General features: G+C 39.0%; 1 protein-coding gene across 2 annotated transcripts; it reads left to right on the top strand.

The window, feature by feature from the left end:
* The first annotated feature begins 14,094 nt into the window (after positions 1 to 14,094).
* Positions 14,095 to 55,901, top strand: NEIL3 (nei like DNA glycosylase 3). 2 transcript variants are annotated; one of them, XM_057697896.1, is made up of 10 exons: positions 14,095 to 14,313; positions 25,688 to 25,815; positions 34,381 to 34,515; positions 34,854 to 35,067; positions 37,674 to 37,748; positions 39,290 to 39,456; positions 46,202 to 46,371; positions 47,834 to 48,245; positions 53,951 to 54,125; positions 55,543 to 55,901. In XM_057697896.1, exons 1-10 carry the CDS (start codon positions 14,158 to 14,160, stop codon positions 55,723 to 55,725), a joined length of 1,815 nt encoding a protein of 604 aa, XP_057553879.1. In that variant the 5' UTR covers positions 14,095 to 14,157; the 3' UTR covers positions 55,726 to 55,901. The 2 variants fall into 2 exon arrangements, with proteins under 2 accessions (XP_057553879.1, XP_057553880.1); XM_057697897.1 differs by lacking the exon at positions 55,543 to 55,901 and adding an exon at positions 49,107 to 49,169 and having other exon boundaries at positions 53,951 to 54,071.
* Positions 55,902 to 72,089: the final 16,188 nt, after the last annotated feature.

Raw genomic sequence — 72,089 nt, forward strand, 5'->3', positions numbered from 1 at the left:
GACCACTGTGTTCTCATTAAGACATCAAATACAATAGATTGGACTCAATTATCTCTTGAGATTTTTGTCTGTTCTATTATAGTGGTAGAGATGGATGCACATATATCTGACAGGTTATCTCCAAGGTAGATAAATGTGATTGGGACAGCTAGAGCATGGCCAACTGTCTCAAACAAGCTCACTGTATTTATATCTGACCTTTAGTTAATGATGTAACCTTCTTCTATATGGTCTGTCAAGCTCAGGATTGAGTATTTTTCCTCAAACTGTGCACACCTTTGGTTGCTTCATGCTAGAAAGGTCCATCTGTTGCTGTCATTTCACAGCTATCAATTTCAATGTTATCTAACTTCAAATCATGCCCCAGCTCAATTCAGCTGAACTTGGAATGTCCACAAAGTGTAGATAGCATGGCATAATGACAGAATCCAAGCATTTCTGTTTTAAACTTCAGGTATGTTCTCAGGCTCAGGATGATTTCCTGTGCTCTTTTTCCACTTCAGAGTGGCCAGAAGGGCTTGGTTTAGTCTGTTTGTCTGCTCTGCTGTCTCCTTCCTCTCTGCTTTGCTTCCGCTTCTCCAAATGTTTTGCTGTTCCTAAAACAGCACACAGCCTGCTAAGGTCTTAAGAATTTTCCAGTGACTCCTTGTGTGAAACTGCCAGTCATTGAAATAGCATCAATGAATCTGCAAGTAAGAAGATTTCAAACTTCTTATAACCTTGATCCTTGGTCTAAAATGACCAAGTCCCTGCCTGAGCTGCTATCTGAAAGCTATTAAGATTTCTGGTCTCAGGAAAGGAAATAGTCAATCAAATCCAAGAATAATAGAGTCCCATACAGAATAAACCCAAGGAGAAACACACCGAGGCACATATTAATCAAACTAACGAAAATTAAACACAAAGAAAAAATATTAAAAGCAGCAAGAGAAAAGCAACAAACAACATATAAGGGAAAACCCATAAGGATAACAGCTGATCTTTCTGCAGAAACTCTGCATGCCAGAAGGGAGTGGCAGGATATACTGAAAGTCCTGAAAGACAAAAACTTACATCCAAGAATACTCTAACCAGCAAAAATCTCATTCAGATTCGATGGAGAAATCAAAAGCTTCACAGATAAGCAAAAGTTAAGAGAGTTCAGCACCACCAAACCACCCTTACAACAATTGCTAAAGGATCTTCTCTAGGCAGGAAACACAAGAGAAGGAAAAGACCTACAAAAACAAACCCAAAACAATTAAGAAAATGGTAATAGGAACATACATGTCAATAATTATCTTAAATATAAATAGATTAAACTCTCCAACCAAAAGACACAGACTGGCTGAATGGATACAAAAACAAGACCCATCTATATGCTGTCTATGAGAAACCCACTTTAGACCTAGGGACACATACAGATTGAAAGTAAGGGGATGGAAAAAGATATTCCATGCAAAGGGAAGTCAAAAGAAAGCTGGAGTAGCAATACTCATATCAGATAAATTAGACTTTAAAGTAAAGACTATTACAAGAGACAAGGAAGGATACTATGTAATGATCAAGGGATCAGTCCAAGAAGAACATATAACAATTGTAAATATCTATGCACCCAATATAGGAGCACCTCAACACATAAGGCAAATGCTGACAGCCATAAAAGGGGAAATTGACAGTAACACAATAATAATAGGAGACTTTAACACCCCACTTACACCAATGGACAGATCATCCAAACAGAAAACAAATAAGGAAACACAAGCTTTAAATGACACATTAGACCATCTCAACTTAATAGATATTTATAGGACATTCTATCCAAAAACTACAGAATACACTTTCTTCTCAAGTGCACATGGAACATTCTCCAGGATAGATCACATCTTGGGTCACAAATCAAGCCTCAGTAAATTCAAGAAAATTGAAATCATATCAAGCATCTTCTCTGATCACAACACCATGAGACTAGATATCAATTACAGGAAACAAAGTGTAAAAATTACAAACACATGGAGGCTAAAGAATATGCTATTAAACAACCAAGAAATCACTGAAGAAATCAAAAAGGAAATAAAAAAATACCTAGAAACAAATGACAATGAAAACACAACAACCCAAAACCTATGGGATGCAGTAAAAGCAGTGCTAAGAGGGAAGTTTATAGCAATACAATCTACCTCAAGAAACAAGAAAAATATTGAATAAACAACCTAACTTTACACCTAAAACAATTAGAGAAAGAAGAACAAAGAAACCCCAACGTGAGCAGAAGGAAAGAAATCATTAAGATCAGATCAGAAATAAATGAACAAGAAATGAAGGAAAGAATAGCAAATATCAATAAAACTAAAAGCTGGTTCTTTGAGAAGATAAACAAAATTGATAAAGCATTAGCCAGACTCATCAGGAAAAAAAGGAGAAGATGCAAATCAACAGAACTAGAAATGAAAAAGGAGAAGTGACAACGGACACCACAGAAATACAAAAGATCATGAGAGACTACTACAAGCAACTATATGCCAATAAATTGGATAATCTGGAAGAAATGGATAAATTCTTAGAAAAATACAATCTTCCAAGACTGAACCAGGAAGAAATAAAAAATATGAACAGACCAATCACAAGTATGGAAATTGAGACTGTGATTAAAAATCTCCCAACAAACAAAAGCCCAGGGCCAGACAGCTTCACAGGCAAATTCTATCAAACATTTAGAGAAGAACTAACATCTACTTCTCAAACTCTTCCAAAATATACCAGAAGGAGGAACACTCCCAAACTCATTCTATGAGGCCACCATCACCCTGATACCAAAACCAGAAAACAATGTCACAAAAAAAATTACAGGCCAATATCACTGATGAATATAGATGCGAAAATCCTCAACAAAATGCTAGCAAACAGAATCCAACAGTACATTAAAAAGATCGTACACCATGATCAAGTGGGGTTTATCCCTGGAATGCAGGGATTCTTCAATATACACAAATCAATCAATGCGATACATCATAATAACAAATTGAAGGATAGAGACCATGTGAGCATCTCAATAGATGCAGAAAAAGCTTTTGACAAAATTCGACATCCATTTATGATAAAAGCTCTCCAGAAAATGGGCATAGAAGGAAATTACCTCAACATAAAAAAAAGCCATGTATGACAAATCAACAGCCAACATCATTCTCAATGGTGAAAAACAAAGCATTCCCTCTAAGAACAGGAACCAGATGAGGGTGCCCACTCTCACCACTATTATTCAACATAGTTTTGGAAGTGTTAGCCACAGCAATCAGGGAAGAAAATGAAATAAAAGGAATCCAGATTGGAAAAGAAGAAGTAAAATTGTCACTCTTTGCAGATGCCATGATATTATACATAGAAAACCCTAAAGACTCTACCAGAAAACTGCTAGTGCTAACTGGTGAATTTAGTAAAGTAGCAAGATACAAAATTAAAGCAGAGGAATCTCTTGCATTCCTATACACTAACAAAGGAAGAGTAGAAAGAGAAATTAAGGAAAAATCCCATTTACCATTGCAACAAAAAGAATAAAATACCTAGGAATAAACCTGTCTAAGGAGGCAAAAGACCTGTATGCAGAAAACTATAAGACACTGACGAAAGAAATCAAAGACAATACAAACAGATGGAGGGACATACTATGTTCCTGGATTGGACGAATCAACATTGTGAAAATGACTGTACTACCCAAAGCAATTTACAGATTCAATGCAATCCCTATCAAATTACCAATGGCATTTTTCACAGAACTAGAACAAGAAATTTTATGATTTGTATGGAAATGCAAAAGACCCCAAATAGCCAAATAATCTTGAGAAGGAAAGATGGAGCTGGTGAAATCAGGCTCCCTGACTTCAAACTATGCTACAAAGCTACAGTGATCAAGACTGTATGGTACTGGCACAAAAACAGAAATATAGATCAATGGAATAGAATAGAGAACCCAGAGATAAACCCATGCACATATGGGCCCCTTATCTTTGACAAAGGAGGCAAGAATATACAATGGAAAAAAGACAGCCTCTTCAATAAGTGTGCTGGGAAAATTGGACAGCAACATGTAAAAGAATGAAATTAGAACACTTCCTAACACCATACACAAAGTAAATTCAAAGTGGATTAAATAGCTAAATATAAGGCCAGACACTATCAAACTCTTAGAGGAAAACATAGGCAGAACACTCTATGACATACATCAACGCAAAATCCTTTTTGATCCACCTCCTAGAATCATGGAAATAAAATCAAGAATAAACAAATGGGACCTCATGAAACTTAAAAGCTTTTGCACAGCAAAAGAAAACATAAATAAGACAATAAGACAACCCTCAGAATGGGAGAAAATACTTGCCAACGAAGCACTGGACAAAGATTAATCTCCAAAATATACAAGCAGCTCATGCAGCTTAATATCAAAAAAGCAAATAACCCAATCCACAAATGGGCAGAAGACCTAAATAGACATTTCTCCAAAGAAGACGTGCAGATGGCCAACAAACACATGAAAAGATGCTCAACATCAGTAATCATCAGAGAAATGCAAGTCAAAGCCACAATGAGGTATCCCCTCACACCAGTCAGAATGGCCATCATCACAAAATCTAGAAACAATAAATGCTGGAGAGGGTGTGGAGAAAAGGGAACCCTCCTGCACTGTTGGTGGGAATGTAAATTGGTACAGCCACTATGGAAAACAGTTTGGAGGTTCCTTAAAAAACTGAAAATGGAACTACCATTTGACCCAGTAATCCCACTCCTGGGCATATACCCAGAGAAAACCATAATCCAAAAGGAAACATATACCATAATGTTCATTGCAGCACTATTTACAATAGCCAGAACAAGGAAGCAACCTAAATGTCCATCAACAGATGAATGGATAAAGAAGACGTGGCACATATATACAGTGGAATATTACTCAGCCATAAAAAGAATGAAATTGAGTTATCTGTAGTGAGGTTGATGGACCTAGAGTCCGTCATACAGAGCGAAGTAAGCCAGAAAGAAAACAAATACCATATGCTTGCTCTTATATATGGAATCTTAAAAAATGGTACTGATGAACCCAGTGACAGGGCAAGAATAAAGATGCAAATGTAGAGAACAGACTTGAGGACATGGCGGGGGGTGGGGGGGAGTGGTGAAGAGGAAGTTGGGATGAAATGAGAGAGTAGCATTGACATATATACACTACCAAATGTAAAATAGATAGCTAGTGGGAAGCTGCTGCATAACATAGGGAGATCTACTTGATAATGGGTGATGAGTTAGAGAGCTGGGATAGGGAGGGTGGGAGGGAGTTGCAGGAGGGAGGGGATATGGAGATATATGTATAAATACAGCTGATTCACTTTGTTGCGCAGCAAAAACTGGCACAACAGTGTAAAGCAATTATATTCCAAAAAAGAGCTTTAAAAAAAAAAGGGAAAAAAAAAAGAAAAAAGAAAGATTTCTGGTCTTAACTTTTACTTAAGGAAAGCACCTCATCTAAACCCTTCCCCATATTCTGACTCAATCAAGGCAAATAATAGTTGCCCATTTGCCTCAAGTGGCAATGTCACATTTTTTTAAATAGAATTCAAGTGTACAACATGATGATTTTTTTCTTTCTTTTTTTTTAATTGGAGTATAGTTGTTTAACATGTATTAGTTTCAGGTGTACAGCAAAGTGATTCAGTTATATATATATATATGTATATTTTTCAGACTCATATCCCTCATAGGTTATTACAAAATACTGAGTATAACTCCCTGTGCAACACATTTTTGAAGGTTATCCTTGATGTAACCTCTCACTAGAACAAATATGGTCCCTGCCAGAAATCTAATATTTAATGTCATCGGCTTCTGAGAACTGATTCCTTTATGTCATTCAGTTTGCCCAATAAAGCTTGGTTTATGTTGACATAGTTATTTTAATTCTTTTCATTAGTAACCTTACAGGAATTGTGGGGAAACTGTCTTCAAAAATGGTTGGCAACCAAATGACAATGCCATGAAGCAAATATACAAAAGCGCTAATGTTCTTAATCTTTTCCAAAATTGCCAAATACTACATATTTCAAAATTCTACTCTGAAGCTTTAAAGCTCACTTATCTCATGATGAATTGCAGAAAATATTTAACTGACTAAATAAGATATCTCTAGAAAATGCTGTAGTACTGTACAGTTTTGGTATTCTTCTTTTTCTTCTTAGGTAACTAAACGCCTCAGAGTTAGCTGAAATAAAGTCCTTCAGTGGTTAAGTGAAACTTTAAAAGGCAGATAATTTTATCCTATAAAATCTTTTCCAGAAAAAACAAAGACTGCAAAGTCATATTATGAGATTATATCTTGATATTAAAACTATATAAGGACAATACAAAAGAAAAAGGAAAATAGTCTACTTCTGAAAACAGATACGAAAATATTAAATTTAGCCAAATAAACATTGTCTATTAAGAACAATATTGAATTTTTAGGAATTATCTCAGGAATGGTGCAGTGGCTTACCAATCAAAAATCTATTGGGACTTCTTAGGTGGTGCAGTGGTTAAGAATCTGCCTGCCAATGCAGGGGACACGATTCAATCCCTGGGCTGGGAAGATCCCACATGCCTCAGAGCAACTGATCCCATGTGCCACAAATACTGAGCCTGCACTCTATAGCCTCTGAGCCACAACTGTTGAGCCAATGTGCCGTGACTACTGAAGCTCATGTACCTAGAGCCCGTGCTCCACAACAAGAGAAGCCACCACAGTGAGAAGGCCTTTCACCACAATGAAGAGTAGCCCCCTCTCGCTGCAACTAGAGAAAGCCTGTGCACAGCAACGAAGACCCAAAACAGCCAATAAATAATTAATTAATTTTAAAAAATGGTTAAAAAAAAACTCTATCAATGTAATTCATCACGACAATGGACTAAAAAAAATATTATCACCTCAGCAGATATAGAAATACCCAAAATTTTATATTTAATGATAAAACAAAAGAAACTAAGAAAACTGGGAGCAAATATGATGTCTTTAACTTGATAAAAGTATTCATTTAAAAGGCTCAGCTATACAGTGTTTATTGAAGAAATTTTGAACTCAACAAAGCAAGGATATCTTTTATCACCACTACTATTCAATATAGTACTGAAGGCCCTAGCCAACACAATAGACAAGGAAAATAATTAGCCATGATAAAAACTAGAAAGGAAGATATAAAAGTGTCATTATTTGTAAATGATAAGATTACGTAGAAAACCCAACAGAATGAGCAAATTAGTGTATCATCTTAAAAAAGAGTTAAGTGAAATTGCCAGATACAAGATAAATTTTAAAGATTAATAGCATTTTTCTACACCACTAGTCTCAAAATACTGGTTCCTCTAAAAGTTGATAAATAAAACTTTAAAAAACATATAATTCTTATCTTTAAAAAGCAAACCAGGGCTTCCCTGGTGGCCCAGTGGTTAAGAATCCACCTGCCAATGCAGAGGACACAGGTTCAAGCCCTGGTTTGGAAAGATCCCACATGCCGTGGGAGCAACTAAGCCTGCAACTAAGCCCATGCACCGTAACTACTAATCTTGAGCTCTAGAGCCAGTGAGCCACAACTACTGAGCCCACGTGCCACAAGTACTGAAGGCTGCGTGCCTAGAACCCATGCTCCACAACAAGAGAGGCCACTGCAATGAGAAGCCCACACACTGCAAGGTGCACCGCAAAGAAGAGTAGCCGTTGCTCTCTGCAAGTAGAGAAAGCCCTTGCATAGCAATGAAGACCTGCGCAGCCAATAAATAAATAAATAAATTTAACATATTAAAAAAAAGCAAACCAACTCATTTTATGAGCCTAGTATGACCCGAATATTTGTCTATAAACTGCAGTTATGTACTTTACAAGCAACATAGTGTAGAGATTAAAAGCAAGATTGCCTTGGGTTCAATTGCTGGTTCAGTCACTTACACCTGTGTGAACTTAGGTACATTACATAACCACTCTCTGCCTCATTTTTCTTGCCTATAAAATGAGAAAAAAAAATTACCACTTAGAATATTGTGAAGATTAAGTGGATTAATACTTGGAGAGCATTTGACTAGCACAAAGTTGGTGTCTCATAAAAATTAGCTGTTATTATCATTAAACTAATTTATGAATACATTAGATACTATTTGCCTAAAAATTAAAATGTTAAAATAAAATAAAAAGTAAGCACTTACAGAACTGCTAATATTTTCTTCTCTTCCTCAATTGGTTGTACACATTTTCCACTGGAGTCCAGCACCTTACACAGTAAAAACCAACTAAAAATACTTGAGAAGATAACATGCCACTCAAAATATCACCCCCATCTATGAGATACCCAGGAATTAGACCAATGAAGAAAGCATGACATCTTCATAGAGAAACTTATAAGAATTCTAAACTTACTCAAATGAGACTTAATAAAAGAACACATGTTAACATTGTAAAGTTATTAACGGTTTCCAAGTTCATCTATAAACTAAATGTATATATATATAATCAATATCTCAGAATTTTCAAGAGAACATGAAACTGATCTTAAATAGAATGAAGTTTACACATTCATATGAAGCTAATGTAATTTTCAGAAGGAAGACTAAAAGTGGAAACTCATGAAATATTGACACATTATGATATTACAGTACTAAAAATAGTGTTGAATTGGTACCCGAGCACATAGATCAATGAAACAGAACAGAGAGACCAAACAGACATATACATAAAGGATACCTGCATATAACAATGAGGCATCATAGATAAAAGGCCTATGTGTAAACATAAATGTTTTCATCAAATTTCCCAAGGGTAAGCTGCAAGACGAACCATCCCAAAGTCTCAGTGGCTTCAACAATAGTTATTTTATTTCTCACTCACAAGTTTATGATCAGATAAGAGAACTTGCATTCAGTCAGCCAAAGGTCATCCAGGGGCCAGTCTGACAATGGTTTGGGGACATCTCTTCCTTTATAAGGACATGTGGCAAGAATGGGTTTATCACAGTGATGTGAAGAAGCATGTGGGTAATTGGGAATATAATCCATCGTAATACAACTATAAACAAGGTTAATAGGAAAATGTAGGGATCTATTTTTAGGACATTAAAATACCTTGGATGTGGGGGGAAAGTACAAGTCATAATGTGAAGTACTGATAAATTTGAATAAATCAAATGTAAAACTCTCAAGATAGAAAAAGTTAGCTGATGTATGATGGACTGGGAAAGGCAGTTAGCATTATACAGGCATTATTTCCTGGAATACAGTAAGAACTCGCACATACAAAAAACAAAGACTGTAGGTTTCAAGAGAGCAGAATTTTTTCCCTACCTTGATCAATGTTGTATCTCCAGCGCTCAGATAAGTGCCTGGCAATATTGACACCTGCTTACTGTTTATTCTGCATCAAGATTTACTTCCCATCTGTCCTATTCTCCAAGACAGTTACATTAATTTCCTATTGCTGCTGTGAGCAGTACATATTTCGTGGCTTAAACAACACACATTTAGTCTCTAATTGTTCTGAAGGGGAGAAGTGCATCATCAGCCTTACTGGCCTGGAGTCGGGATGTCTGCAGGGCTGCTCCTTCTGGAGGTCACCTGCATTCCTAGGCTCCTGGACTCCCTCTTCCATCTTCAAAGGCATCATCCATCTCCTTCATGGACTGGGTCTGTCCTCACGTTACCTTTTCTATCCTTGACCCTCGCGCCCCTCTCTTATCAGACCCTTGTGATTAGGGTGGGTGCGCTCAGAGAATTCACGATCATCTCGTTTCACAATCCTTAACTTAATCACATCTGTCAGATCCCTCTTGCCATTTAAGGAAACGTGTTCACAAATTCCACAGATCAGATCAGGAACATGTTAGTGGGGGTGGGGGGAGCATTATCCAGCCTGCCACACCAGGCTTTCTCAACCTTGGCACTGTTCACACTTTTGACTGGATAAGTAACTGTTGTAGTGCCTTGCCCTGCGCGTTGTCAGACAGTAGCATCCCTGCCCTCAACCCATTAGATGCTGGTAGGACCTCTCCCCCTAGTTGTGACCAAATGTCACTGGTTGTGACCCACTGCTTCACACCCTTCTGGAGATCATTTAATAAAGCAAATCTAAGCATGTCCATCTCCTGCGTAGAATTCTCTGTTTATTCCCCTTTTACTTTCAACAGAATACCCATACTTCTTAGCCTACCATTTAGGTTTTCCATCATCTGCTTTGCTGACTTCTTTTGGCCCGTCTGTCCTCACTCCTTATCCTCTTGTCCTCTAGATAGGCTTGCAGTTCCCCCAAATATGAGGTTGTCTCACACCTGCCATTATAAAGATGTTTCCCCCATCTGCCTAAAAATCCCCTTCTCCTGTTCTTTATGCAATGAACTTTTATTGGTGTTTCCTTAAAATTTAGCTGAGATGTCTGAAAACCGAAGTCTCTTCCCTGTGTCTGTCGGGAGCACCCTGAGGTTACCCGTCAGCACCCTGGTATTTGTTTCCTCTCCTTGCTACACTAGTCGGTGAGCTGTTTAGATGTCTGACTTTTATCTGTATCCATGAATCTAGCACTCTTCCTGCAACAAATCGGGTGCCTAATAATTGCACTGCTTTTTGAATGAATAAATAAATGGTGGATTTCATACCTCAGCTTGAATACGCTCTCCAGTGCCTAAAGCTGATGAAGACTATGACTCCAGCAGACTGACAAAAAATAACCTGCTTTTCTATTTCCAAAGAAAATAAATTAATTCTCCTATCCTCTCTCATGGAGAGAACGCCTCACAAAGTGATTATTTGGGCTCTTTTATGAGTGTTTAATAACTGTTTAGTTATCGTTTCCCCCCAAATTAAGTTCATGCTCAGAAACTACCTTTGCTTACTAAATATGCTTAAATTAAGAAATTAATTAGAAAAATCCCTTCCACGGAGAATCTGGCAAAATCAAAGCACCTAATCCTAGATTTCACATGACTGTGAAAAAGGCTAGGTATGTCAGAGCGGTTTTTTGGGTCCCCCAGGAGCCCATGGTTGATCCTGCAATTTAGATTTTGACTTTGCAAGCAGAAAACTGTCAGCTGGCACTTCCAGCCTTTGCAATGGAAGAAAATCCACTGCTTTGCAAAGTCCCAGCATTCGGTATATAGGCTTCAAACAATAAAAGTGTCAAAATGGTTTCTGTTGCTATGCATGTTCTTCTTGTTGTAGTCTAGTGTTAAAAGTTTCTCTTAATGGGTAGGAACTGGAGACTCTTTAGTAAATACCACTGAAAACACCTGCACTTAATGTTCACTAATGACTGTTTCCTCTATTCAGAGCTCAGATTAAGAGGGTGTTCAAAGAGGATGGATGTTATCTCTCTACTTGTTAAATATATTCATGTAATTTATGTAAAACACAGAAATTAATGAAATTTCCCCCATGCTGCATTTTTATCATTCCAGCTAAAAACCTGCCCATAGACCTTGTAAGGAGAAGGGTAAAAACAAAGTTTCATTGTCCAAAATATGTTAAAACTTAATATGCTAAAGGAAGGTTTTGAGATTGTCTTTAATTCCCATGTGAGGCTGACTAAAAGGTGCTTTTCCTCTAATCCACCATTTCATAAGTTGTTGCTAAAAATATTTGATTGAGGCCTAGTGTCATATAGGTGATATTGGTGAAAACATTTGGCTGAGACCTTGGTTTGCCTGGTTGAATCCCAACGCTGTGACCTTGAGCATGTGACCTAACATCTCTGTGCCCCAGTTGCTTCGTTTGTAAAATGTATCTGGTAGGTTTCTTAGAGGATATGCATTCAATTAGGACTTACAAATTGGGAGAATTTCAGTAAACTGGGATGAAGATGAAGTTTAAGAAAGGTGAGAATAACAGCATAAGTCCACAAACAGTACAGAGCATACTTTGGGAAGAACAAATAGAATTTATCTTAATTCCTTGAATTTGTAGTGTTTGTTTTCAAAGTGCTTTCATATATGTTATGTTATTTGGGTATTAAAGCAAACAAAATCATTTGGAGGTTTATAGGAAAGGTATACTTTATTTTACATAAGAAAAAGTGTGCTTTAGAGAAAATGAATGACTTTTATAGTAATCAAGTAATAAATAATGCTTAAGAAGAAATCGAGTCTATACCAGGGTAGGTTTGCTTGCAATGGTGAGATGACTTTATAAACACTGCAGATGCATAGTGCAGGCAATTTCACTCTTAACTACATGTAAGGAAGGTTAGCAAAGAGAAGTATCCAAAGGCTCAGAGGCTAGTCACAGATAAACAAAACCTGGCTTGGCCTTGTGGGCACATCAGTGACGTCTCTCAGTGTCTTCAGTGTTACCGGCTCTTACTCAGCTCTCTGGAGAGTGGTAAGCCTAATTCTGATTAAAGGTTTTATTTGATGGAAATGTGCACCAGTAAACAACAACTAAAGAGAATAAGTTCATGATGAATCAGTTGCATGAATGAAGATTGTGATGCTGTTAATATGTGTTCACAAGTAGTTTGATACTCCTCCTTTCCAGGGATAAAGCTTAATTCCCCTCCCTTACCCACTGTGGGCTGTACAGAAAGACTGGATTCTAATGAATGAAGCAGTGAAGGTGTGGATGTGCCACTTCAGAGACTAGGTAGTAAAGGCCATTACAGTGCAGCTTTCTCCTTGCCTTCTCACTTGGATCACAGACTGTGGGGATGTCACCTGCCGTGTCAGGAAAACAGCCAAGCAACCCTGTGGAGAGAGCCATGAAATGAGGAACCAAAGCCCCTTGCCAACAGCTGTGCAAGAGAGCCATCTCAGAAGTGGGTCTTCTAGCTACAATCAAACCTTTAGATGACTGCAGCCCTGGCCAGTGTCTTGACTGCAACTGCTTGACAAGAACCACCCACCCAGACCTCTGCCAAATTTTTGACCTGCAGAAACTTTAGAATAACAAATGGGATAATTTGTTAGGTAGCAAAAAATAATGAGTAAAAAGGTAAACGTGACTAAGGTGTATGAGGACTGTCTTCCATCAAAGGGCAGAGATTATGACTGAATTTGGGTTGTAGGGAATAGGATTCTTTCTTGATTAATTAGTAACTTGACCTAGGAGAGTAAACAGCAGTTAAATAAGGAAGTACAAAGAATTCCGAACCTGATTCAGCTAACTTTTGATGGCTAATCTCTCCCTACAGAGAGAAAGACATTACTTTTCAAATTTTTGAATTCAAGTCTTTAGTAATATATTCTAATTCAAGTCTCTACTATATATATTCTTCTGGCTTAATGACAGCAGTAATATGCTTATTAAATCTCTTATAAACTGACATCATGTTTTAATGTGCTGTGCTTTAATTTTCAAAAAGGATTAGATTTTTTTCATTATTTAAAAAATTGTATGGAGTCATTATGTTTATGTATTTGCATGTATGCATCCTTGTGTAAATTTGAAAAGCTATGCATTGTCCTCAAATTTATATAGAGTCCTGCCTTTTACAAAGCAATTTCAAATGGCATTCATCTCAGACATCCCAAAACAGAATGATTGCATGAGTTTGGGTAGGGTCTCGCTTAGTTCAGCTATCGAAAAAAGAAGAGGATTTTAATATAGACACTGAAATATATTTGGCATAAAAGGCCACATTTACTAAGACATGCTGAACCTGTAGGAGAAAAAGTAAAAGCTGCTTGTTCTAAAACTCTCCCTTGAATCCCTCTCCGGGCACCCACGTCCAAAGAGGGCATGCAAAAACCAGAGGCCTGCCAGGCAACCTTAGATTTTAGGACAGAATAAGAGGATAAGGTCCAAAATGTGTGTGTACTGAGCAGCTCAAGGACAAGGGGAAAACCTCAAAGGAAAGAAAACAAAGCCGGAGCTTCTGAGGTTCCAGTGGACTCTGCTTTTTTACAATTGGGCCCGGGTGGGTGGTGGGTGGGCGGTGGGCGGTGGGTGGGCTGCACCAGTTCTCGCGTTTTCTTACAATCCCGCAACCCGGCCCGGCGTGCGGAGCCACTGCGCCTGCGCCCCGGAGCCCGGTTGGTGGGATGGGGGACCGGGGCGGGGCCGGGGCGGGGCCGGGCGCGCGGGAGATTTGAATTTCCCGTCGGCTGAGTTAAGCGCCCGCGCAGAGGTGCGGCTGTGCGGCAGGTTCCTCAGCAGGGCCGTGCAGCCTGGTGCGGCACAGCGCGGGCCCGGGAGATGGTGGAGGGACCGGGTTGTACGCTACACGGAGAGGAGATCCGGGCGCGGGTGCGCCCGGGCCAGGCGGTGACGGACGTGCGGGGCAGCGCGCTGCAGAGCCCGGGTAGGCCTGGCTCGCCTCCCGCCGTCCCGGGGGCTGCGGGCTCCTCACAGGTGAGCCGCTCCTGTATCTGGCTAGGGGACCAGCAGGGTGAAATGGAATAAAAACCCCATCGGATTCCCAGGGTCCAAAAATGTCATCTCTTGGCTCTGGTCCAGGCTCCACGGGGCCCCGCTTTTCCTAAAGTTTACCTTAACCTCACCTGAGGGAGAAGGCCGTGCTATTGCGCCTGCGCAGGTGGGAGCTGCTGGACCTCTGGGCTAAGGCTGCGATGGGGACGCCCAGGTGGGAAGTGATGGAAGGTGTTTTATTCCACGTCAGCTTGCTTAACTTCTGTACAACCCAGCGAAAGATGGTTTCCTTCTGGCTGGAGCTGCATTTTCTGCTGTTAATGTTATCAGATCTCTGCAACCTCTCACGTGTTTTTTCCTTCACGTTTTTAAGACAATAAGCTTTTAGGATAAAATTCTAGCTTCTCGCCTGCTTAATATTATACATTTGAGAATGTATCACAACTAATATATAATTCAGAAATCTCACGTTGAAGATTTAGCACCTACCTTCCCACTCAATTTAATATTGCCATCTAATGAAGGGGCAGTGAAACCCATTTTGGTTGCCTTAAGTGAATTTATTTCTTTTTAAAGGAAATTGTAGCACAGCTTCTTGCCACTCAGGCATGCATTGCAAATGGTGTGGTATTCATTTGGTAAGAATTTGTACTAAAATTATTCTGATTAAGCCATCATGCCTTAAAAGCCCTTTCGATGTACGGATGATTGTATTTCACGGATGCATGCAGTATTGCGCTGTACTTCAATTTCTCCTGCAAAGCTTCATGATAGCCTTTGGTCCTGCAAGTAAAAGTTGCCTGCTATGAAATTAGCATATGCTTACAACTTGAAAGAAATGAGGTTCTAAGTCTGAGAAAATACATATTCAAACTTGGAAAAAGTAAGTTTTGCATCTCCTTCCAATTGCTCTTGTATTTTATTTATTTTGGAATTATATGTCAGTTAGTACTCTGCACCTATTCTTTGATTATAGTGTTTCAAAATCATTTCAGGGCACCACAGAGATGGATCTTGAGTGGTCTCTTAAGAATATTAATGTTTAGAAAAATCACTCATTCAACAAAATTTTGAATACTCAAGGAACCTGGGGAACAAAAACTAACACTTCATCTTGTGGAGTCTTTTCTTTAGTTGGGAAGATACACAGACATTAAGTGAGAACAGAAAGAAATATAAATTGATAAGTTTTCTAAAGAAGAAAAGATGCATGGTTCCACATGTGTGGAACTTACAGGAAGTTCAGGGAAGGCTTTGCTGAGACAGTAACAATTAAGCTGAGGTATGAAGGGTGAGGAAATATGCAGACCTGAACTGAAGGTTGGCAGGTGGGACACTTCAGACAGAAGTGGGCTTCGAATACGTGAGGGATTTAAAGAAGCCTGGTGTGGCTGGAAAAAGGAGGATGAGACAGAAGGAAGTGGTTGGAAATGAGACAGGTTTGGGATTGCTGGGTTGGAGTCAGGGTCTTTGTAGACCTGGGTAGGGATCGTATTCATTTTAGGGGTAGTGGGGTCTTTGAAGGGTGATAAGATCCATTGACACTTTGAAAAGACCACTCTACCTTGCACAGGAAGAATAAAAGAGTAGAGGAAAGGCAGGGTAGCTGCTGTTTCCTCAGTTAGGCCTGGACTACAGGAATCCAGGGAGGCGTGCCTGGAGCTTGGAGGAGGGTGCTGGTGGCGGAGATGAAGAGAAGGGAACAGAGCCGTAATTTCGAAAGTAAAGGCAGTAGGGCTTGGTGATGGATGTGGCATGAATATGTTACAGATATCATAATTTACATCATTCAACAATATTATATTTTGTTTTAGGTCTTAAGCTTGCTCCTGAGGATACATTGATGAGTCAGATACAGTTCCTTCTGTGAGAATCCCGCTTAATGTTTTAACTAGACATCACCTCGTTGGTATTTAGGCCAAAAGCATGAACATTTCCTTTAAGTTTGTGATTATCTTTAGTGGCAAGGCATAAAGTGCTTTTGAAGAACTGTTACATTTAATTTTGTTATGAGAAATAATAACCCCATGATAAAGGATTAACCTGATTCTATAGATGAGGAATGTGAAGCTCAGTGTGAGTTTACATAATTAAGTTGCCCAAGATCACATGACTAGAAAGGGGTGAACCAGGGTTTGAACTCCATTCTTTCAGACCCCAAAGCCTACACTGTGAACCCAAGCTCCCCTCGGTTATAAATGGTTCAGTAGGAAAATGGCTGTCATTGGCAGGAACACCATACTGCTCAGTACAGAGTGGTGATTATTTATTAACTGGAGAAGTGAGCCTTTTTGGCTGTGTCTACACGATTTTAGTTTTGTTCAGTTTAGTTGATTCTCTTACCTAACAGCTTCCATTCCCATGTTCACAGTGCAGCCTGCTAATATAATACAAATGCTTCGTCAGTGGTTGGGCAGTTATTAATATCACTTGGAGGCAATACTAAGTGAGGTATACCCCTTAAATGAAAAGCCTTGAACATAAAGCTATTAAGTTTAATACCTTGACATAAAGAGGTATTAAAAGTTAGAACAGGTCTTTATGATTGGGATCAGGAAATCTAGTTCTATGGGAACTGGCTTTGAAAATCAATGTGAAATGAATAGTCCCTTTGTGAAAATCAATATGGAATGAATAATCCCTTTGTGGTTATTGGGAATATTATAAATATTTTGCCAAGGCTTCACTTTCTGGGCTTTTGATCTAAAAAAAAAAAAAAATCTTTGTAAACGTGAAGGTTTTTTTTGTATTTTAGAGGGTTGTTAGATCCATAGTAAATTTCATCAAAACATGTTAGGTTGTCACAGATCTCTGGCATGCTCATTACTGTAACAGGTAATGATCCCATGTTTTCTAGGCCTTTATGCCAGAGAGTTAAAGCTATTTAAAGATTTCTGCTATAGGCTTAGTTTTCACAAGGCAGCAGGTGAAAAATAACTGCATACAATCTTTATATTGCAGTAAACATGAAAAAATACAAAGGAGAGTTAAGGAAATATTAATTGGGCATTAAAAATAAATGATTTAAACTCCAGATAATCATTGTACCAAAAAACCAACCAAACAAAAACAAAAACACCCCCAGAAAAACCCGCCTCTGTAGCTACAGCTGTAATAAACCAGTTACTGTGGCATAGCCTTCCCCTTTGCTGCAGTCTGAAGTTCGTAGAGGATGTTTTAAGGCATGTTCCTTATGACAAGTGATCCTCACTTTGAAGAAGGGAGCCTAGCCATAGAAGGTACCAGCATTTGCTAGTCGTGCATGCACTATATTATTTCTCTGAGTTTTGATCCACTGTCTTGTCAGCATAAAATTATGCAACTCTGTAAGCACGTTGCATAAAACTCTGCTGGAGCTTGTGGAACCTTATGGTATGAAACAACAGTGGAATATAAATGAACGTATCTGGTTAATGAGCTGTGAAGAGTCAATTCTCTGATTTTAATTGTTGGATAGATACAATATTTAGTGGAATCGGTGTGTAATCTGCATATGTTTTCAATCTCCTTTCACCAAACAGGATATGAAACAGTTTATTTATAAGCATTCGTTTCACTTGAAACATGATCCTCTGGCTACCCCATCGCCCCTTAAGATCTGATGAATGTATTTAATCCATAGCTGTTCTTACTCATCTTGATCAGCCCTTCACCATGTCTTGAACACTTCGTTTAGTAAACATTTGAATGGATGGAGAAGAGCAAAGTCTTGAACACTGCAAAAATAGTTTTGATGAAGGATTTAAAAAAACTCAGCTCGGAATCTTTGTTTTATAGTATGTATTTTGTTATGTACGTTAAATGGAAATTCCTGTTACAAGAAAATAATGAAGCTACATAGTAAAAGTTTTCCTCCCTCATTTCCCTTCTTCATAGTGGGGGGAAAATCATAGCTCATTTTATTGCCATTATACAAAGGAATGAGCTAATCCACAGTGATTCATCTTCTGGCTAAATGAAGCTTATTCGTTTAAATCCAAAGAGGTTTTAATTGCATAGAATGTGCTTTATGGTACTTGCTTACCTTCTCCAGTGGGTGCTGACAGTGGTTTCACCTTAACGACTCAAGGTCACTATTGTCAGCGGTGAGCATTACACGGAGTCATGGAACAAGGGTTAACAGAGAACGGATAGCAGTCTCTCTCGGATGAGAAATCTCAAGAAGATGACTTTCCATGGCCATTGGACCTTTTACCAAACACTGAAGTATTGGGAGTGATGTGGAGAAAAGAGCATCAGATCATCCTGATTTTGAATTCCAGCTCTTTAGTTACTTCATCAGCTGGAGGTGCTTATTTATACTCACATCTTTGCTTATTTGGACAGGATTAAATTAGAAGACATATAAAACTCTTAGCTTGATGCCTAGCAAAGTAAACGTCCTGGTAACTGTTCCTTTTTCTCCCAGATCAGGGCTTTCTCGCCAGACCCATTTATCAGAGGCATGACCTAGTCCCTTATGAAGGGGTGTAATCTTTTGGTGCCCTCTTATTGTGTATAAAGCATTTAGCCTCTGAGTAAGTGCTCATGGCCTCTGCTCTTACAAAATTGTAGAATATATTTTGATGTAAGGGCCTAAAGACCTCTATTTAGGGGCTTAGAGACCATTTTAAAACTAGGTTCTTTGATGGTTTAAATTGGTAGATAAGTGACTTCTGATTACTGAAAGTATTGTCGTATTAGGAAAATAAAGCATGTGGGAGATGAAAAGGAGAGATTATGAATGTAAATACGGTATTATTTTTCTCCTTTCTGGGGAAAATATGTAACTGCACTAGAGTCAAAACATATATCCATGGAAAAGACTTATTCTGTTCTGAAAAGTTCATCTTCCTTGTTCACCCATGAATAGGCAGGATAAATGGTAATCAGCACAATAAATCATGTACTGTCTCCGAAGATGTATGTTGTTTTGACGATTTCATATTATTAAGCCACTTGAAAATGGGAAGGTGAACCCTTCTCAATCATACTTAAAATTGTGGCAAAGGAGATTTTCACCTCTATCTCAGGGGATAAAAAAGGATGAAATGCTCAAATAATACAGTAACAGGATTATAAGGGTCAAAATGAGAAAGTCAAGTATATATTGGGCAATTGTGTATAGTTACAGCAAAGATAATAGGCTTGTGGAAATTAATTTTTGAATTTGTATGGGCGGCTGAAGCTTATACAAAGAGGTGATAACCCCAGACTCCACAGTAGGACAAGTGAATATCTTATCAATCTTGGGTTTATTGCAAAAGCCTTGCCCAGTTTGTACGCAGGAGCTCTCAAAATAAACGGAACAAACCATCACTGGTACACCAGAATTTCCCCTTTAAATGAAGTTTTTGTTTTTTTTTTAAACAGTTAAAAATATATGCAGGTGCTTGAGATGGTCAATTATACGTTGAAATTTTTATTTTGCCCTAAGTATATTATCTAGAGCTGATTATTTTAGAAATGATAGTATACTGGGAATCAGGTGATTTGGGTCAAGTGCTCACATGATAGACAACTGGATGAAAAGATGTTTTTGTATCATCCTCCTGAAAACCCAAATAAGGTATTGGATAGATGTTTTCAAAGCAGCCATTTAAATGCTAAGTAAACATCTTAAGTAAAAACCAGCCCAGGCTGGGACTGATTGCTGAAAAATACATTAATCTCTTCCTAAACCTTTCCATAAAATTCTTTTTACTTTATGGGAAATTCTGGTAAATATAGTATTTTACATCCATCTAGCTTTTGGTAGTCATGAGAATTTGGTCCTCTTATATTTAAGCCTCACCCCATTGCAGATAATTAGCAAAAAAGAGACTAGGGTGTTAATAATTTTCAAAGGAGATGAAACAGGTGGTAGAGTAGAAGTTTTGGTCAAGAAACCTTGGGAAAGGTACAGCAAGATGGGGATGATGGGTGGGGAAGACAGTGAGCCTTTATCTTAAAGCCACACTCAGTTTTAAGAGGGAAAGAAGGAGGATCCGATTAACCCTACAGATGTTTCCCAAACTCCAGGCAGTGTGTGAGGCCCCCAGGGATATTACACACCAGAGTTACTGTCCCCAGGGAGCTTATGGACAAATAAGGGAACAAGTCACAGACAGATCATCGCTCAGTTTGTTAAGTACCATCATAGTGGTTGTAGGGAACACTGTGCTGGGTTTGCCAGGTTGAAAGCCTCAAGGTGATTCCTCTTCTCAGGTGAGGAAATTCTAGTACCAGAGAGAGTGACAAACCATATACGTGAGCAAGGAAGAGGTTGTACTAACATGTCATTTTAATTCCCAAACACCTCATCAAGTTTTAAAAAACTAATTCTGGGACTTCCCTGAAGTAGTTAAGACTCCACGCTTCCACTGCAGGAGGCAAGGGTTCCATCCCTGATGCTGGTTAGGGAACTAAGATCCTGCGTGCCTTGCCAAAAAAAAAAAAAAAGAAAGAAAAACAAAAAAACAAAAGCCCCTAATTCTGACTCATAGTTAAGCCAAGGGCACTCAGCATCTGTAGCTAGAGCAGTCTCTGCTGCACGAAAGTCACTGGATGTGTCAGGTCTGTATGTTTCCACAGTGCCTGCTTCTCCACCTGTGGTCACTCCTCCACCTGCCCTCTGCCAACACCTGTGTTGTAATAATCACCTTCATCAGGCCATAAACATCTTTTTTCAGTATTTGTAGAGGTTTCAATATTGTAACTTTGCACATTTCTTTTTTCAGTGGTATATTCTGTGTTATTTTTAATTGCAGAGAATGCGGTACACCACCAGCACACCTTTGAAGATTTGGTTTGTGGTTCTTTGCAGCTCTGTCCATCAAGACAACATAGTTCACTTTTCATGGACAGCTGTGTGAAGAGACTTACTGGTCTCATGCATTTTAAGCATATTGGCCTTTGTGTTTTTTGATTCATCTTCCTCTGTACAACGGAGCTTATTTCCGAGGGCACGTACTCCTCTTTGTCTTGTTAATAAGTGGTCCAGTACCCCTAAAGTTTTGGAGGGGCATCTGCTGAGTCTTTCTTTTGATAGATAGACAAATTTCCCATGGTTAGATCTGTTAGACTTTCTAAAATCTCTGATGGTTGACAGTAATTGGAGAGCATATGCTCCAGGAAAACCTTTGATGTCTTAAGAGATTAATCCTGGATGGAATTTTTTTTTTTTTAACCTGCCTCTCAGCTTTGGTTCTAGAGGGTATTTCAGCTGTGCTCTCTGTCAGCTACACGTGGAACCAAATTTCCCACAATGTGGGTTCTATGCAGTCCTGAGGCAGGAACTAATAGGAGCATTTAGCGCATAGTTAGAAATTCTCCAGGGAAAATCTAAGATAAAAATCAGGATAAACTAGCTTTGAGTTTCTTCCTAATAGACGTTATTAGGAGCCCTAGGCATTTAACTTTTGGCAAGAAAAGGTCGAGGTTTTCATTAAGAACCCATACATTTTACCAGGTTTTTATGGTTTCTTTTAGTTAATACCTTCTGGAATGAATGTCACAGTGGTTTAAGAGTAAGTGGCACAAACATTTTTGACATGAATTGTACTCAGATATTTTGTTTAGCTAATCATAACAAAGCCTAGGGATGTGTTACTGCTAAGTTACATCTGGGCGTTTTGATGATGGGACAGTGTTAGGTGGCTCAGTGTAGTCATTGAACAGTGAGCAGTAGTCCTTACAGAGTGGAAAACTTCCCCAGGAAATGACCTCGGTTTTCAGGCATCTAGAACAAGGCCTCACACATAGTGGAAGGTCAATAAACTTTTCTGAAATGAATGCATTCAATTCAACAGCCCTGAATGATGCATTTTAAATGGGGAGGGTTGTGTTTCCAGATGTCACAAGCCACTTTTGTCCTCAGAGGATGTTGAAGTTGTAGACATAGCCAGGTGAGTAACATGAACTATGGTAGCTGTTGACTGAGTTTTAAACTAAATGGTGTAAGTTCTTGGCAAAACTGTTAATTGAGTAATGTGAGCAGACTTCACAGGAGACAACTGGGATCCATTGACTGTTTTATTAGATATTGTGACACTGCTGTCTATTTGAAGGTCACCTTGTCTGTCTCTTCCAGGAGCCATTACAAAACGAGGTAAAGTCAGAATTAAGGAGAGGGAAGGCCATCTGGGCAGGGAACAGAGGAGTAGTGTGTGCTGCAGTGGAAGGACTCAGAGCCCTCCCCCTGGGATCAGAAACCCAGAACATGAACACGGAGGGCGTGATGCACGCAGGTTCTTAGACAGAACATAGGGATATACGTCAAGCCTGGAACAGGGAAAGATGTTCCCTCACAAGGGGATCAAGCACAGGCCGTGAGGGTTCTTTATCTCCCAGAAAGGAAACATTCCAGGTCCAAGGCGGGTGAAGGGTGTGCAGACTGGCATGATGACCTTTTCCTGCATACTGGATAGATGTTGTGTTTTAGATTTAATGTGTGAAAGTTAAAGGATTAAGGAAGATGCAAGCGCTGGGGTGACAGTCATAGCAAGTTCCCTCCCACCCTAGAAGTGGGGGATGCTGCTGTGGCGTCCAGGGCTGCACATGTGAAATGGGGCCAGATTCACGGCCAGCCTTGGCTGAGAACCCTAACCGAAGCCGGAGGACTGGAGAGGGCGTGGTTAAAACCAGTTTCTAGTACAGAATATTGGGAGGGGATGAGAGGTTGTTGGTGTTGGAGCGATGGAGACACAAGCCCCTGAACCATTAATTTAGAAAATGAAGGTTTAAAAGATCACAAGACCTTACATCCAAGATCCTGAAAATATAAAACCTAGTCCATGTTGAGGCAAAGGTTATTCATAACAAATCTGTATCTGCAAGTGGCAGTGTTAAGTCTTGTGCAGTAGAAAAACATCAGGCTTTTTGGTGCTTCTCAGTTTAGGGTTCTGATTCATTTATAAAAACAAGTCGGACTTCCCTGGTGGTGCAGTGGTTAAGGATCCGCCTGCCAACGCAGGGGACACATGTTCGATCCCTGCCCCTAGAAGATATCACATGCTGCAGAGCAACTAAGCCCATGCGCCACAGCTACTGAGCCTGCACTCCAGAGCCCATGAGCCATAACTATTGAGCCCCTGTGCTGCAATTATTGAAGTCCACGAGCCTAGAGCCTGTGCTCCACAACAAAAGAAGCCACCACAATGAGGAGCCCACACACCACAATGAAGAGTAGCCCCCTTGCTGCAACTAGAGAAAGCCTGTGTGCAGCAATGAAGACGAAACGCAGCCAATAAATAAATTAATTAATTAAAAAAAAGGCAAATGTGAAAGAATGTTTTCCCCCACTGAGTACTTAAGCTGCTGTGCTCGATAATCATTGATTGGTGCTAGAGTTCATCCAGGAAAGAGAAGAGAAATCAGAGGCAAATGTCCTGAGGACATGGTGACACGTGTCTATAGTTCCTGGTGCTAGAATCTCCCACAGGTTCCTTTTTTTTTTTTTTCAATTGAGGTATAGTTGTTTTTACAATGTTGTGTAGTTTCTGCTGTACAGCGAAGTGACTCAGCCATATGTACATATACAAATATCCCCTCTTTTTTGGATTTCCTTCCCATTTAGGTAACCACAGAGCACTATGTAGAGTTCCCTGTGCTATACAGCAGGTTCTCATTATTTATCTGTTATACATATTAGTGTGTATATGTCAGTGCCAATGTCCCCGTTCATCGCTCCCCCCACCTTCCCCCCTTGGTGTCTGTACGTTTGTTCTCAACATCTTTGTCTCTGTTTCTGCCTTGCAGACAGGTTCATCTGTACCATTTTTCTAGATTCCACATGTATGTGTTAATATATTTGTTTTTCTTTTTCTGACTTATTTCGCTCTGTATGACAGTCTTCTTTTTGTGGTTCGTGCAGAACTGCAAGGCTGTCGCTTTTAATTACTCCTGCATATTTACTCATTGGTATCTCTAAGTCTGTGACTGATTTCCCAAGTCTTATTTTCAGAGGAGAGATGTAAAGCCAGTTCTCTGAACTTCAGGCAGTTGGGAAATTCTGGCGTTGGCTGTAGCCACTACACCTGTGAATGGACTAGTGGAAGAATAGTGTCTGTTCTTGTCTTAGTCTGCTTGGGCTGCTATAACAAAATACCACAGACTGGGTGACTTAGACAACAGAAATTAGTTTTCTTACAGTTCTGGAGGCTAGAAGTTTAAGGCCAAGGTTCCAGCCAATTGTTTCTGGTGAAGCTCTTCTCCTGGGTTGCTGATACCCATTCTTTTCACATGGCCTTTCCTCTGAGCATACAGCAGGGAGAGAGTGCAGGAGGGAGAGTGTGTTCCCTGGTATCTCTTCTTATAAGGATACTAATCCTATTGGATCAGGGCCTCACCCCTATGATCCCATTAAACCTTAATTACCTCTTAAAGGCCCTATTTTCAAATACAGTCACAGTGGGGCTGAGAATTTCATCATAAAGAGTGTTGGAGGAGACACAATTTAGTCCCTAGCAGTTCAAATTAAATAATATTTATAAAATATATCCCAGGAATAAAAAATGGTACCAGTATACATACTGCCCAGCTTAAGAAAAAGAGCATTATCTCTGTCATCATTTTATATGTCATTACGTTATTGTTACTTGCAAGGCTAGTCGATTTATAATGTTCAGTAAATATATTGTAATTCTAACAATATGTTACTTGGTTTTGCATGCTGATAGGAGGAAGGAATAGTGAGTGAGTTTCTTTCTTCTTTATTCTGAACATTGCAATTGAGGAGGAAGAGAGGAGCCGACCTCAAGTCAGATTCCTCAGGGGGACCCCAGGCTTTATCTGTGATACCCTGTATCCCACAAGACTATGAAAACTGAAGCTCTCATGCCTTACATTCAGTCAATGCCTTTCTGATAAAAGCTGACCTCACCTTTGATGTTCGCTCTCACTTTTACTTGGTTTTTAACCTCTTTTTCTTCTTTCCTGGCTTATGAGATCACCATTACAGGTCAGAATATCTTGTTTTCATATTTTATCCACCATTTTTAGCTCTTTTTATCTGAATGCTCTTCCAAGGACCTTGGCTATACTTTGGAAATGGAACACTGTGCTGTAGTTTTAGCTTTAAAACAGTCACATCATTTTCCTGTGCTTTCTTTCATATGCACAGAGCAATATGGTCCTAGAAGAAATTCATTTTGATTGTGTGCCAGTGACTTTTCTTTCACTTAATTCTTTTTTTTTTTTTGACCTCTCTCTTTTTAAATGACTGCCTAGTAATTTGACAAAATATATGTAACCAGCTGATTACATTACTTGACTTTTTAGAGACTATTCTCATTGGGATGCACCTGGGCATGGAGTAATAAAAAAAGTTAAGAATTAAATTATGATTCTGTTTCGAGTTTGTATGTGTGTTTACTTGTGTGTATGTATTTTCTCCTAGGCAGCTGCACTGAATAATAATAAAGATTCCAGCCAGAATATCTCGAGACTCCTTAATGGACACATTTACAGTGGTGTGGAAACTTTGGGGAAGGAGCTCTTTATGTACTTTGGGCCAAAAGCTTTACGGTAAGATAAACCTGTACAATACATCTTATCTCTCTGTGTTTAAAGGTGTAGACGGCTTTTCTTGCAGTTTGCTGCATGTCACATTTAATCATGTAGAAAGTACTCCGTTTTTAAGAGAGCTCTTCTACAAGAGGTTGAGATTCTATCATGGAAAGCAATAAACAGAAGAATAAATTGTGATGTCATCGTTACTTGGAGGGCTAGTCACTTTATTACTTAAAAAAAAAAACAAAAAAACGATAGTCTGACAGGGCTTCCCAAGGGATATTAGAACAATACAGCTCTGATTTGCTCCTTCCCAAGACTCCCTGTGGTGCTGTTTTCTCCTCTCATTTTCACCAAATGTTTATTGCATTTAGCAACATCATTTTCTTTGTATTTATAACAGTTGCTGGTTTGGTTTGAGTGTCTCTCCAGATTTTTATATTTTTCTCTCCTCTTTCTCCGAAGCCTTGGATGGAAATGGAAACTTATTTATAGATTTCAAAAACTTTCTGCATAAGTAACTGGTTCTCCGCTATTTCACAGTGCTTATGAAAATTCATCGCTAACATATTGGTTGACTTAAAGATAAAAATGTCAAAATGTATGTAATCACCTATCTAATTTTTGCAAAAAATATGAAAAAAGGCCTACAGATTAATATGTCTGTCAAATCTGTCTTCTCGGAGTTTAGTCTTAGCTATTGCAAACTGTGAAGTTTGAATCTTTTTTAATGTTTCTTTAAGATATTAAACACTTTTCACCTTCCTAAAAGTTCTGTTACCAGACCCTGTGCTTCTAAGTAAAGGTAATGGTCGCAAAGAGATAATATGAGTGTATGATTCTTATTTATCACATTTCATCTATTGCATATTTAGAGTACTTCAGACTTTACGTGATTGTGTTTCCTTTGACATGTTCTTTCTTCACTGTCAGCAGCTGCTGTCCTTGGGTAGCGTTGTCCCTTCATGGTTTTTCTTAGTCTGGAAATGATAACATCAGCACACGCCTCCCGGTTCATGCAGCAGCGATCTACTGCAGGCTACATTATTGTGGTAGAAGATTGATTGATGTGATTGAAAATTCTTTGCTCCGAACAGAGTAGAACACAATGGGATCCATGTAAGATAGTTGAAAGCATTGATATGTTATTGATTCTCTGGTGTGAGGTGCAGATTTATTTCTGTAGAGTGAGAGGGAGGTTTTTATCATGTGTTCTCCACCAGACTGATAAGGGAGGCATCATTTCTCAATGCAGGACTGTCAGCAAGTGTTCCATGAAGTTCTAAACAAGGGCAATTGTTTCTTCAAACTAAGTGAACTAGTACCATCCCTGGCGAGTACCTGTCTCAGTATATGCATAGGGAGTAGTGTGGTACTAACTCCTTTTCAATTTCCTACAGCCTTGACTACTATTTGATGTAACGATTCAAGGTCATTGGTGGATCAGCTGTTTGAATATGAACCGAGCAACCTAAAATTACCTGTATTCCCTTTCACAATGTAAAACAAGTTACAAAATGCTCTCCTAACCTATGCTTCTTAGGAGAATGGATGACAGTATCAGAGAAATAGGATCCTGTGTGAGGCTGCAGGTCTGTGAGCATGAGATAGAAATGTAGTCTTCATTTCTGACCTCTGTTTCCTCCCCACCAGGCTGGTCTGCTCTTAGAAAGCCAATAGCAGCAAACATGCTTAATGATCGCTTACAGTTTTCCCTCAATAAGCAGCTTCTCACAATTAAAATTGCCCGTGGATTTAGTACATCTTATAGGCCAGGCCGTGAATCTTCCTGGGGTTCATTTGTTATGAAAGTAGAATACAGGCCTAGCCCCCTGGAAGAGAATCCCCAGCATAAAATCCACACTTCAGAAAGATACAAATTAGGCCTTGACTATTTCTGTTGCTAAAAGATGTATCAAAGAGCTGGAAGCACTTGGAATAGTGCCAGAAAATAATAAAAATGATTTGATACACGTTTATTTTAGGAGCACAGTTGTGTTATGTGTGATTAATACTTATACTATTTGTGAACACTTTACAGAAGCTCTTCATCTGTGACAAAAAAAAGTCATGTTTAAGGTTTTGTTAAATATGTATCAAATACTCATTAGAGCAAACTGAGAAATAATGAACAAACAAGAATAAACTTATACCTTCACAATCCCACAACCAAATAGAATCTCTTTTAACCGTGGATGCATGTATTGCCGGGACTATGTGTGCATATATCTGTAACTCTGTTCACCCAAACACACCCATCCTACGGGCTGCTATTTTCCTTTTTTTTTTAATTAATTGATTAATTTGTTTATTTTTGGCTGTGTTGGGTCTTTGTTGCTGCACACGGAATTTGTCTAGTTGTGGAGAGTGGGGGCTACTCTTCGTTGCAGTGCACGGGCTTCTCATTGCAGTGGCTTCTCTTGTTGCAGAGCACAGGCTCTAGGTGCACAGGCTTCAGTAGTTGTGGCATGTGGGCTCAGTAGTTGTGGCTCAGGGGCTCTAGAGAGCAGGTTCAGTGGTTGTGGCTCACGTGCTTAGTTGCTCCATGGCATGTGGGATCTTCCTGGACCAGGGATTGAACCTGAGTCCCCTGCATTGGCAGGCGGGTCCTTAACCACTGCGCCACCAGGGAAGTCCCCAAGCTGCTATTTTCAATCAAAATGAGCACAGCTTATATTGTGAACTTAAATATATATATATATATATTTTAAATGAATATCTTTTCTAAAACACTTTGCTATTTCCAACTTGTGATTTATATGACTCTGATTGTTTGCAATTACATACATACTCAGAGACCAGAAACTGTATCTGAAATATTTTGGAGGCTTTGCTGTTGTAGTGAAGCATTATACATTATCAATTTTGTAATTTTGTAATTTACTGGAGCTTGAGTGATATGATCCTCTAAAGAGAAATGCAAGAGATAATGTGACAGTTCTTTTCAGTTTGCTGAAAAGTCTTTAAGGAATCCATGATATGCTACTTATAAGAGGGTTTTACAGCTTAAACATAGTTTTGTAATCTGTCACATAACATGTTAGGAAAAGTTGGAGTGTGATAAGGACTCTTATTTTTATACTTTTGAGTAGTAAATACCTACTGTTTGTCCAACATGCCCACTTATCTTCTGGGGACAGCAATTCCTCTGGAAACTGGTCATCTGGTCACAACAACTGAAGAGTGCAAGTTGAACTTAGCATAATCTTACTTAACTTTCTCTCCTCCTAAGTCGATTATTGGGTCAGTCTGAGTTCTTCTGTGAGCTTTCTCAGCTGGAGCTGAGGAGGGTTAGGCTCTCTGTGATGGAGGGAAGCTGGGGATGTGAGGCCTTAGGACTTGTAGGTGGCCATTGGCTTGTCCAGAAAGGCAGTGTGAGGTGATGGAAAAGTACGGCCAGGCTCCACAAAGCAGAGAGAATCCCAGATGCATTTTAGCCCCTAATTCCCCTTGTCCCTAAGATCCAGCCACATGCTTGCCTTTCCTGCAGTTTGGTTCTTCAGCCTTCCTAAGACCCCATGAGCTACCAAATACCCCTTAATGCCTAAACTTTTTGAGTTGGGTCTCTGTCACTTGCAATTTAAGAAAACTGACCATTAAAGTAATCTACAGGTAGAAAAATACATATTTTTAGTTTTTGAAATAGTAGCCTTTATTTTCTATTTCAGTTACCATAATGCTTTCGTGTATAACTGGAGAGAATATGGAAATCTTTACCTCAATCGTTTACATTCCTTTCTGCACCTGACAGCCTACAATGTCACTAGTTCTGCCCCTTTCCTTTTCTTGCTTCTTTTCACGATACACATTTTATTGCAGTTTTCCCCAGATTTTATACAAGCCAGTTGTAAAACATTGAGATAGTTCCAAAATGTCTAAAGGAAAAGTAAGTACCACCCATAATTACTACTGTTGAAAAAAACCACTCAACAGTTTTTGTAAATATCATAGATACAATCTAAATTGTATATATGCCACATATAGTTTATATTACATATTCATGAATTATATGATATTGCATATTATGGTTTTTATATAAATAGGAATTTTAATCTATATTTTTCTTTTTTACATAATATGCATATTGCATTGGTCAATCTCAAAATGTAACTTATTATTTTTAATGTGCACAAAGTGTCCTACTGTATAGATGTATCATCATTTTTTAGTCAGCTACCTACTGATTAGCATTTCCCCCCATTTTTCACTCTAATAAATAACTTGCAGTTAACATCCTTGAGCACTTATCTTTTATCATTTTCATACTTTCTTAAGATAAATCCCTAGATGTGGATTTGCTGCATCTTGCTTGCTGGCGCTTTTTTTACATCCATTTTGAAGACAAACGGAAGTCTATCATGAGTGGGAAACAAAGGCATTGCACTCCAGGGAGTGACTCTCGCACGGCTCTGATCATGGAGGGCTTATCCACACTTCTGCACGGTGATACAAGCCTGGAAATGTGTTAGCGTACAATCCATGTGCAGCGCTACAATGCCTGTGGCAGACTGGGGGCTTATCACAGCAGCCTCACTTGGCATACTGTTCTCAACGAGTAATTTTTATCTTAATTTTTGAATGGATTTTAAATTTCCTGTCTTACAGTTGTAACATCTGGGAAATCTTTGGGTCTGGTTCTGTTGACTGATTTGTCTCTTGACGTTGAGTTTTTTATCTTTATCTTATTTTTTTAGGCACCATAATTTTTTTTAATACCAGATATCATATTTCAAAGAACAATAGAGACCAAGTTAAATAATATTTAAGTCCAGAAGTAGCAGTGCCTCTTCTCTCAGGTCACTGGTGTGGGGGATTGAGCGAGTCTAGCAGGTGGCTGAGCTTGCTTGGGTTTCGCTGTGTTGTAGCACCTTTCATGTACCAGCATCTTCAAAACCTGCAGCTGCTCCTGCTCCTGTCTGCCTCGTGTGGGGCGTGGTGTGACCGGGGCTGGTTTCTCTGTGTTTCCACTCCACTCTCAGCTTTCAACAGACCCTGCATATTCCTGTCCTACGGGAGTCTCTCCACATTCAGGTCCCCACACCCCTGGGGGTAGACGGCTGTTGCCTGTTACTTCATGAGAGGTTCATGATGGGGAAACGGACGTTCTTGTTTCTTCCAGACCAGCTTTAATCTGGGGCAGGCCCTGAGCACGTGGGCCTCATGGTTGCAGTTTTCTCAAGGCTGCTGCCCCTGTCCTCCCTAAGGCAGCCACACTTCCTTCCATGTGTGGGTGACCTCAGGTCAGAGAGAGTTTCCTTGCTCTCTCCCAAGGGCGCTGATGCCTCCTCATATCACTGCAGGAGTCTGTGCCAAAGCTGATCCCCTACCTCACCCCTGGAAGCAGAGGGCTTTTGCTTCCGCTCTTCCTTAACAGCAGTGCCCTTGGCTTGGGCCTGGGGGTAGAGGGTTTCCTGCCCTCCCCCGTGGCAGACTGTTCGCTTAACCTTGTTACCTGGTGCAAGACTTCTTCTGCCCACAGAAAGTTTCCTGTTATTCCTTCAGGGCCAGACAGCTTTTTGTTTGTACCTCTCTCTTGGCTAGAGCAGCTTAAAACTTTTTAAGACTTCTGCTCATTTAAGAGGCATGTTTGAGAAGCAAGGAGACAGGTGCCATGTCACCAAGGGTGGCTCTTGCAGGTCCCCTGCCATGACTCACATCTTATTTGGCGATGCCCATGGGAAAGAGGTTACAAGTGAGGGCATACTCTCCTTGTATCTGGGGCTCCAGGGATCTAAACTGTCACACTAGCCATGCTATTTAAAAGTTTGTTGAAAATATTAGCTGTTTTCTTCTTATCCATTTCTATAGTAGCCATCACTTTCGCCTCTGCTCTGCCACAGGTGGAATAATTTGTGTGTCTGTCTTTCCACAGAAGGGCTTGTCACTCTTTGGAATGTATTTCACCTGGCTGCCTGCAACCTCATGTCTCTGATGGGCTCCAGAAAATTTAGGATTTTGTAAATATTGTGATTTTTCTCTCCTTATGAGGGTAGGATCCATATTCACTTTTAGCTTCTATATCCTAAGTAGAAGCAGAACTCCCTTCTTCCTCTTCAACGTGGTTAAGACCCTATCTTTTTATAACCTCTTTCTTTGAATTCCGAGTATAAGTTTTACAATTTTTATATTCAGCTATTATACACGCTGTTATCCATATGACACTTTGACCACTTGATAGTTTTCAAAAGCAGCTGCCTCATTTGCATGTGTCGTTTTCACTACTCTGAACCTGTGACGGTGCTGTTGTTGATGCTGTTTATGTTTGCTTAAGGGTGTTCAGCTTATCCTGATAGTTATGGCAGGGAGAATGTGGCTGATGGTTAGAATAGCATCAGGTCTTATTTATTAATTTGTTTTAGGCAGTTTCCAACTAGAGGAATTTTCTTACTATCACTCCAACTTCTAGTTAGGACATAATTTTTATATTAGAATTTTGGCTGTAAGTGACAGAAGCCCAACTTAAACCAGTTTACTAATTATTATAAGAATATGGGTGTCTTTTGATACCGGAAGATAATGCAGTCAAGCTTCAGGTAGAACTGGAAGCAAAGACTAAACGCGATGAGGACTCTCTGCATTTCTTGATTCTGTTCCCTGCTGAAATCTACTGCCGTCTGTGTCTCTGCAGATAGGCCTCTCTTGGCTTTTCTGGTGCCTGTGTGGGGGCATATTACCCTAGAAGCTCCCATGATAGATCTCCCAGTGCTGTCGAGAAACTGATCTCTCAGTGGCCCAAATAAATTCATCAGGAGAACGCTGACTCAGCTTGACTCAGGTTTCCATTCCTGAATCAGCTGTGTCCACAGCACGGGATCAGAGGAAGGGACAGAGATCACCGCAGGTTGGGCCTGAAGCCCACCGTGGGCAGGCAGTCATGTTATGTAGAGTGAATGATCTCAGGTGACCAGTTGGATTGGGGGTGGATGGAGCTTGAGAGGATCAAGAGATAGAAACAAGCATCTGATAAAATTTTCCTAAACTGGGTTGATGATACTGAGGAATCTTGGAAAGCAAATCCGACTCTTGAATGCTGAGGTAATAGGGGTGTATATCCCAGTTTATAAAACATCACTATGACAGCTGTTGTTCTAACAGTGCAGGTATTTACTGTGCCTTGAAAATTTTCATGGTACTGATATTTCTTAGTTTAAATATAGTGTTCTTAACCACAAACAAAATTTATTGGTTTATTGGGGCTCAGTTATCATAACATTCTCTATTTCATAAAAATGCAATTTATTTATTATAAAAATAGTTATTTTTATGCACATTTCCCCCCAGATAGATTTATAAGACCAAAAAAGACATAACTTATTTGATTTGGGGTTCTTATTGGGGCTACTCCTGCATTTGTATTGGGTCTTAACCTTTGAGATTTTATATGTGGATGCAGTTTCATTATAGAAAGTGATTTAGAATCCAGTTTATGAGCCATGCAGCTGGGAAGATTTTAGGTATGATGGCTTCTGGGCATGACAGTGGTACACCTTTCACGGGGGTTGAACCTCCATCAGCTGAATTATGGAGTACTTACAGGCACACATAGTTCCATTTCGGGAACTACGGGGCATGTAAAATGCATTTATGATTGATCGTAGGGCACACAGAGTTTAAAACCCACATTTTTAAAGTTAGACTGGTTCACCTTGTGCAGTATTATAACACGGTGCTTCGGAATTAGAAGCACAGAGCAGTAACATTTGCTGCCAAAAGAGCCATATTTATTAACTCAACAAAGCTGTAAGGAGAAGGATTTGAAAGGCAGAACACAATATTTCATCTTGAGAATCATTTCTGATGTTCATCATCAGAAGTCTCATAAAACCACTTTTTCCCTTTTTTTTAAACTGGACATACCAATCAGTCCTATAAAAACGGAAAGGCTGTGGATTTTTCATCACTGCATTGTGGCTTTCAAGTTAACCGTAAATATTTGTAAATCCCCTCTTCCCAATACATATAAAGGTAGAAGGAAACTAAAAGAATTGAAGACAATAGCATTTTGACTTGTTCTTTTAGTCTGAAAAAGTTTGCAAAAAAATGTTTCATTGTGTTATCCCTAAGCAGGGGGTAGAAAAGAGTGTCTTAAACTGTAGATCTCATTTTGGAATACGTAAACATTTCCAATCCACTGTGGCTAGGAATAAGGAATGTGAATGTTGGTGGCTTTGAGGAATTCATAAAAACACCAACTATAGGTAGTTTAAATGTAGCCTCATCTCACCCCCAGCCTTTGGGTCTGAGAAAAAGCTGAGAGACAGTAGACTGTTGTGTGAATGAAAGATACTTCATCTGACAAGAAAAGAGAACAGGGGTATGTTTTCTTGGGCTTATTGTCAGGGCCTTATTATTTCTCTAGAAACTTATTTATTTGTGAGTTGAAAAAATGATTGCCACATCTAGTTTTATAAGGATACAAAGCCATTAACAGAAAAAATATGATATTAGCTATCATTGTATGCCCTTGAAGTGTTTATTGTGACTACCGTTTGTTTGCTTACATTCCAAAAACTGAAGGGACAAAACTTTGATACATGATACACTTTCTGCCGCTCAAAGATGTGTTTGCTTTTGTTCCAGGATTCACTTCGGAATGAAGGGCTCCCTCATGATTAATCCACTTGAGTCTAAAAATAAAAATGGAATTTCTCCTGTTTTTGAAGTACAACTCACCAGAGATCTGATTTGTTTCTTGGACTCATCAGTAGAAATGAGGTAAAAAATTAAATTAAAAAGTGCTTCAGCTTCAAACTGCCGAGTTGGCTCTGCAGTTGGGCTTGGGAGGTCACACGTGGAAATAAATAAATAAATAAATAAATAAATAAATAAATAAATAAATAAACAAAAATTTTAAGAAGTGGTTTATAATTGATAAAACATCGTTTTAAAAGAGTCTTCAAATAACATAGTTTGTTAGGGTCCTCGTTGTTTGGCTATGTAACTCATAAGCTGGTTAACATGAAGTATTTATGTTTATATCAAAGCTCGTTTTAAATGACACATGGTGAATCGTAACCAGGCACATGATTAATGTGTTTTGTTCCTTTCTATAGAAGCTCCACAGAAAGCCAGCAGAGAATAAGAAAAATGGAAGAATTAGATGTATGTTCACCTAAATTTAGTTTCTCGAGAGCAGAAAGTGAAGTGAGAAAGCAGAGGGGACGGATGCTGTGTGACGTGTTAATGGATCAGAAAGTGTTGCCCGGGGTGGGGAACATCATCAAAAACGAAGCGCTCTTTGACAGTGGCCTCCATCCCTCTGTTAAAGTAAGGCTTTAAGTATTTTTTCAATGATTCCTGTATTTGGAAACACTGTGAAGGGACCAACGTGGAACACTTAAGTCGGCATGGCAGCAGCACATTCTTCCCAAACGGACGGCAGGGGTCTTTGCTCACGTCAGCTTCTGCGTGAGGCCAGCCCGGGCCACTCTGTGTTGCCGTGTGCATCCCCACCGCCCACGTCATCCTCCCCGGCTTCCGTAACTTGCTTTGCTTTTTATTTTCTCCAACCACCGATCACTGTCAAGTATAGCCTGATATTTACTTGTTGTATATATAGCTTAAGACCTGGCTTTTGCTAGAACAGAGTCTCTCAGGAGGAAGTTGGTCTGTTTGGTTCATTGATGTATCCGAGCATCTAGAATACAGTGTCTGGCAGGTGGAAGGCATTGAAGAAATAGTCACTGAATGTGTGAATGAACTAAGTTTACAACTTTCTTTTAGTGTCTGGGATATTAAATCTACACTCTACACACTCACATATTCCTGTTTATAGTTATTCATGACATTAGAAAATGCTGTTTTGGTGGAACGGTAAGAGTAGAAGCCAGGAAGCAGAGACTAAGGAATATGTGATCAGTGGGGAAATGAAAGCAAAATTTAGAGTAATTGTTAAAATAGCGTAGATTGGAGTGAAGGGAAAATATTAGACTGCTAGAGGGAGATGTCAGGACAAGGACTGGGTTTTTAGGTTTTTTTTTTCTTTTTCTCGTTCTTCAACTGCAGAGACGTGAACTTATTTATATGTTGGAGGGGAAAAAAAAAGCTAGCAGAGAGGGAGAGGTTAACATTGTAAGAAAAGGGAATGGTGATTAACAGGACCAAGTTGTAAGACAGACAGAGAGGTTAGAACTCAAACCCAGGTGGAAGGATACATATATTCTAGTTTCCAAGGAAGAAAGCTACGTTAGGGCTTTTTTTATCCAGACCCCTACCCTCTATTAGCTAAATCATCTTTTGCATGAGTCCAAAGATACCTATTTGTTTTGTGTAATTGCTTCCCAGATATTTTTTATAAAATCCAAATCAGTAGGAAATAAATTTTCAAAGAAACCAGTTGATAATTATTGTAGATTCGGTTTTGTTTGTTGACCCTTGGAATAAGCTAGTCAAATTTCTGTAATATGGGAATAATGAAACAGGATTTTAACAAGAATGAGCTTATGAGCTTTTTAAAATCACCTAGATCTCTGTGGAAAATGTTTTTGAAAAAAGAACACAGAGTGTTGTTACTCAGAGCATTTTATTATCTTTGACAAACTGACAATTTATTTTTTATCAGCACATCCAGCCAGCCATTCATCTAGTAAAAGATCATTTGCCCATAATGCCTGGGGGCTAAAAATTAATGTTTCTGAAGTTTAGCTATTAGCTCCCTAAAAGCACACGTACAATGATTGAGAAAGTGTAGTTTAGCATTTTAAGATGTGACTGAACACAGTATATAAGATGCGGTAAGAAATAAATGAGTTTGAGAAGTACGTATGTTTTAAACTTTAAATCAATGAGAAAAATAGATAACATGTTTAGGATTATGTTGATTAGATGGTTTTAGATTTTATGGGACTGATAAATTTATTTCTGTTGTATAAAGATACACATAGGTATTCATATACACAACAGAGGTGAGTCAACAGACAGAATTTCTTCTGAAATTACCACTGAAACTACATGACATGTGCCAAAGGATGATTAATTCTGCAAGGGTAACCCTGAGATTTATGCTAGGCTGCGTCACAAAAAAAATTCTTCAGTAAGCTCTGTTTCTGAGTTCTTCCATGTGTTAACAAGTGCTTTAATATTAATGCATGTCTATAAATTCATATCTTTTTAAAGCTTGATAGTGACCTTGGTGGTCATCTGCTCCTGTCCCTGTTTTCCCCTCCTCTGCTTCTTTCTGGTCATTTTTTTTTTTTTTTCTTTTTCTTTTCGTCCTTTCCTTTTTCTCCTGCAAGACTTCTCAAGGTGGCTGTGATAGGCAATGCTGGGATTTGGAAGATTTCCATTACAGAATAGATACTTAATAAATACTTGAATTTAGAATTAAAGTTTATAAATAAGAATGGTATTTTTTCTTTTTTTTTTACTTTTTCTAAAATCGAAGTATAGTTAATTTGCAATGTCATATTAGTTTCAAGTGTACAGCAAAGTGATTCAGTTATACCCACATATATAATCTTTTTCAGAATCTTTTCCATTATAGGTTATTACAGAATATCAAGTATAGTTCCCTGTGCTATACAGTAGGTCCTTGTTTATTTTATATACAGTAGTATGTATCTGTTAATCCCAATCTCCTAATTTATCTCTCCCACTCTCACCCCGCTATACCCTTTGGTAATCATAGTTTGTTTTCTATGTCTGTGAGTTTATTTCTGTTTTGTAAATAAGTTCAAGAATGGTATTTTTTATCTGTAGTACTATCACTGAAAAATATCGACACTGTTAATAACGCTAAATAGATACATGATTTTTAGAAGAGAGGCATGTATTTCGAACCTATTTCCAGTTCTCTTAGAACTGGCAAGTGGTATTATTTTTCTACAGTAAAGAACAAATTATGAAACTGTCCTGAATTGTTTTCCTATTTTAAGGTTTGTCAGTTAACAGATGAACAGACCCATCACCTTGTGAAAATGATACGTGATTTCAGCATTCTTTTTTACAGGGTAAGAGCAAAAAATTTTTCAGCTATGTAAAATGTCAATTATTTCTCTTTGATGGCACCAAAAATGTCAAGGCTGTAGGTAGCCATCTAGTGGTAAGAGCACAGAGGTGCAATGGGGGGAGTGATGTTATGGGCGTAATAATGTCGTGAAATTTTAGGTCATAGGTCAGTCCAAACTTGTCTAACTGTAACTATATTACATTATCTTTATAGTAAGTTGGGGAATGGCTATGTTAGCATTTTACTTAGACTCTTGTTCTAATTTTGGACATATAAAAGTAACATAGGTAACCTAGAGAGAGAGATTCAATGCTTTGGGATAAACATAGACTTCAGTTCAATCAGATTTTGCCACTTAACATCTGTGTGGTTAATATTATTGAGGTAACTTAATTTAGGTTTCCTAATCTGTAAAATGGGATCATAATATTTCTCTATCACAGAGCCTGTTTTGAGAATAAGTCCTCACTAAGCTGTAAATTTTGAAAGTTGTATATAGAGTTAAGTAAACACATTTTATCTTCAAAGTATCATAAATATGTTTTTTTCTCCACAGTCCATTTTCTTTATTCAAAATGTTTGTTTTTACTATTGTCAAAAAGTCAGGTATTGTAGGATTCTTCGTTAATTGGCCTAACGTGTTAATGAGTCTCTTCCTTTACATACCTGTCCTGAGTATCTATGGCTGTCTTAATATTATATATGCTCACTTATTCTTCTAGGGAAAGATTACAGATAACTCCCCATTTTCTGCCCAGATGAAGATGGGTGTTTCAAGACTTAGCTTAAATTAATATGAGTTGTTCGTGTGATTTTCAGCTTGTAATATGCTGCTCCATATTTCTGGGCTTTTAAGTTTTCACACTGCTGCTGTAAATCCCTAACATTCTCTCTGTAGGAGCTTTAAGTGTATGTGAGTAGAATAAAACTGTGACATAGAATATCAATGTCTTTTGAAATAGAACTTATGCCAAAATGGAACATGTTCGCTGCTAGGATGGCATTTGAATTTGTCTTTCTCAGTGAATCTGTAAGATTAAAAACAAAAAACTGTCCCTTTTCAGGTCAACAAAGAAGATGATCTTGTTAAGCTTTTCCCCCTGGAAATAAATTTTTTGACTGTTGAAACAAAGCGAGCAGCTTCAGTGCTCTAAAAATAATCAGATTTAAAGCTAATCTAGTCTTTCTTATAACCACATAATTATGTTTAATTATAAAAACCTTAAAAGCATGAAAGACATTTTAAATTATAGAACTTTTACATCCCGTTTAGATAAGAGGGTAGAGTCATGCAAAGAGCAATTTTGAATACTAATGTTATAAAATAATGACAATTATTTCACACAAATCTTACTTGACAAATATTGCTGAATCTTATCAATACCTTTTTCTCCGATGAAAGGAAAGATTATGAGGACATATATATAAACATATGTACATTTTTAACTAATTATTTTTAGAAATGACTTTCAAGAGTATATCTTTCAACACTATTTTGTAGATAACATTATAATGTTTGTTTGTTTGTTCATTTGTTTTTAGTGCCGTAAAGTGGGATCTCCTGTCTCTAAACACTATAAGGTTTACAAGCGTCCTAATTGTGGTCAGTGCTGCTGCAAAATCACAGTGTGTCGCTTAGGGGAGAATAACAGGATGACATATTTCTGTCCTCACTGTCAGAAGGAAACGCCTCAACTTGTTGACATATGGTGAGAGATCTGATTTAGAGTGAACTGTTTGCCCCAATTCTCTAACAAAAAGGCTATTAATAAGAGAACATAGCTGAATAGCTATTGATATCAGGCTATTAAGAACAGAACGTAACTCACAAGTATTTGAACCCCTGGAAGGAAACAGTAAGTAATATCATCCAAAAACCAGAATGAGCTGAAGGTGATTTATGAGCCTCTTCTGAATTCAGTAGAAAATCTCTAACTTTGATGTTGATATCCAGGCTTTGGCTTTCATCTCATTTGTAAAGTGATTACCAGGAGGTGTAGTTTTGTCAATAATTGGGAAAATATAACTATTTTCAAAAGTTCTTGCTTTTGAAATAATATTATAAAAGATTAGCAAGCTCTCTTTACAAAATTGCTGTCTTCTTGGTGAGACAACCGACTATCTGTTAAACACATATGTGGTGATTCAGCCAATGGCTAAGACTGCTCCCATTCTGCATTCCAGAGCTGGGGAAGTAACCACTGGGTGGGTTCAGGGACCAATTGGACCTGCTGTGAGATGAACTTGAACCAGAACCCCACTGGCCACCTGACGTCCACAAGCCCCTACTCTGACCTGTGGAGCACAGTAGCACTTCGGGTCTCCTGGAATTAGTGTCAGTTCAGAAGCGATGTCCAGTAGTCCTCAAAAGGTTTGACAGTTTCCTTTTCCCCAGTAAGGGACCCTGGTAAGAGGCCATAGGTCCCTTTGGAGAAGGCTGGGCAAAATATTAACAATATAAAGGAGCTGAACTATATGTGATTATAATCCAGTACAGATATGAAGCACGTTAAGTGCTACAAAAGTTTGGGGGTGTTGGAGGTTTATAGGTATACAAAAGGTTGGGAAAATCTCACAGAAAAAGTGTAATTTGAAGTTTATTTTAAAGAGATAGAATTTTGGCTAAATAAATGAGCAAACAGACATTACTTAATGGGGAAGAAGGAACACGGCCACAAACCTGGAATCATTGATGGTAACACTGGCCAGGCCAAAGTCTCCAAGTTGTTAAATAGTAAACGCTAGTTTTACAGGTAGGATGGGATCAACTAGGAGGAATCGTTAGTGGTTCTGAGGATGGTTGATGTCTTACCTAAATCAGTAGATTAAGGACTTTTTAATTGATTATAGCATAGTTAGGATGGAAAATGAAACACATGTGAAGCTTGTGTAGTATAATAGGCAAGAGATGGTTACCAGGCCTGAGGTCAAGACACTGGAAATGGAGAAAAAAATAGATACTTTAAAAAAAATTTTAATGCCAACAAGTATTGTGACAGGTTTAATATGGAGGATAATGCAAAAAGTTCCAGCCCCAAACCCAGAAATTTCCACTTTATAGGTGTGGGAAAGATGGGTAGAATGGAGGAGAGAAAGAAAGTTTTGGCTATGTGGACTACCTGGAAGAGATGTCTTACTGGCTATGTTACAGGCTGGGAGATGATGGTTTGAGGATTATCACCCATGTTGTTAGTTGAAGTATTAAAATAAAGCAGGATCAGTTCACTGAAAAAGTATGTAGAAAAGAACCGAGGAGGAGGGAGGTGCTGTCTTGTCTGTGGAGTGCTCAGGGCCCAGGGATGGAGATGATGTGGTCCAGATCCCTGTTACATCTTCATAAATATGTCTGTGGCTATCTTTTTCTTTTCTCCTTGCTCCTGCATTTCATTTTCTTCATCACTCCTTCTGTTCTTGACTCCTTTTCTCTAAACCACACCATATTCCCTTTTTTTCAGTTTCTTCACCCCATTTTACTATTATAGAGATCTGAAATATGTTTAAATAATGTTATATTACACAGATTCATGGGTTTCTTATGTTTAATATTATAGGTGTACATTCATTTGATTAAAAGTGTATAACACAGTTTCCTGCAGATAGAATACATTCAATATATATTTGTCCACTGAATAAGTGATTAATGTTCCATATGTATCTGTTTTCTAAGAATTGATAGCTTTTGAAGTTTTAAAAAATTTGTATTCTTCCAGATTATCAAGTAAATATGTTATTTATCATATAAATAAGAGCATTGTCTGTTCCAAAGGTTTTTTGAAACTAGGATTCAAAGCCTCTCAAGGGTTCCCTGAAAGAGACTTGAGGCTTACCTTTGAGTTAGGGAGGCTGTGCTATACTGAAAATGCTCAGGGCCCTGCAATCCCTTCTCCCCTCCTGACCTAGTTCTGTTTTATATATTGGCATCCAGCTCAAGACTCATTGCAAAATAAGTGTCAACATAATAAAACATTTGAAAGCCAGTAATATGTTCATTCACTCACTCAGCAACCACTTGAGCACCTGCTATGAGCCAGGCAGTAACTGAGGCACCAAGCTTAAGCCCATTTCTCCCTGTCTTCTCTTTCCTAAACTAAATGTCAGCCAGAGTTGGGTGTCTTAGGTCCAAGAATTTGGGGACAAGTTGAGAAAATGTATCTTTTGGAGATGGAAACTAGAAGAAAATACATGTGACCATTCATCATGGAACAGCCTACCATAAGATGTAAATTGGGGACTGGGGCAACCTTAGAATCTTGAGGGAAGACATGATCTAAAATGTGATTATTGTAAGATAAACTGTGATCGAGCTCATATTAATTAAATAGACTCAAATGATGACTTTTTTGGAAATTATTAAAGATTACTTGTGGTAAATGAAAAAAAAAAAAAGGAAGCCAGTAATATTTGCCCCACTCTTAGAGATTTCCATAATTAAATACATTCCATTCATTTTCTGGATGAACATTTGAGCACTTATTATATTGATTAAATTTTTTCATTTTAAAGTCATTTCAAGTTAAGTTGAAATATTGAAAAGCCCAATAGTAATGATCTAAATTCTTTTTTTTTTTTTTTTTACTGTAGACAGTGTCTATTTTATTGATCAGAAAACAAAAAAATAATAATCTAAATTCTTATGTTCCATCAGTCACTAAAAGTTTACCTCACTCCTTCCTGGAGTCCTCCCCAGATTTTCCAGTTTTTAGTTTTATTTTATTCCAATTTTTATTTCCAGTTTTTATTGATCACACCACACTTTGAATACCTATACCAGTTGTTGGCTCTTCTTTACGTACCAGCTGGTGTACGCACATAAGTGTGCGAGTATTGTTTCCTTAAGGGGAAACTGCATTTTTCTTTGTTTTTACTAGAGTCTTTATCACTTCTTTTTCACTTTTTCATTTTTTTGCTATTTACGTTATTGGGGTCTACTGTATGTCAGGTACTGGGACTACAAAGAGAAAATCGAATACAGTTCGTCAAAGCGATCAAGATCGAATGTGGGGAGTAAAGAGATCATTAGAACCCCATGACACAAGTGCTGCCAAGGGGCACATCTGCGCTCATGGCCGTGGAGCTGTAGGATGGGTGAGGAAATCCAGAAATTCACCCAGGAAGAAGAAAGAAATCTCTCTGAGGAGGTGACATTTGAGCTTAGTGTGGGAAGAAATAGGAGCTCATGAAAGGCAAGAGACAGGAAAGGGATTTTCTGGAAGAGAAAACACCCCTGTCAAGGCGCATGGGGAAACGCCCTGTACATTCAGAGAGCTGCACGAGGGGAGGATGTCTTGTTCCTATATGAAGATGTATTCACGTCTCTAGAAACCATCTAGTTTGGGAATGTGTTGAGACTTGGTTCCTAGTTAATGTGAATTTAGTGTTGTTTGCAAACCAATTCTTTTTTTTTATATATAAATTTTTAAATTTTTTTTATTGGCTGTGTTGGGTCTTCATTGCTGCACACGGGCTTTCTCTAGTTGCAGCAAGGGGGGTACTCTTCATTGTGGTGCACGGGCTCCTCGTTGTGGAGGCTTCTCTTGTTGTGGAGCTCAGGCTCTAGGCACACAGGCTTCAGTAGTTGTGGCACACAGGCTCAGTAGTTGTGGCGCATGGACTTGGTTGCCTCACGGCATGTGGTATCTTCCTGGGGCAGGGATCGAACCCGTGTCCCCTGCATTGGCAGGCAGATTCTTAACCACTGCACCACCTACGGAGTCCTGCAAACCAGTTTTTAAGGCAGACTTGACCTGGCAGAGATTTTTTAAGGGGGATGGAGCAATCACAGAGTATTGGGAGATGTGAAGAAAATCTGTGATGGGTTAAATCTTGACAGAATAGCCCTGTTTGAGGAAGAGAATTTGGTTACATAATTGTCCTGTTTAAAAACATAATTTGAAAAGGACTCTTTTGACCACAGTGAAAGAAACCCAATGCAAATTATCTGAAAATGAGACTGTGACTAACAAGTTCCCACGTGGGGCTGCTGCTAGGACCTTTCTCTTGAAAACCACCAGGCTTTGGGTCTCCCTCAGCTGTCTCTGACTTGCCGCCTCTACCAGGCTGTTTGCGGGTCAGTGATGGGTGGTGCATGTGTTGAATGGACTTGCAGCCCAGGTCGTAACGTCTCCTAAGCGAGGAACGGAGCAGCATCTCTTGTCCTGGAAGTTTGAGACAGTCCACCTGCTCCCTGCCAATCAGCAGGGCACACTGTCCCTGGGCACTGAGCAGGTGCGAGGGGTGCTGGCAGCACACGCCCTCGCCCACAGGGAACCCCAGGACTGCCACCCGCGACAGTGCGCTCAGCCTCCTTGCAGCTGGAATGACTGCTTCCACTATGCATGCTCCCCACTGCCATCCACAGAGGACCACGCAGCGAGCCGTGGAAGCTTCATGAGCTTCTAGTAGATTTGCCTCTGCAGCAGAGCCTACAAGATTTGCTGATGGGCGGGGTATGAGGGTAAGAAGTGTTAAGGGTGGCTCACAGGTTTCCAGTCTGATCGATTGAGTGCAGGGTGATATAAATGTACTGAGAGGCGAACAACTAGCAGAGTTGCAAATTGAGGGCAGGGAGTCCTGACTTTTATTTGTACTGGTTTCCTGTGGCTGCCATAACATTACCACCAACCTGATAGCTTAAAGCAACAGAAATTTACTCTCTCACGGTTCTGGATGCCAGAAGCTCAGCATCAGTTTCATTGGGCCAAAGTCAATATGTGGGCAGGGCTGTGCTCCCCCCCGAGGCTCTAGGGGAGAATCCTTGCCTTTTCCAGCTTCCAGTGGCTGCCAGGGTTCTTCATTTGTGACCACATGACTCAGTCTCTGTCTGTGTGGTCATATTGCCTTCTTCCCTTCTGTGTGTATCAAATCTCCCTTTGCCTCTCTCGCATAAAGATACTTGTGTTTGGATTAAAAGATCACCCTGATAATCCAGAATCATCTCCTCATGGCAAGATCCTTAATTACATCTGCACAGATCCTCTTTATAAAGTAACATTGACAGGTTCCTGGTACCGTGACCTGCTATCTTTAGGAGGCCATCATTCAGCCCACTACAGACGTGTTAAGGTTGAAATTTCTGGTAAACATCCAACTGGAGATGGAGCAGTAAGGAGAGAATGCTTCCAAAGCTTCTTTATGTAACAATAAATATCCCATTATGGTTAATGAAATTTATAGGATAGAAGATGAAAATGGTGAAAAGTTGGAGCACATGGAAAATCTGAAGGTTACTGAAATTGTGTCTGCTTAATTATGAATAAATGCATGGTGCTGCCTCTCAGAGTAAGTAGAGGGCAGGGATTAGGTCAAGTAAATTCTATAGAAGGTCTGGTGTTCCATAGGAATAAGAAATTTTTTTAAAAAATTTATTTTATTGAAATATAATTAATTTACATATGATAAGACACATTGAGTGGCATTAAAAGTCAAGGTAAGTAAAGATAAAAGAATCATAATAAGTGTCTCACTTTCAGATTTTCTTATGCTGTTTATGATTTTACCAAAGTCTGAATTTAAAACCTGTTATATATAGGGAGAAAAATGTTACAGAAGACAAGGCTACCTTTGAAAGTCAAAGAACTCATGTTCTGAAATGTAAGGTGCAAAGCCTTTACCGAAAGAACTTTTTTTCAATATTAATGTTTGGAATCATGAAAGGAGTCCATGACACTCCTTGGTTACTCAATCACGTTACGTGCTCTGTGGACCAAAAGCCATGTGCTAAAGAGCAGGACTATATCAGAGCTTTAGAAAAGCATTTCCTCTAACAGTGGAGAGTCAGTTAAGAATTCCAGGTAGAGAATCGTGATTTATGTTTATGGCCAAAAATCAGGGTTGGCTTTATTGTTTGCTTACTAATCTATTAATTGGATATCCAACATGAAGCAATTTTACCTAGAGGGAAGTAACACAAGTATAGATATCTTTTTCATCATTATAGATTATAGATCAATTAGTTAATATAGTGCCCGGTAGATATTGTTGAGAAATTCCAGAGGCACAGGATGTAACTGTAAAACTTTTCTCATCTTACAGTCAATGCTCTAATTTCTACATGACTTTTTTCCTCCCTAATTTGGTTGAATAAAGATATTTTAGCTTTGCTTTGGGAAGATTTCCACTTACTTAAAAAATTAGTTGAGAAATGCTCCCTAGTGGTTCTGCCAGATATTTTTAGTTGGTTTAAAAAAGCACACATACAACTCTTTGACTCTAAATCTTTTGTTATTTCTGTCTTTAACAGTAATCAGCAGGGCCCAAGTAAAAACATTTAATTCCGAGAGAGAGAGAGAGAGAGAGAGAGAGAGAGAGAGGGAGATAAAGATAACTTCTAAGCAATAGTAAACATGTAGCATTTGGGTATTAATGGTTTTGTAATTGTTTTTAAGATACTCAGAATGTATAAGAACAAGACAATGAAAAAAGTGTTAATGATTAACCTTAGAAATTCCCTTATAGCACACTGCCAGCTAGAAACGCTACACTCAGTTGGCCATCTAGCAGAGGGGGTCATCTCGTGGACTGTGTGGCCCAGAAATCTGAAGAGCAGTGGACATGTGAGGTCTGTACACTAATAAATAAGCCGTCTTCTAAGGCATGTGATGCTTGCCTGACTTCAAGGCCTACGGGTAAGACTGAATTTTGATTTTGAGTTCCTTTCATTTCCAAGAGGGTTAATTATACAAAGTCAGGTATATATCTGGTCCCATCTTGGTATTTCATAACGAAGTAAAATGCTTTCTTTCTGAAAGGTTTAAAGGAATTGCCGGCCTTTGCATGTAAGCCATGCTAATATTCTGTCAAGCACTTTTTTTTTTAACAGGGAGGGAAAACATGCTTGTGCTAAAAGAGTATGTGCCTTTGTATCTCAAAAAACTGAGATGATCACATCTGTTGTCTACTGTTTCTAATGAATTATTCAATAAAGCTTTGTTTTATGCAGATTTCAGCAACTTTTGAGTTTGTTATTCAGTCCAAGTGTTTCATAAATTGAAAGGGAGGATTTCTGTAAGAATATCTTTGCAGGTGGAATAGAAAAATGCTGAATTTTTTCTCTTCTTTATCCCTCCTACCCCTTGTTATTAAAATCTTTACCCAGACAATTGTGCTGATTTCATTGAAATCCTTTAAAATAACTCTTTATAGCTCACAATTTCATGCGTTCAGAGAATGTAAAACCTCAGAGGAAACCTGTGATTAAGAACCATCTCATTGATGCAGCTTCTATTGTGTTCTCAGAGTGTTCTTTCTTTCTTCAATTAGAGAGGAGAAAGTTCATTCTTGACTTCTGGACCCCACATTGTGTGAGCTGTCATATTGCGTTTTGTTCTCTGGGCCAGAAAGGCAGGCGTCACCCTTTATACAGCTTTGCCGGCAGCAGAAGGGACTGTGTCTCCTATTTCTGTCCCTCCCTCTAAAGTATCATTCAACAGAGAGCCCTCAGAAAACCACAGTCTGAGGTTTCCACATTTATTCTGACATTCTGAAACGCCTTTGCACATCTTAATTATTTTCTTGTCAATTTTTTTCTGAGTATGAAAGGCATATATCTTACCTGCAATTTAGAATAAATTACAGATTCCAAAATCCTAGGATGCTTTTTTGAAACATATTTAATAAATGTAAATCTTTGTAATTCATCTTTACTTATTTTTAATAAGCCTTTCACTTGGTCTTATCATTCACAGAAACATTCCTGATAATCTAGATATAAGCTCTAACTGCTGATCTGAAGCTTTGTGGGGTGTCACCTCTTAGTTATACTGCATTAATATGTGGTCTAATAGTCACAAAATTGGTAGCTCAGTAACCTTTAAATGCTTAAACATAATATAAAACATAACAAATATAAATATTTATTAAAGCCACCTCTAATTCCCTGGAATTTGTTGCAATTTTGCACTTCATATAATACTTTATTTCCTAATCAGAAGGTTGCTAATTCTGAATTGCCCAAGTTAACTTTGTATTATTAGGTCTATACGTTAGGTCACTGTTATAAATGAACTAAATGTTTTAATCAAATGAAAAGATGTTTCAAATAAGTAGTATTTATAGGAATACTACAGAATTACTGGTCTCTCCTTCCAGATTCAATACCCAAGAATGAAGAAAATCCTATTGCCTTCAGCAATTTAATGAAGTACCCTTGTAATAGCTTTGGAAAACCAAGGACAGAAGTGAAGATAAACAGGAAAACTGCATTTGGAACTACAACCCTTGTTTTGACGGATTTCAGCAATAAACCCAGAGCTTTGGAGAGAGAAGAAAGCCAAAACCAGATACTAGATGGAGAATTTCCAAACCCTCCCACTAATGTTTTTTGTAGTGATACATCGCGCCCCTCCAAGGAGATAACAAACTATCAACTATCGAACAAAGTAAACGTATCACCTGTGGTCTGCTCTCAGTCTAAATTATTTAGTCCAGCATATAAAAAATTAAAAGCAACCCACTACTCATCACCAGATCTCAAAAGTTGCAACCCTGGATTTTCTAACAGGTATGATGCTTCTATTCTTGATCTTTAAGGTGTTTGCATTAAGTTTTAAGAATGCAGAAAAATAATCCATTGCTGGGGAAGCTGAATTGATCTTGGAAATGTCCGTCAAACCCGGAAAGACTGTTCTAGTAATTTGCATCCCTTGCCTCCTCTAGGTTATACTGTTAGAGAAAGCAAGGGAATGGAAAACAGAATTTCCTCTATCTATAGAAAGCTTTGTTTTGCTTTTTTCTGACTATTACTATATACATGCTCAATATAGAATGTTTGGAAAATATTGGAAAGTATAAAGAAAAATGATTAAATCCCCCATAATCTTACTGTTTAGCAATCTCCACTGTTAGCAGTTTATTTTAAACTTTTCTTGCAATGAAAGATAGTTCTTCTCAAAGGGAAACTACCATTCATAACATTTAGTAAATGTCTTCTGTTCTAAAGAGATGGATCTGAGATATTTTTAGTGACATTTCTGCTAAAGGAAGTGGCTGTATTTCAAACAGCTGGTGGGGGTGGGGTGGGGTGGTGGTCTTTGTTTCAACCAAAAAGGCTCAGAGAGCATTCGTACTACTTTTGGACCTGAAATTGAAAACCTGTAATTCTAATTAATGAATACTACCAGATCAGATATGTTTTACGAGACTACCAGCTACAAATTCAGGAGAAGAACCCCCAATTGCTGTCGACAGAGATACAGAAATTGTAATAAACCATGTCGTCCTTGACCCTTAATGATTACTGGCAGCTCCTGGAACTCTTCTTCCCCAACCTTGTTTAATTTCTTTATCTGGGGCTCCTGACTGTCACACCTGATATTATGCCTCTGTCAGGGAGAGACATCTCCACAATTTTCTTCTCCTTCAGAAAGCAGACACTGTATATCCAGCATCTTTAAATGAAGGGAAGAGTATTTTAAATGAAGTGAAGGTGAGTCTTCTTCCCCTGCACCTTTTCTTGCCAGTGGGGGTTGCACAGAGGAGGAGCTGCTGAGGATGGGATCTAAAGTAATCTCAGGAGGGATCCTGATTTCCAGCTTCTCCTCTGATGAGCTACGTCTTTGCTGATGGAAAGATTCTTTCTTTGGGTGGTGAGATGAAGGACTACCATTGCACACACCTAGACCAACCTCTGGGATTCCTTGAAGCTTATTTCATAACAGAATTCTAAGATGGTTTTTGGTCAATAGATGCTTTAATCTTGAGTTTCCTATACTCACTGACTAGCTTCCTATACTCACTGATTACCATCAGTTAATCTTGATAACTTATCCTTGGCTGATTTTTCTGTTGTTCACAGTGATTTACAATAACTGATTTGACTTTTGTCCGTAATACTCACAAAATATGGACATTTGAGTTAAGCTATGGAAGGCAAACTTTTAACTGCCTTGATCACACCACCTTTTCACTGAACACTAATTAATGTGTCATGAGGAAGGTTCACGAAGGAGCTAGTTAGGAGTGCCTGAGTTGGGAGGCTATCCTGTAGGAAAATTATTTTTGAACAGTATTTTCTGTTATGTAGCTTAAGTGGAAAGAAACAGATGTGATCATTTAAGAATATTGTGGCTTTTGTTGTACTCAGATGAAGTATCTTGGCATATTTTTATGTCCTTATTGCTTTGTAGAAAATCTCAGACAATTTAACTAATGAATTAGGAATTTAAAAAAACATTAACGTAACCTTAAATTTAAGCGATTTCTTCATAAGCCATTAGTAATAGGGTCATATGATTAATCACAGCACACAACTTTACTTAGAAACACTGCAGCCTGCGTATGTGTTGAATATAAGAACCCCAGGAATGAGACTAAAATCAATCAAGATCAACTAGCAGAATAAATGTCAAGTGATGAAATACATTCACCCAGCAGCCCTTCTGCACCCAGCTACTTTACAAGGAATAAATTGCAAATTACTGTCATTTATTTCATTTTTCTCCTCGTCTGGCAGCTACAGTGTTCATCTTGTGGACAAGATGCCGAGCAGAGGCTCACAACATAATAGGATTAAAGCAGGTGGTCCACTCAGAGGATTTATAGCCCGTTCATTTTTTCTTTAATAATTATATGGTAATTAATTTGCCTTTTGTTCTCTTAATTACTGATCTCATCACCACATGATACACGCTTTGTTGGTGGGGCATATTTTCAGAATGGTCTTTAGATAGACTTGAATTTTATCCAGCTACTGGATTATAAATTAGATAGTTGAACCAGTTTCTAAGCAGTTAAGAATGACTGTTAGTTTTAAGTCTTTGATCTAATTATTGTAAATACAGAGCAAAACACAGTGATACCACTTCAAAGAAATAGAACATGTGTTTTAGGTTGAAGTTTTTCCTGAGCTGACGCAAAGGCTCACGTAGATGAGTGAAATGAAATGAATAAAATCACTGATACTTTCTCAGGTCTGCTGCCATCAGGGTTGCCAAATTCTCCCTCTAATCGTCTGTGGAGCACTGATACCTCATTCATGCTTCTGGGTCACCTTTTGGAGTTTTCAGTCCCCAAGGATGTCAGAACCACCTGGGAGCATCCAGCATGAGTCATTTAACCTCTATTTGTTGGTTATGATCCTTGAAAGGCTGCCAAATTACAAAATCTACATTCAGTGCGACTGATTAGTTCAAAAAATTTTAGAGTGTTTTTATTATAATCAATCACCCTATCTATAAAATAAGTTAAACTGTGATAAATTGATCATTGAAAAAATACCTGTTTTAAAATTACAAACCTGTGCTTGGTAATATCCTCCTTTTAAAAAAATGTATTTATTTATTGGCTATGTTGGGTCTTCGTTGCGGGGCACAGGCTTCTCTTGTTGAGGAGCACAGGCTGTAAGCTTGTAGGCTTCAGTAGCTGTGGCACATGGGCTCAATAGCTGTGGCACACAGGCTTAGTTGCTCTGCAGTGTGTGGGATCTTCCCAGACCAGGGCTCGAACCTGTGTCCTCTGCATTGGCAGGCGGATTCTTAATCACTGCACCACCAGGGAAGCCTCTCCTTGTTGGTAATAGTTTTTTTGTCTGATCTCTGTTTAATGTTATTGGAACAGTGCTTATTGAACATGTTCAGTGTTTATTAATAGCATTTCTTGAGAACCTATTATGCATCAAGCATTAGTCTTGGTTCTAATGACCTCTACCTCAGCAAACTACAGCCAGCAGGGCCAAAGTCAGCCCACCCCCTGTTTTTGTAAATAAAGTTTTATCGGGACACATCCCATTCCCATTGGTTTATGTATTCTCTCTGGCTGCTTTTCATGCTAAAATAGCATATTTGAGTGTTTTACAGCAGAGACCATAAGACTCACAAGCCTAAAAGTATGTCCCTTCTGAATTAATATTCAAAATGATGGTCCTAGTTATGAAAATAAGTTAAAGTATTCCATATGCTAAGTTTACCCAAGAAAATGCTCTGCTACATTTTGGAAAGTTTTTAACCTAATGGTTGAAACAAAGAGGAACTGATGTCCTCAATTAATCAGAACACTTAATTTATCCTGGATAATGTTTGCATCATAAAATTAAGATGTGCTGTGCGTCTTCAGAGCCGATGTCTTGGTTGCATTAACTAAGTGCTTCACCACTTACTGTGTGTGTGAACCACCCAGAGTTCTGCTGACGTGCAGATTCTGATTCTGCCAGCGATCTGGAGTAGGGGCAGATGATCTCTACTTCCAAGGAGCTGCCGGGTGATACTGAGGCTTCTGCTCAGTGGACCACACTGTAAGGGCCGGGATAAGATAGCATGCGGCTATTTTTTCCTTTAACTTTATACCGAGGAAGACATGGAAGACAGAAATGAGGAACCTATAGGAGACACTGGGGTCTTTCCTTTCTACCTTAATCCTACCTTCCACCATGCTCCTCTCCAGAAAAGCTTTACTAGTAAGAGAATCTAAACCTCTCCCTGGATTTGTGAAACCCTGGAGGTTTATAGATTGAAGCAAGTGTGGTTCGAAAATGTTTAACTAATTGTTACCTCAGACAGCCTTCCAAATAACATATAAAACTATGTTTGGATGTGTGTATACTTTTTTTTTTTTAAAGAAAGCATGTTTATTTCCTTCCGTGAAGATTCTTAACCTTCTTTTTGCCCCCTGTAAATCTTTTTTTAAGCACCATTTATCACCCACTTGCTTCAATTTTGAAATCACTCAACTTCTCTACAACCATCCAGATGTTTAGCTTCTCGTGAAGTTAATGTTTTAACATTGCCTCTTTTGGGGGGAGGGGGCAGACTGTTGAGATGAAGGGGGTTTGGAAAAGAGAAGTCGGTTGCCCCTCATCTTCCCTATTTCTGGTTAGTATCCCCTGAGATTCTAAAATACAAACCACCATCCCCCACCCTGAAAATGCTACCAACGAAATAGCTGCTGGAGAAATATTTTTAAATTATATCAGTTTCCTTAGCAATGCCCACAGCTGCTTTCATCTTGCTGACAGACGCCCGCTGCCGCCTGCAAGCAGCTTCAGAAATTACCCTCAGGATGCTTGACTCCATCCCAGACATCAGGATGCTTGAGTCCATTTAAAGCAGTGTATTTAAGCAACTGTTTTATAAAGGAGTGTAAACCAGTTTCATCACAAACAAAAGATCCGTTGTATGTCAATTATATCTCAATAAAACTGGAAAAAATATCTCACACACTCTGAACGTTTCGATTAGATATGCCTCAAGGCATCATTATAGGAACAAGTATGTGAAGAATGTAGTTTAGGAGGCAAGGAAAAGGGGACCCACCTCTGGTTTATAAGTATTTTTAAAAAATCATTTAAGAATGGTATTTTGTTCTTTAGAAATTAACAAAAGAAAAGGAAGAACTTTATCATTTAAAAGTTAAAAATAGGTCTATTAAGGGGAAGGACTTCTGGTTTTAATAAGAGTTCTTTTTCTCTTCAGTTGGCTTATTAAAAAGACTATTATAAAGGCATTATTAAAAATATGCAAAATAAATTAAAAAATATGCAAAAAAAATTAAAAATAATCATGAGACTCTTTTTCAAGGAGAAAATTCTGCATAGATAGCCACAGTGGAAGCCCGGCTTGTGGCCTTTATACGCTGTATGCAGGGGTAACCTCCAGACACTCTTGATCTAGTAATGGGGGAGAATAAAGCTTCCTTGCTAGCTTCACAAAATACACATTTCTGCTCTGCCAGGCAGCCTGTTCCTGGCTGAAATATGGTTGCAACTTTTATGGTAGCCTTGATCAAAGAAAAGCGTGGAAAATTGTCTTTAAAGTGGACAGTAGAAAGAGTGATCTCTTTGCCACCAATGAGAAAATAGAGAAGATTGTGACTCTAGTTCCTTTGGGGGTCAGAGGGCAGCTGGACTTGAGAATATATTAGGGGAAATAAAGTTGGCCACCCTATCATGTTGGGTAAGAAAAGCACCAAATGTCACAAATGAAAACTAAGGAGATTGTATGTGCAATTCAGCTGATTTTATTCTTAAGAGATTTACATTAGATGCCTAATTTCAATTAAATTTAATTTACATAAATAGGTAGCTTTGGAAGGAAATTATCTGGGAAAGCCAAGAATTAAAAAGATGTAGAAGTGTGTGTAATTACACAAAGTTGACCAGGGTCACTTTTTGGTAGCATTTTTTTTGTACAGGTGGGATTCTGATGGGGTAAGGTGGTGTAAATGATCCTTTCTAGCACTCTCATGCTGCAGTTATTTTGTAACTTGTCATTACAGTGAACTTCAAATTAATATGACAGATGGTCCTCGTTCATTAAATGCTGGCAGTCCCTGCTGCAGTAAACACGGCCGCCCCTGCGTTCTCCGAGTGGTGAGGAAGGATGGAGAAAACAAGGGCAGGCACTTTTATGCTTGTCCTCTACCGAGAGAAGCACAGTGTGGATTTTTTGAAGTACGTGTACAATTTATCAAGCTTAATGACAATGTCATTGAATACTTCGGTTATTAAAATGTAACAAATAGCAGTCCATTTCTGGTTTTACCTTTAAATTTAAAAGTTATACCGACGTTTAGTCTAAAGCCTAACTGTTGAGTAACGTAAAATTCAAAGAGGTTCATCTGAAAAAGAAAAATGAATCAAATGACAGCTATTCCATTATGAGAGTATATCATATTTGTAACCACAAGGTAGAAGTGTTGCCCCCCTGGTTTACCAAGAGAAAGATATTGAGTCATGTACCCAGGTGACTGATAATCCATGATAGATATTTGCTCCTCCTGACTTCAGTGCGACATGCAAACCTTTGGTTTACGCATTAGATGGAGGAACCCGGGAAAATAATGTGCATGCCCTGGGTTTACAATCAACTTAGCAAATCCTACTGCACAGGCTCAACCAAAAAACATGACGGCACAATAACAGCATGGATGTGGGTGATTCCCCAACCTTTCAGTCTATGAGTTTGTCCCTGCAGATACGTGTGAGATAGAAGACAGGGACCTGGGCCCTTTTGGTCAGTGTTTCTGCCTTCCTCATAGTGCGAGCCTCTCACTGCTGACCATGATCCGAAGGTTTAAAGATCCATATTTTCCCCAGCTGCTTCATCTGGTGCCTGACTAGAAACAGAAAACATGGATCCGTTTCAGTGCTGGAGCAAAAGTTCTTGTGTTAGGCTTATTGAGAAACTATCTGTCTTCAATGTGGCACCTTCCTGAGGAATTCCCCAGGGAAAATCTGATCATGGTTTTAGAGCGTAACCCCTGCCCGAGATGTGGGTCCATCCTACTCAACTTGCTGATCTCCTCCCCTAGAAGCTTGTAGAGATGTAATGGAGAAAAGATTATTAGCAATATTCATAATATCACAGCCTTCTTTGTAGCTCTCTGGAGGCCAAAATTAATAAGGATAAGAATAATACAGTGGAATCTGCCTAAATTAGTCCTGATAATTCTGTATTGGATTCTTTCTTTTCCTAGAAGACTAAGGAAGTTTAATATTAATATCATAACAAATCTTTGCTCTTAATAACTTGAACTAAAACAGACCTATATAGCAGGAGCATTGGTGATTTGCTTTACAGTGAGATTTTTCAATAAAGTGCAGGAACTTCTGTAAGAATGCCTTTGGACAGAGGGAAACTTGGAATTATGACAGTTCTCTGTGTGATTCAAGTGAATTTGTTAGAGTTGCTTCTTATAGGATATAAGGTTTTTTGAGGGCAACAACGAAATGACTTCTGTGTATCTTACAATGTCGAATTAATAGGAACAGCAGTGCAGACCATACGGTTCTCATCGAATGCGTTGAGGCCCAGCCTGTCCATCATCCTACTTCCATCTAAACTTTACACTCTGTTTCTCCCCCGCAGTGGGCAGATCTGTCCTTCCCATTCTGCAGCCACGGCAAACTCTCCATCATGAGAACAGTGTTGAAGATTGGGCCTAATAATGGGAAGAATTTTTTTGTGTGCCCTCTAGGGAAGGAAAAACAGTGCAATTTTTTCCAATGGGCAGAAAATGGGCCAGGAATAAACATTATTCCAGGATGCTAAAGTTACTGCAGTATTTGAGAACTTTCGTTTCACTTGTGTGCCATCTTTCTATTCAATGTCTATGTATTTTTTTGCCTTGATGAATGCTATTTGTGTTTCATCAAATATACAATATATTCCATTTAGAATGTATATTTAATGCATTTAGTTATGACAATAAAGTATTTTTAGTATGCTCTTGGTCTTTGTAACTTCTTTGGGGAAGCAGTGATTTTTTTTTTTTAAGGAGAGGAGTGTGCAGTGCAATAAAATAATAAGGTATTCTGTCTGTAATGAATAATTTCTCAGGTATCACCACTATTCATAACATGTGATTAAAGGAACTTCTTATTTTCTTAAATGAAATGTATGAAATGAGATCTTTATAGAAAATCATTTTCTTTTTTTTTTTCTATTCAACAAACATCAAGTTTCTCTAGATGCTAGAGACATGCCAAACACATGTATAACTTCAAATGCGTTTTTGTGGAAAGCTATGGGGATTCGGAATATAAAAGTAACACTTAAGAAGAAGTCGTCTGTATATCTTTAAAAGAGAAGTTGGTTTAAACTTTTCTGATCTTGATTTTAATACCTGTTAATTAATTTTTAAAAGTAAGTTCACTTCAAAAGCTTAATGTGCTATTTTTTTAAATTTCTTATTTTATTTTAACCCCTCTTTTTTTTTTTTTTTTGGTCAAATTTAGTTCAAGTATGATTATTTCCCAAAAGAAAAGAAAAACATTAATCTTAATGCATTTCTGCATGTTTCTGGAAAATTTCATTCAGAGCTAGTTCAGTCTATTTTTAAAAAAGATAACATGGAAGATGGCTGGAACACTTCTCCCTTTCTGTCACTGAATTGCCCGTGCAGGGCTCTAAAAGTTAACCACATACAAAATTACCAGCAAAGACAGGAGCACATTTCATTGTCCTGTGTTTGAACTCTACACTGAAGAGACACAGAACCAACCTAAGATCAGTGATCGTCACCTAAATTGCTCTCCAGGGTAATAACTACAGAGCAGACCAGGAACGAGACTGGACCATTGATGGTCTTAGTGATTTGATGTGAAGTACACGTAGTGTGTGTTCAGAAGACAACTACATATTAATTGTACAACAAGGGAAAAAGCCTATTGCAAATCAGGTTTCCATAAATTCCAGTCTCCAAAAATTAGCAAACTAATTACAAGGAATTCTAGACAAATGAAACAATAGATTTCAGTGTAATAAATTTAGAGACTTATCTACTAAGAAATGTGCAGGATTTATATGAAGGAAATTTTACTGACAAATATCAAAGAACCAGATTGATAGACAAAGCAGGAACTTAATTGGAAAGGATGGATGTTTAAAAAATGTCATTCTTCCAAACTTAATTTTGAGTTTTAAGGAAATTTCCCATCAAAACCTCAAGGAGGTTTCTGCTCCCATTATGAACTAAGCCCCAACTAACCCCAGCTCTAAATTCTGGACAAAACAATACTGGAGGGTGAACAAAAGCAGGCAGATTCTGGAGGGACATAAAATTCTGAAGAAGAGACCAGCTGGACGTAATTTCCCATGTTTCACGGTTTCTATCCTGAGGGCAGCACCAAGTCTGTTTCAACCCACAGTCTTTCTGGCCTGAACAGCCAGCAGACCATCTGGGCAACCACAGCCACTGGGAAGCGGGAAGCCTCAGAAGAGCTCCCAAGACTGGGAGCCCAAGTTCTGTGTTTAAACTGCCCATGCCCTTGAATGACCCCTGGACCACACACACATGCGTGGGGTGGACAACACAGAGCAGCTAAAGATAAAAGAACTGAACCAAGAGAATTTGCACTTCGAATCCAACCAAATCAATTGCCTTAGACAAAAGGATCAACACTGTCTAGAGGAATATACCAGAGCCAGAGTCTCCACCACATCATACTCACATATTCAGGCTTCCATCAGGAATTATGCAACATAAGAAGATCCAGAGTAAAGTGACCCAGATTCAGAGAAAATAACGCCCAAGACCGACTCCAAGATGACAAGATGTTGGAATCCACCAAGGATCTTAAAGCAGCCATTGTAACTGCGCTCATTGAAGTACATGCTAAATGGAGATGATGCCAAATGGAAATTCCAATCTTCAAGAAGCAATACAGAAATTTTGAAATGGCAAATATCTAAATAAATATAAAATATTTTTGCCTCTTAGTTTCATTATAATACACTGTTTAAAGCAAAAAAAAATTATATCATAGTCTTATAAGATTTATAATGTATGTAGATATGACAACTAAAAGAGGTCAAGGAGCTATACAATTGCAACTTTTCTACATTTTGTGTGAAGCGGCTCCACGTTAACTCTAATTGTAAAAAGTTTGTGTGTGTGTGTGTGTGTGTGTGTGTGTGTGTGTGTGTGTGTGTGTATAACCGGACTTGGAAAGTGTTCAGCCTGTTTCTTTGAATATTTCTTTAGTTCCACGCTCTTCCTCCTCTCTCTCTGAGATTCCAATGATACAAATATTAGATCATTAGATTGATATTATCCCCCAGATTTCTGGGCTCTATTTATTTCTCCCAGTCTGTTTTTCCCTCTCTCATTCAAATTGAGTAAATCTGATCGATCTGTCTTCAAGTTCACTGACTCTGTTGTTTCTCATCTTCACTCTACTATTGAGATCATCCAGCTAATTCTTTATTTCAGTAATTGTATTTTTCATTCCTATAACTTCCAACTGGTTCTTTTTTTTTTTTAAATATAATTTCTCTTTCTTCCGTGAGATTTTCCATTTTTTCCATTGGTTTCAAGATAAGTTATAGTTGATTCTGGAGGCACTTTGATGGTGTCCGCTTTAAAATCCTTATCGGATAATTCTAATATCTGCTGTTTTTCCGTATCTTCATCAGTTGAGGGTCTTTTCTCCCTCAGATGTGGTTTTTCCAGTTTGGGGCAGGCAGATGTCCTGGATGTTTGTTGCTATGTTAGGAGGCTCTAGGTCACATGTAAATGTTATCTTTCAGCATGCAGCCATCCTGATTAGCTAAGTGTGTAGGCTCTGACTTACACTGTGGGCTTTATTCCCAGCGACACTTTAGTTTTCAGAGCGTTTGCAATCCAGCTCTGGTCTGCTTTATTCTGGTTTTGCTGTGGGTCTCCATCAAGCCCTCTGGTGCTGTCTGCAGGCACAGAAAGTGATTCCCTGGGCTGCCTGGTGCTTCTAGGGCATCTTCTGCAGAGGAGTGTGGGCAGAAGCCCCTGTGCCTGTGTCTCCTCATGCCACCGAGTGGAGGGAACTGGTCCTGTTACTGTCCGCATCAACAACACTGTTCCCACAGCCGCAGGACCAGGACCAGGCTGTCAGGCTTCAGAGTTGCATTTGTTCATCGTTCATGTGTGGTCTGCTGGTATTCATCTCTCCGGAGATTATCTGCCTGTTTCTTGGTATTTCAAACCATATCATATGAATATAAAGGCTTTTCATGATTTGGGGAAAACAGAATGAGATAGAGGGTAAAAATGAGGAAGGTGATTTTAAGAGCCATTGTTTCTGAGCCCTTGTTTGGTGACAGCTGCTGTCACTTTCCATAGATTATTTCATTTAATCCTCTTGACGGCCCCGTGAAATCTATTACTGTTATTTCTCATTTCCCACTTTAAGAAAGCTGGCTTGCTGTAGGTTAAGTCAGAAATGTGTGTCATGCAGGCTGTAGTTTGAGTGAAGTTTGCATAGTGCTAAAACCCACACTCTGAATAAGCTTCTCTCCTCTCCATGTATTAAAGTGGCTGTACCCAGAATTGCGTGTCGTTGATATGTACAAATATCTAACATACACAAATGAAAATAACTGTGGGTGATAATAAGATTTTTGTCATTTTTTTTTCTCTAAAATTTGTCATGTTAAAATTTCTATAAATTTATTTAAAATCTCCATTACTTTCCATTGCTTTTACTTAATTTCCACTATTTTTTTAAATCCGTTATTTTCATGTACTTTTTTTTTTCATGTACTTTCTAAAGGTACCTGCCATCGCATATTCTAGACCACCATTATTAACATGCTGGTATGTGGAATGAAAGAACAAATGTTCTAATGAGTTTCCGAAAAATGTAACCTCCTTTTCCTCGGTGCGTCTTTGCAGCACTTTATGTCTCTTCTGGAGCTTATGCTGGTGTTTGCCTCATGTTGTGTTACTCGTCCTGTCTGCATTTCCTGGTGTTCACCTAAGGGATTGCATGTAACCCTTCTTTGTTCTTCACAGAATCTTACCAGAGATTGTGCCTCGTACACAGTAGAAACTTGGTAAACATTTGTTGAATCTAATAGATGAAGGTTTAATATCCTGTCGGTCTATTGAACATTTTTAACCTTGTTACCACTATTCAAACATGAATGCACTTAAATGTTGAAAAGATTGTCGCTGGTTTATTGCAAAAGAGAAAGAAATTCCTTGGTGTCTAAAAGCTGTTAAATGTTTCTAGTAATTTAAATGAAAGTCTTTTTTTCTGCGTTTTATAGAAATTTGCTTACACATAGACAGACCAAAACTAATCAGATCAAAGGGTATGCATTCATTGGAAAGCAAAGAAGGCATAAAATAAGGCTGCCTTAATGCTATACTGTGTTTCATAACGTACAGAGATGAAAAAAACGTGAGTGGCTCTCACAACGCCCATGAGTTTGAACCTCTTCATTTTATAGGAAATCAAGTCAAATGATTTAAATTACTCCTTAGCGTTTAATTCAAGGAATCTCTATTGAGCATCTACTGTGTGAAATATTCAATGATACATATTTTGAAAGTAGATCTTGCCAATGCCTAAATGAGGGAGAGACGATGAGGGTTAGCAGCTCTATGAGCAGAGTGCAGAAGGAGAGCCCGCACCTGACTCAGGAGCTGGAGGAGCCGCAGGTGAGCCAGCAGCTGGAATCTCACCTTGGAAGGTTTGCCTGTGTGCCGGGGCATTTCAGGCAGTAGGTGCAGCATGAGCAAAGATAGCTCAGAGCGCAGGGAGTGTGTGGGGAAGAGCAAAGAGTCCTGTTTGGCTAGGTCATAGGGAATATGGAGGAAGATCCAGGAGGAAAATCTGTAAAGAAAGATTTCATTCCATTTTGCTGCTACAGATGGAGTTCCTAAGATGGGCCAGTTGTTTTTTCTGAGGATATAAAAATAAAAAAGTCACTGTCTCGGCTTAAACCTGTGGCAGAGAAGCAAGGCAGTGCACACTGGAGCCTGTGCTGGGTTAATGACATAACCAGTGGGCCTTCTGAACAAATGAAAAAAAGAATCTCTTCTGCCACTGTTGTGCAAGATGGTATGTATAGTGTTTAATTACTAAGATTCTAGAAAACAGTTGAGTCCTGGAGCCACACCGCTAGTTCAAAGACCTGTCCCACCTCGACCTTGACCCTGTGACCTTGAACATGATATTTTATTAGGTTTGGGATACTGTGTGCCGAGTCTTAGTTACTTCACCTGTTAGGTGGAAATAATAATGGTCTGATCTCCAGCACTGTTTTGAGGATACAGTGTTATATCCGTTTAAAGAGCTGAGTACAGTCCCTGGCCTTCAAAACACAAGAGTTCGTTTTATTACCTTTATTCCTCCTCCTCCTCCTCCCCTTACCACTGTTATCCTGGGAAGTTTCAGAGGGGATGTAGCATTGCTAGTGGCCTTAAAGAAGAACATGGGTTTCACCAGACAGAGAAGGACTCGGGATGGAGGGGGCAATATGAGGAGAGCATGGGAGCAGGAGGAAGTGCAGTTGTGTTTGGGGGAACAGAGAGCCTGGGACTTTGTAAGGAAGGTCTTAGGAAGAAGATGCTGGGCTGTTTTATGTTTCCACTGACATCAGAAATTTAGGAATAGAAAACGTGAAAGAGCTATGAAAAGTCTTCATTCATCAAGAATTGAGAGATCCAAAGGTTTATGGTAATCTGGGCATCCATTATTCTGGATAGAAATCACGTATCCCAACAATGAGTATAAATCTTTATCAATTACATCCCCTTCTCTCCCTATTTCTTTGACTGCAGAAGAGATTCTGGCTTTGAGTGCATGGAAACACTGCAGATAGAGTTTCTGGGAAAGCAGATCAACGGGTCTCACAATTTCACCTAGAGTCATGCTCCCCAGCAGTGCCTAGAGTCGCATCCACTGAAACTTATTTTTAAAGGGGTGAATCCAATGCTTGACAAGGCAGAGCAAGGCCACTGAAAACATGGAGAGTGGGTGAACCCTATTGTTCTTGGAAGTTGCAGAGTAAAAGCCAAGGGTTTGGAGGTCAAAATACTTTCTATTATTCAAATCCTATTTGCTTCTCTAATAATCAAGTAGTGAAGGAGGGGAAAAAACAGGATATTAAAAGAAATGAAAAAATGAAAAAGTGATGGTAAGAAAAAAGAGATCTTGTGAACAGAAAGGGAAAGACAAAGAGAAATGCCTGAAGCATCTAGATGGACACTATGGCTCCATTTTTAGCAATGAGGAACACAAATGTATGGGCCGTCAACCAAAGAACTGCCATGGGCTTCCCTGGTGGCGCAGTGGGTAAGAATCTGCCTGCCAATGCAGGGGACACGGGTTCAAGCCCTGGCCCAGGAAGATCTCATACGCCCGCGGAGCAACTGAGCCGGTGCGCCACAGCTACTGAGCCTGGGCTCTAGAGCCCGTGAGGCACAACCAGAGAAGCCACTGCAATGAGAAGCCCGTGCACCTTGACGGAGAGCAGCCCCCACTTACCGCAACTAGAGAAAGCCCGTGTGCAGCAACGGAGACCCAACGCAGCTGATTAAATAAATAAGAGAACAGCCTTGTAAATTTTAAAACTACGCATTAGCTTTTTGGACTAAATGCTATCATAAAATGCAAAACTGCAAAACAAAAGAGCAGTCTCATTACAATGCCACACCTACCATCCATGTGCACATCTCTGTGTCACTCCCAGTCGCTAGCCTTGGCATCTTGGTTTACATATTAATAAATATTCATCTGCTTTTAATATGCATATATCTTTCTACTTATTATATGATTACACTCAGCGTGTTTGGCTCCATTTAAAAAGAATTTATTTTGCTATCAATGGTAGAAAACAATTTAGGAAGCTGAACAGAGCAGGAAAAATGTTAAATCTAAGTGTTTGAGTTGGTTATGGACTCATTAGTTTAAGAACTCGTTTTCTCCAAACTTGAATAATTTGAATGCGTTAGGAATTTTTAAAAAAAGTGTGTTCTTATAATGGCAAACATTGGATCTAGGATCTGACTTTGTAGTTATTACTTATTTAAAATAAACAAGCAAATTCCATTGAGATATGGTCTCATTTTCAGGAACGGTCTATTAGCAGGCAGCAGTGAGCGCGACAATTAACCATATCAGCCATTAAAACCTAATGTGTAAACTCCGCATAGCAGCAAACACACATCCTACCATGGCCTATTAAGTCATCAGAAATGATTGCAGATAATTAGCTCGTGAACAGCTGCATAAACTCAAGTATCCCATTTTTTATCAGACATGGAGACTTCAAGTGGGAGGGAGGTCTATCAGCTATGTCTTGAACTGGATGGGAGTGTCACCGTGAAACAAAATTAAGGACAATTCTAAGGCTGGGTGGCAGATGGCCACTTTAAATGTCCTTCTGATAATACTGCTGATGATCATGTGAACATAATTCAACAAGTGAAAAGTATGGAAACAAGGATACCAGTGACCAAAAAGCTCTTATAAAATTGGAAATTGAAATAGGATAACACAGAAGTCAATGTGTAAAGTTCTTTTAATGAGTGTCTATCATCCCCACATATCCCTTCTGGATGAGATTATATTCAGATACGTTTCTGAATGGTGATGCACACAGTCAATATATAGTTGCATTTGAATTAATAAATGTACTTGGTAAGTATTTGTTAAAAAATGCAAAAAACACAGTTTCAATTTTTTCTATCCTTTCTTTGCTAAAGGAAACATGCTGGATGGACCATGATAACTCTCTTTAGAAATCTGAGGGATGGATATGAAAAAGAATTATGTTTATTCCATACAAGTCCAGAAAAATATGACATATAGATTTAATTTAAAAAAAAGACAAAATTCCAAAAATTAGAGCTCTTAAATGGAAATGAGTACACTGTAAGGTGCTTAGGTCCTACTAGGAATGTCATCAGGTAAATTCAGTGCCTAACTTCCCACAAGGGTGGATGTGGTTAGAAGGACCTCAGGTTCTACCAAAGGTTTTTCCCATTGTGAAATCCTAGACTCTAGAGGAGACTGTACATCATAAAACCCCATCTCTAGAAGAGACGGTGCAGCAATAAATGAATGTATTATCATGGATGGTGCCCAACTTTCAGGTGGTACTTTCTGAATACTTGCATTAAAGATTTTGTATCAGGTGAAATTACATTTACACATGCTCACATGCTTATTGTTTTTTGACAGAAGTTAGTTTTCATTTTTATTTATAGGCCTACTAAGGATAAAATGGATGGATGGGTGGATAGACAGATAAAGATAATAAACATGTAACTAAGGCCCATGAATTTTACTCACAGAGAGTATTTTATATTTGCTTTCTCTCGAGTTATCCAATTCTATAAAAGCATTCATTCAACAAATGTTATTTCTGTGCTTGTTGCTGTGCTAGGCTGAAAGTGTGGATGAAGAATAGTGTCTCAAGGAGTGTAAAGCCCTTGGAAGGAAGTGAGCATTCAAAGCATCAATCACACTTACAGTTCAGGGTGACAGAGATACAGGGTGCAAAGAGAAAATAGGGGAAAGAACTCCCATGACAACCTGAAAGACACCAGGAGGTAAGGCTGGGGATGAGGAGTGTGCCAGGGAGAGTTTAGGAGGAGGCTGTAGGCAGAGAGACAGGTTTATAGAAGCCCATTTGGCCCGGAAAGAGGCTATTGATGATACCTCTGAACGATGACGAGAGCTCACACCAGCTAACTCTGGTGGTGGTTGGTAATTATTCCCATGTTGTTCACTCTTTGCAAATTGTTGACTGTTCTCATCCAAATTTCCAAGAATGGTTTACTATAACTACTATCTGTCTCCTAGGGCCGGTGCTAGGGAAAGCGCTATAAACTGTGGACCAGTGACGTCAGCATCACCTTATAGCTTGGTCAACGCCCCAGGATGCAGGTCCAGGAAGGCCTGCTTTAACAAGCCCCCCAGGTAACCTCTCTACGGGCTCAAGTCTGTGAACCACTGTTCTGAAGCAGAGTACCTGCATGTGTTTTAGAAAACATTTAATCTATTAGAATAAACATGTAACACTTTTTTTTTTGAAGTGTGTTGTAATAAGTAAATGAATTTAAAGTGAAATAGGGATGTGAGGTTGGAAAAATCAGTGAATGGACTGGGAGTCAGGCCACCTGGTTTCTAATTCCAGCCCTGCCACTAAATGGTAACAATAATTGCCGCTAAATAATGTCTAACTCTCCCAAGAACTTCTCTTGGACCTCAGAGTCTTCAGCCATAAAACAAGGAGGTTATATCGGAATATTTCTAAAACCCCTTTCCAAATCTAAAATACACTAAGTATTTGTGTTATTAAATAATTTAATCATGTCAGTCTCTTTGCAGATTACCTTCAGTTGTTTTCTCCTTTTGTGTCTTTTGAAAGCAGTTCTGCCCTTGCTCTCTGCTGTGTTTTCCATCCATCATTTTAAAACCTTTTCTTTCTACCTTCCCACTTTTGGGTCAGTGATTGGTTGACCACACAGTTATTTTAAATGAGATTCTCTTTTATACATATTAAAACTCCCATGAAGACTCTTTGATTAAAACTCCCCAATAGACTTTTAGAAGAAAACAAAACCAATAGCCTTCATCTTGGAGTGTGAAATATTCTGTCTTGAATGTCAAGTGAACAATTCACCAGGGATGGGAACTAAGAAGGAAACAAGGTTTCACTGAAGTTAAGATTTCAGAAGTTAGAGACCTAGAGAAAAACTTAACCCTTCCCTTTGTAGACAATGCGTTAGAATTTCCCTTCCTTCCTTCCTTCTTTCCTTCCTCCCTCCCTCCCTCCCATCCATTCATCCATCCATCCACCTATCTTCTCTTGTGGTGATTTGCTTTCTGTTAAGCTGCTGTAAAATCTTGCAGACGTGAAACTGTAAACTTCTAAAAGGCAGGATTTGGTAACCCCCCCCCCCCATACCATTTAGCATAACACTCCAAACAAATCATTTCTCAATAAAAGTTTAAGGGCTATAGACTTAAAGAATCAATGCTTAATGCCTTATAATCTCAGCCCCAGTCAGTAATTTGGTTTTCTTTACAATCCTGGGAGCATCTCTCCAGAATATTTTCTCTGTAATTTTGCAGGAGGGAGGGTTCGTCCATTCACCTACTTGCTGCTTCATCCACTCCCGCTCCCTTTCTGCTGTGATCTCTGACTGCAGAGCCGACACATGCAGCTCTCTCCTCTGCCCTACAAAGCGCGGGGTGTTAGCAACTCCATAGTTTATTTTCCCTCACACCACTCTTAACACGTTCCTGGGTGATGCAGCTTCTACTCAAGTGCCCTTGAGAGCCACTTAGAGCATGTGCTTGGTGGATCTAAAACTTTTCACTAACCCTTCTCTGCCTCGAATAGGAAATGACCGGAGAATGCTCTATTTCAGCATCACTTTGCCGTCATTCTGCCTTCATGCCCTCCAGTCTTGCATCCCCAAACTGGTCGTATCCACTGTAGCTGATTGTCCGGCGCTTTACAAAGGGGCTGCGTCCATACCACGTCTCCAGAACTCTTCATTTTTGTTTCGGGACCAAGCATAGATAATTCTGATTTCCCCATCCACTCCAGGGGTGTAAAGTCTTCAAAGCTGTTGTCTGCTCTCAAAATATCGGAAGGTGTTCATTTCTGAAGAGAACATCATCTTCTGTGTGGATCACTCTGTAAGCCTCTCTTGGAGCCACACGTAAAGAAATATTAGCAATAGTCTTTCTAAATAGCCTCTCCGTGGATAATTGTTTTGTCACAGGTCGTTTTTGAGCTACTTACTGTCACCACTATATATATACAGTATTAATCTAATTTGACTCCTTCAACTTGTATTTTTTCTCATCGTCCCCCATGCCTTTCCCCTTTGTAAGACAAGCACAGATGGACCAAAGGGATCCTTGTGAAAGCTTTCCTTAAACCTCAGATCCGTTTGGGGGCCTCTGAGTTTTTTTGGTTCTTTGTTTTTTTTCTGTTCAGGTAAATCCTGTGTATTTTCTTCCTAGAAATAATCACACTTGTAACAAAGTAATGTATGGGATAATTAATTGTTTAATACCTGTCTTCCTTTTTAAAATGAACGCTCCATGCGGGCACAGGGTTTCTCTTATTCAACATGGGACCTCCAGCTCCTCGGCCAGCGTCTTGACTGTAGTAGGCTTTCCACAGCGGCTGTTGAATTGACATTGTCCTATCGCTTTATGAATTTTTTGACTGCTCTTTGGCTGTTATTTTAATACTAAGAACGTAATCCTTTGACCTCCAAACTGATAGGGAAGGCTGCTTTGCTGATCTGTGTGTTCTCTCCAGTAGGCCAATCGACATGTGGATAAAGCCTTTGAAATACAAATGACTGTGGAAACAGCCCGGGGTTTTGGAAGTGGAGGGCTGAGGCTGCCCTTCTCACGCTGGAGGGAGCTGGAGTCCAGACAGATCTGGCCTTCACGGGCTCCCCACGGCCTCACCGAGGCCCCCACCCTCCCCACCGTCTGTCTGCTAATTCATTGTTTCTGCAGGTGGGATACGATACAACTGATTGTCATTAGAACACTTTGAATCTGTTCACGATAACGGATTAAGTTCCCGCTTGATTGTGTTACAGCTTCATCCATTTACTTGGATTAGATTGTTGCTGGAAATATACCGATACAATCAAGCTCCTGCCATTGTCAGATTCCTCAGGGTGTTTCTGAATTTCTCCACATAATCTTTTTGGCTGTTCCTTAGGGTATCTCATTTCCACAGATAACGAATCTCATCCATGCGTTTTGAACCTTCCTGATTTTATTCACGGAGGACAACTTTATCTCCAGCTGCTGGGGGTGACTCTCCTGCCCTCCCCAGGACGAACCACACCGGGCAAATTACCAATGGGGCTCGTGGAGGCGACAAACCACCCTCCTCCTTCTTTCTCTCCTGCTGTCTGTTCCTTGTCTCAGAGGAGCCGTGGCAGAGTTACTCATGAATAACTACCAACAAAGTGTATGAGGGCTTTTCGTGAATTTTTCATCACAGGCCCGGAATGGAACTTTCTCTCAGTGTCTTGCATATATTGGAGGGGCAGAGCAGACAGAGCAGAGTTTGTTAAAAATAGTAATAAAAAGTTTCTGACTGCTCAATGTTACACTTTAAAAAAAAAAACACACACACAATTTAGTCTATATCCAACCATGTATATTCAGCCTCACTTTTTCCAAGGTGAAGAAGGGTCAGGAGATAGTTTGCAAACACACCTCCCTGCAGCTTTCTGGCTTTGACAGCATTTCCGGGGCAGAGAGCCTTAGCAATGAAACGGATAGATGTGGTTTCAGGGGGCTCCTTGAAGCCTGGTGCTTTATGTCTCAGAAAGAATTCAGCGAGAGGCAAAGTGATAGATAAGTGACTTATTAGAATAGGACACTTGTGAGGCTTACAGCAGGCGGGCAAGAGGGTGCCATGCCCGAGAACTTAGTGGGCTACAGTTTTATAATCAAAGGAAAAATGGGGAAGGGGAAGGGATCTTCTTTGTCTTTCTTGAGTTGACGTCATGCTTCCACCATCAGCTCCTCCTCCAGGCTGGGCAGGGGAGTTTCTTGTCCCTACGTGGTCAAGACAGGACTTTAAAAATTATTTCAGGTCTCTGTAAAATGAGCACCCGTCCATAAATTATTGGTTTTTTATGTGTGCAGAGGACATGTCCTAGGGATCATTAACTTACTGAGCTCACTTGGCAGGATGCAGGTCTCATGCCACCACTGTTTTATTGTTTTGGGGCATATCTCATGCTTGTGTCACATGGTTTTGTTGCTAAGCAAGCCTGCTTGGTTTTGTGGTTAAGGAGGCCTGCTTTCTTGAGTAATCATTAGCTTACAGGGGTGTCCCATACTTTTTTCTATTTACAATCCTCTAGTGGGATTAACTATTTAATCACCTACTTTGTCCCTTTACTCTGTCCCTATCAGCAATGCCAGTTTGAGGCCAGTTGGCCATTTGGCTCAGCACACTTGCACTTTTAGGAGGTCAACAGACAGTGGAGTAGGTTGTGTCTATTTGTATACTTGACTTTATAGGAACTTCTCCTTTGAATGAGCAGTGGAAAGATTTCTGTCGGTATTCATAGAAACCAAGTATCAGAGACTTCCACATGGCTCCTCCAGAAATATTGTATAGAGTCTAGCAAGGCATTGTCTAAAAAAAAAATTTTTTTTTCCAAAAGATTCTGTAGAGTGTGAAGAATTGCATGATAAATATTACTTAGGGACTGGAGTTCTTTAGTGCGTGAATGATGATCATATTGGGCTTATATTCCTGTACACTACGTTATTTTACAGCTCGGGAGCCCTTGTTCTTCAGCATTTCTGATTTCTCTTCCATTTGTACAGTCAGGTCCACCCCCGAGCTCTGTCTCCACGTCTACGTCTAATTGCTTCCAAAGACAAAAGAGAGTTGCAAGTTTACAAAGTTAAATACATACAAAATGCATCTGGGGTTTATTTCCTCATGTTTCACTCACCTAGAGAAAATGCAGTCTCTTGACGCTTAACCCAAAGAACTTTACTTGAAAAGGGAAAACAGGACTACAAATAACTCTGTACATTTTTTTTAATTCAAAAATAACTTTTCTGACATCCAGCACCGTGATTCCCAAAGGCTTCACGTTACTCTCTTCACCTACATGAGTGGCCACGGCACATGCATTTTGGAGATGAACAAATGTTCCGCACACCCTTAGCGACCTCACTGACAGACTTAGTGGCATCTGTATTTTGAGCCTGTGTATCGAGCAGTCATACAGAAGTAGAACACTGTGCGGTAAGCAAAACATGCTTTTGAGGAGATAAGATACAGCTCCCCAAGTGCGGGCACTAAATTTCCACAACTTATTTTTGGGGTGAACTCCTACCATCTTAAAAGTGAGGATCAGATTCTCAGCCTGTTTATTCTTTGTGCGTTATTTTCATTATAAATGTCTGTTATTCCAGACTTTGGGAGACAAAAGCAGAAATAAGAGGGAGAGAGGTTGCTTCTTGGTATCCACACTGATAAAAGCAAAAAAACCCAGAGAAATACAGGAAACCACAAAAAGCAGAGATCAAGAACTCAACATGTAAGGAGCCTTCCTATCTCATTCAATGTTAAAGTCATCCCTTTACTCTAGCCCGGTATAGGCATCTAGGTTCGTAATGATGACACTGAGTAATCAGTTCAGTAAGCATGTAATGACAGATGCCCTGTATACAGCATAACGTGTTATATTCAGTGCTCTACACATTTTCTAGCACAGACTATAGGAATTCAACTGCTGTATGTTGAATAGTACCATGAAAATAAACTTCACAGAAACACAATGGAGATTAGGTACATTGTATTGTGATTTTTTTTTTATGGGACCATTTTGAGAGAAGACTATAAGGAAGTTTAAAATATATCAAGAATAAAGCAAGTGAGCTGGTAACTGAGAGTTAAAAAAAAAAAGAATGAAAAAGCCATTGAAGATTATAGGAAAAGGTCAAGAATATAGAGCTTTGAAAAATGCAGAGGTAGCATAGTGTAGCAGCAGAATCCCAGATCTTCTGAAACTCACAGATTAAAGATTTAAGAAGGCTGTAAATGAGGTAGAGGTAGTATTTGATATAGAAAATGATTAAGGTATAAATAAGAATCTCAGCGTAGGCAAGACTCTGGTAAGGGCATATATTAGAAATGTTCAAGGGTGCATGACAGATGAAAAGGCAGAGGAGGAGATGATAGGTTCAAGTCAAGGATAACTTAACTATTTGGGGCCTTGGGAGCAATATAAAAGGAGAAATTTTGGAGGAAAAAGAGCACAACCAAATTTCTGTCTAGCATAACTAGAAAGTAGACTGCATTCTTTAAAAAACGAAGAATGAATAGACATAAAAGTTAAAGAATATAACAGATTAAGACTAAAGAATAAAAGACATAGATAGGCTAGGCTTGAGACCAGTATAATTGTGTGTGTGTGTGTGTGTGTGTGTGTGTGTGTGTGTTTAAGATTTACCCCGAGTTTTACTGAGGTATGATTGACAAATAAAAATTGTACATATTTGAGGTATGGAATATGATATTTGATATACTGTGCATATACAAATAATTTTCTTATAATCATTCCACAGATGAGAAAACAAGTTCAAGAATAATGTGTATATAAAGTAAGTTAAAATGGGGCATTTCTAAAGTGATTTGCTTGAACACCATGGCTGAGAACTCCTTGGATGACTTTCTTCCATCTAAGGTTATGATATGGGTACTGGATAGCTGGAGATTAGGAGACAGTTTAGGGACACCAGCATAGCTGTTAAATACTGTCATCAGAATTACACTGGGAGATCCAAACTCAGGCTTCATTGCCCTCATGAAGGAAGTGTTTAATGAGTTAAGACTGAGGAAGTATTTTGAAAAGTATAGAAAAATGCACCAAAAAAGAGAGTTGTGCTTTGAAAAGAAGGACGTTCGTAAGATGGCCAAGCAGCATCTTGTTATCGGCGGCTCAGCACACTGTTAAAGTGTCAGCGGCTCAGCTTTTAATAAGTACACTCCCTTTGCTCTTCTAATTGAAGTGTGTTCACGAGAGGGCATGATACTCAAGAACTTTGACAACATTTTAAAAATACATCGCAATCGGTCTTGCCTTACCAACTAGAGTTATTTTTCCAAATCTTCTCATTAATTATAAAAATGGAAATCATTGTACTTGGTGCTTTACAATAAATATTCAAGCAACGAAAGCTGTAAAATATAACCTGGGCAATTTATGTGATTTATGACAACAGCATAATGCTTGAGACATTCCTATTAACTGAAAACTTGAAATATTTCAAGTAAAATATTTAAAGAAATGAAGGTGTCTCTAAACTAAAGAAAACCAAAGCACTTATCCTTGAGAAGGATAGATTCTTCTCCTCCTTTTCTTCACACAAATGTCATCAAAATGTGACCAAACTCAGATTCAGCTGCTGGCCACTCAAAAGCCAATAATTTGAGAGGCAAGTGTCAGCAGAAAGGAAAGATGCTTTCATCAGAAAAGCTGGCAATCTGGGGAGAAGGTAGACACGTGTCCTGAGACCAACTCCGAAGTTTTAATTGATGATCGGAAAATCTCTTAAAATCAATAAGCTGGAAAAGAAAACTTTATTTTCATCACATCTTTTCATGAAATGTTATTTCAC

Source organism: Hippopotamus amphibius, chromosome 10, assembly GCF_030028045.1.
Source record: "Hippopotamus amphibius kiboko isolate mHipAmp2 chromosome 10, mHipAmp2.hap2, whole genome shotgun sequence".
NCBI classification, from domain to species: domain Eukaryota; kingdom Metazoa; phylum Chordata; class Mammalia; order Artiodactyla; family Hippopotamidae; genus Hippopotamus; species Hippopotamus amphibius.

What these genes read in the sequence shown, in the direction of transcription:
- NEIL3 (XM_057697896.1), top strand. Translation starts at nt 14,158, where the DNA reads ATGGTGGAGGGACCGGGTTGTACGCTACACGGAGAGGAGATCCGGGCG. An exon ending in CCTCAACTTGTTGACATATG is followed by an intron (nt 39,457 to 46,201) that starts GTGAGAGATCTG and finishes ATTCCCTTATAG; the next exon opens with CACACTGCCAGCTAGAAACG. An exon ending in CCTGACTTCAAGGCCTACGG is followed by an intron (nt 46,372 to 47,833) that starts GTAAGACTGAAT and finishes CTCTCCTTCCAG; the next exon opens with ATTCAATACCCAAGAATGAA.